The 70,551-nt window shown below is 33.0% G+C and overlaps 2 protein-coding genes across 3 annotated transcripts in view; one reads left to right on the forward strand and one right to left on the reverse strand.

Moving 5' to 3' along the window:
• Window positions 1-3,475, reverse strand: part of LOC132722308 (uncharacterized) — a 10,586-nt gene extending 7,111 nt beyond the window's left edge. The window contains exon 1 of the mRNA XM_060706779.1: window positions 3,358-3,475. The gene's annotated coding sequence lies outside the window, so the exon portion shown is untranslated. The remainder of the gene's footprint in view (window positions 1-3,357) is intronic.
• Window positions 3,476-12,260: 8,785 nt separating this feature from the next.
• LOC132722313 (uncharacterized) lies at window positions 12,261-58,382 on the forward strand. 2 transcript variants are annotated; one of them, XM_060706782.1, is made up of 7 exons: window positions 12,261-13,087; window positions 38,640-39,342; window positions 39,789-39,889; window positions 52,099-52,242; window positions 52,520-52,757; window positions 53,762-53,830; window positions 57,074-58,382. In XM_060706782.1, exons 1-7 carry the CDS (start codon window positions 13,040-13,042, stop codon window positions 57,289-57,291), a joined length of 1,521 nt encoding a protein of 506 aa, XP_060562765.1. In that variant the 5' UTR covers window positions 12,261-13,039; the 3' UTR covers window positions 57,292-58,382. The 2 variants fall into 2 exon arrangements, with proteins under 2 accessions (XP_060562765.1, XP_060562767.1); XM_060706784.1 differs by lacking the exon at window positions 53,762-53,830 and having other exon boundaries at window positions 12,292-13,087.
• Window positions 58,383-70,551: the final 12,169 nt, after the last annotated feature.

Here is a 70,551-nt window from a genome sequence, read left to right on the forward strand (position 1 = left end):
TTCCAGATTACAGTGAATTCCCCAAAATAGACAAAAGAACTAACAGAGAAAACCCGACCAGACAAGAGATACACAAGACATAAACAGGACAAAGGTGTACTACAGAACAAATACAAACAAAAATACTGCAAGTTTAACTGGTGTACACACTCCAACATAAAACAGATTTCAAGTCCTTATAGACATGAAAGATGAACATGAACCATCTCTTAGCAAACTAGCGGCTAAATCACCAATTGATACATATTTAGAGACAAAAATATAGGGAATGCTCACAAACCACAATAAGTTCTGAATACACATCGCTTCCCTTCTTTCTCCCCGGCGAGAAGGGTAAACCCATCACCCGAAGCTCCGCGGGCGAAGGGCGAGTTGGATCGGACCGTGCCGGGTCACCCCCCCACCTCGCGAATACCGGTGACAGTTGGCAAACGGAGCTCATTTTCGTCCAAAGCGGAAGGTTTTTCGTATGCCGAGCGAGAACGGAGTGGGCCAGCTCGGTGAGCGAGCACTCGCTGGAAAGGTCTCGGCGAGTCGGATCGGGCCGTGCCGAGCCCCGTCCCCACCTCGCGAATACCGGTGACAATTGGCAAAAAAAACGCATTCTTTTAAAACGACGGCCGCGCGGTGGGCTCGAACGCGGCTTTCGGTCGCGGAAACGGATGTGTTTCGTAAGGAACAGAATCCGGTATCTAGTCATATACTTCTCCAGACCCTGCACAGCAGATTTATCTCTATATTGTCTCATAAATATGCAGATTTGACAGTTTGAAAATTTGAATCGAGAGACCAACGCATTATTCTCCAATTTCGACATTATTTATGCATGCCTAGAAAAGGTAAATCTGCAAAACGTTAGTCCTTTATGTTAGGAAACGTTTATAAAAGTAATTGAGCAGTTGAACCTATTTTCCTGTTCGTTAAAAGCGTTTGAAAAAATAAACAATGTTACAGTATAGAGCGAGGTGATTTGAGCAGGGGTACAGCATAGACCAAGCGATTTTTATTCGATTTGTTACAGTTTATACCCAGATTACAGTTTAGACTTCGATATTTCCTATATTATAAACTAGGTAAAATGTATGAATGTTACATAGACTTTTAAATCTCTGTGAGCTTATTGGCCCGATGGCTATTCGTCCGTCTGTCGTACACATTTGTGTGCAATCTCATCCGCTCAGTAACTACTTGACTAAATGTGATGAAATTTACATGCTTTTCTACCAATTAGTTGTTCAAATGGTTTCGGTTGCAATCGGGGATACGAAAACCCAAAACATAGATTTTGAAAAAAGGCAATGTTTAAAGACCCTTCTCATCTCGAACAAAAAGCTTTCAAATCAAATCATGATCATGGCATTTCGAATGCTTCTTTGTTGAAGTTAAGATTATTTTGTCATCATTAAATTAAAAGTCGTTTTTTTTATTGAAGACATCCTGTATAGAAGTTTTCATGTTTTTGAAAAAGAAAATAATATTGAAAGTTATAGAGTATAAATTAAGGTCAGACAATTACAATATCTTCTCTAGTGAGCCTGATGGAGGTACATAATATTGGCAGAGTAGGGATAAGGTCGTCGACTTCAAATCATCTTTTCTTGACTGCTGTGGTTGAAATCTCATCATGACTTTGGATTCTTTGTATGTGAGGAATCTATCAAGCTAATTTTACGGAAGGTCGGTGGTTCTAGTCAGGTGCCCGCTCGTGTCTGAAATGTTTCACAAGGGTATCTGGGGTCTTTCTTTACACTAAAGCAGAAATGTTTTCACATGACCTCAGTGTCGTTGAAACTTAAAATCCAGGAAAGCCAAACGTAACAAACCCTTTTTAAATACTTACAAAATATATTTTTGTAGATGGAAACTCCAACATAAGATAAAATTTAAGGTTGCAGTATTGCTCACTTAAATACTGTTTAATCACCCTTAGGGTCTTGCCTGCTTGTTAATTGTGTCTTTTGACAGCTTATCTGTGGTATGCAGGCTTCATTATCTCCATATGAACACATCCACAGATGTTAAAAAATCTAAAGTGTACCAGTCCATGTTTAATGTGAATTCTGCTGAAGCCGGTGTTAGGAGGCGTGGACGGTAACTTGCAGTTACCACTACCGTCCATGAACAGGTTTAATCAAACTGAGCCTGCAACATTTTCATGTTTTCCTTGTTGGACTTCTTTTAAGGATTCTTTTTTCTCTATTTTATTACTAATAGGCATTATTATAATGTGTAATGAAATCAAGCAATAACCTTTCTTCTCTCAATACAATTTGATAAAAGTTACTGTTGTTGTCGTGAAAACAGTCCTTACTTAGGGCATTACTTATTCTGCAAAAAGTTTCAATCTGAAACTTAAAGTAAGGAAAATAGCAACTATAACTTTTCTTCTGAAGAAAAAAAGTAATGCAACCTTTCAAGAATGTATTAAATAGAAAGTTATGAGTTATTTCATAAAAATAATGGATACACGAACTTTGATTAAAATTTATTAAGTATATAAACTGTAACCGAAATCTGGGTATAAACTGTAACAAAATTGAATCAAAGTCGCTAGGTCTATGCTGTTACCCTGCAAAATTAACCTCGCTCTATACTGTAACATTGTTTATTTTTTCAAACGCATTTTACCAACAGGAAAACAGGTTCAGCTGGCCATTTACTTTTATAAACATTTCTAAACACAAAGGACTAACGTTTTGTAGATTTACTTTATCTAGGCATGCTTAAATAATGTCGGAATGGAAGAAAAATGCGTTGGTCTCTCGATTCAAATTTTTAAACCGTCTAATCTGCACATTTATGAGACAATATAGAGATAAATCTGCGGTGAAGGGTCTGAAGAAATATATGACTAGATACCGGATTCTGTTCCTTGCAAGGAAAGCACAAAAACATCTTTTAGAAGCTAAACTACTTGTAGTATGGACCTGAATAAGAATCACCTACCTCTCTTCCCATAAATAATCCTCCATCTTGAAAATTCTATACTGTAACCACAAAACGCGATACTGTAACACGTTCCCTACGGTGATTTAGTCACTCTTAAATCGTAACAGAGATATTTTAACTGCCTCAAACAGGATACCATAGAAACTGACTGAAAGTTGTAGCAATGAATCAAATCAATTGGATGGCCATTTCGAGGAACAAAGTTACTGTTGATTTTAGCATTGACGAAACTAACAATAGTTCGTTTGACGATGCTAAAACTCTATCATTTTTTGTGTATATCGTCTGACATTACAAAAAAACAACATTACCATGACATTTACTGTCCCGTCCCAACTCACAAAAAAATCATCGGCCATATCCAGCTGAACATTGTCTTAAGCTTAGCTTGTAAATAAGGAAACTTACCAAATTTGGGGTCCAAAACGTTATCCATTTAACATTGACGCAAAACATGTTCAGAGACGGTTTCAATGTTGAATGACATAATTAATCTCACTCATGAAGGCAGGCATTTCAACATTATTTATCATGAATAAAAGTGAATTATGTCCGATTGAAATAAGTGCACGAAAATTCCATGCACTACACCTTTCACTGCCCTACGCTTTAAGGCCATGCAAATATTTTCTATTGTTTTATATTTTCAACTTGAACATACATTTAATTTCAGTTAGATTTATTTATAATTGAATGCGTTTATCTTTTCTTTACACTTAAACGTCGTATAAATCGGATACAGTTACTCGTATTTTCTTCGAAAATGTCTTCTTACAGACGTTCAGAAGACAGTTCGCCAGGACAAACAACACTTTATCATCGGCCTCGCCTTGGACAATTTGTTGTTTATCCTAGCAAACTGTCTTCTTACGTCTGTAAGAAGACACTTTCGAAGAAAAACTCGTACTGTATCCATTACGTGGAAGTGTTTTCATTTTTTTTATTATTTTGTAAATCAGAACTCGGAGAATGCTATGCGATGTAGATTTGATTAAAGTTTCCAGAAAACGTAAAGTTGTTATACTTGTGTTTGAAATGTAGTTGTGGCGGCGTTTTACTGGATATTCAAGGTGTTTAAAAGAAAAGAAAAAGAATCATAGTTTTCTGACTAGCTGGAAACAATGTAAATACTTGTACATTAAAATGGCAACTCACTGGGCATTTTAAATAATGAACAAAGAAATCTTCTCAGAAACCTTTAAAAACAAAAACATCAAAGGCTCAATAAATAGTTCGTGTCACAACTGTGGCATTCATAGTTATATTCTCTCATGTGAACAGTTACTATGTGACGCTTCAAACCCTTAGGCATACTAAATTGTTTACAGCAATGTAAATATACTGTGTTCCTGTTAGGTAATTGCGTGTGTACATTTGAAGTTTGTACACAGTGTTAACATCTGTACAGATTACTAATCATCCTGAAGTTGGATCACTTCGTGAATGATGTAGCAGGAATAACTGCTCATATAAAACAAATATTGTCAAATAGCTGATTTCTTTCTGCATACTGAAGATACCCGTTGTATCAACATCCTAAAGATCTTTTTCACCGAAAACTTTTTACATTCTCTGCCCTATCATTTTGGTCCCCTTTGAAACCATAGAACTATCTCCTTGGCAACATGATTACCTCCTTCACGATTCAGCTTTCTCCAAGAACAAATATCCTATATTTTCTTTATTAACTAATGTTTTGATCTGATTTCAATCTTATTTCATTTCTAGACATTATTAGTCGCCGGTAGAAACCGGCGACTATATTTGTAATAGTTTAATATCATACCTATGGTAGGAGAAGGCATTAATTTCTGTAAATAAAAGCATAACAATTACTGAACAATTAAAGACTACAATTGCTTTCAGTAATCTAAAAAATTCAAACATACAATAATGTTGCTAAATGAAATGAAATATTCAAATACTGACATCGTAAAAAGCAACATTACAATATTTATAAAATGAATTAATGACGTATCCCTATGGACCAGTCATTGAATTTAGGGATGCTTTTACTTTTTTAAAGTGTCAAGCGTTGCTATTTTATGATAAATAAATCATGCATGATATTTGAAATGACACTTTTAAATTATCTGGTTGTTTGTATCTTATGAGACCTATTCTATTTTTTATCTTATTTATTATAAACAGTTTCTCCCAGAATCACGTGACTACACGTTGTATGTTATTGTTATGAAATCTATTAATAGTAACAAATGGCTGATAAGATAGACATACAGGTAACATGTGAATGGTTGGCAGCTGATAAAGTGCAAATCAAAGTAATTTTGTATGAAAAATCTCGGTATGACAGTAGGGGTCGGAATCGTATTGGATACACAGAGAAAACTAATAAACCATCTTTGTGTTGATAGTTTATCGCACTGAAAGGCAATTAAACATTAACTTTATCGTATGTAACGACAGGAATATTGATTTTCAGCTAAATAAATATTTTTTCGATCAGTGCATAAGAATAATTTGTTTATGCAGACACCACTTTTACAGTAGAATTGCATATATATTTTCATAGTCACTTTGCAAATATTCGATGATTGGTAATAATTTGTTGGTAATTATCGGATGCTGAAGAAAACCATACGTATAACGGTATATGAATAAAGTAGAATTACAAATAGAATTATAATCATATCACTTGCTTTACAAGCCTCGATGACAAGGTGTTAGATTTTAAGTTAGTTTCAAATTGAAGACTGTAGGTTCGATCAAGTGATTTTTTATGTTTTCTTTTATAATACTTTTTGTATTTTGCAAAACTTGACCGTTTATCAAAATTATGAAATAAAAAAGTGCTAGAAATGAAACACACGATTTATCAACTTATGTTTCATAAAGTTAAAAGATATAATAAAAATCAATTTATGAAAACTACACACAGGATTTGTCCGAGATTCGAACTTGCGCCTACTACATGTAGGTTACAATTTCGTCATACTTACCACTAGGCCATCGAGCAGTATTAATTTTTATAATTATACATGTAATTATACTTACAATAAAATCGTTAACATTAATCATAATAAGATATGTAAGCAAACGAAACAGCTCCCGAAAATTATTGAGTCTCGGGTAAATATTGCCAAACAATACTTGCTTATTTAATAATGATAACAGTTTTTTGACAAAATCAAGTTTGATTCAAATATGATGTTTTATTATAACATAAGATAATTTTTTTGCATAAAACTCTCATCAAGGAAGATATAATTGTGGCAAATAAATGAAAACGTGTTTATGAATAAACATTACTCAACTTATTGTTCCTCTTTTCTTTATACTCGAACCATTAAACTGATATTTTCTTTTATTTATGATAATACAATCATTTTTCTATCCGGCGACTTGATGCTTTAGCATCAAAATCTCTACTCGTATCTACTTGAAACGTTTTTGTTTTTAATCCGAAACGCTGTTTAGATGAAAATTGGAGGAAAATTTATCAGTTTCATGATGAAACAGTCCATTTCAACGCTGAATTCGCTAACTGGGAAACGCCGCCACAACTACATTTCAAACACAATTATAACAACTTTACGTTTTCTGGAAACTTTATTCAAATCTACATCGCATTCTCCGATTTTCGATATTTGGTGCAGAATTTACAAAATATATAAAAAATAAAAACACTTGACACTTGATTTTAGCGACTCGGAAGTAGCGATAGAGCGATTTACCGTATACCTCCGAAAGAGGTAGCTCTATAATTTACCAGGCGTGTATTAAACAAGGTTAGCTTTTAAAAAAGCTAGTAGCGACTCGCTTCGTAATTTTATTCCAGGGGTGTGTTTAAATGTAAAAATGACAGTTCTGTATCTGAAGAGACTTCAGCGAACATCAAAATGAAAGTGACATATAAAGTTACGGAAGCCAGTTCTCTCAGTTTAACAAAGGGGAATATGAGTATATATGAAGATGCATGTAAACAGATAGAATGAAGTCCCTATGTCTATGAACATTTACTATATGGCCTGTTGACCTTGACCAAAAATGTTAGATAGGTAGAATTCATAAAGATGTCTCTTTATACGAAGTTAAGTTGTAATTTGTTATTTAATATTGGAATGAGTGACAGACACAAGTCCTTTACAGGAATATATTACTGAAGAACTCTCTTGGGGTGTGGCGAATTTAGATTCATGTGGCATGATTATAATGATTTTGTACAATTCTCAAGTCTCGTTAAATCCCGGTCAAAATAGACCGGGAGAGACCCGGAAGCGACCGGGACCGGAAGAATAGTATATCCAGTAAATACATACACAAAATACCGGGACAGGATAAAATTACCCGGAAAAAAGAAAAAGAAAATATGCACAGAACCAGATGTACACTTATGTTAATTAACCAATTAATTGTTAATTGTTTAACTTTACTACAGAGAAAACAGGTTGAAATCGCTAAATTCAAAAGTCAGTGTTAAAATATGATTTATTGAAAGAATCATGAAAACAAATATTTTATCATCATTATCATCTTTGCGCCTCAAAGCAATACTTGTTCCTTTTTTAAAAATTGGCGTGAAAATTGAAGGTTTTTTTACGCTATGTAAGATCAAATTTGATTGGCTTAATTATTTTGGATTCCAGCCCAGACAGATAAATTTTGTAGAAAGCTGGAAGCCAAGCTTAGATTAAATTTTTGGATGGATTCGGAGTTTTAGGTTGTTTCTAAGTAAAATCCTAACGTAATACCGGCTTGCCGTGGCGAGCCGGCATCAGAAGTATTTACCTGGCTAAGAGTACACACGCACTGTTAAAGATTAATTATATAACACTGTTATATTTAGGAAATAGATATCTATTTTAGTGCATTGTTATAGATTATAAAAAATTGAAACGACTCTTGATGAAGTTTTTTTTTAAAAATTGAAAAAGAATATAGAAGCAAAAAAAAAATCACTAAGAAATGTTTTTGATTTTATCATTTTTGTGAAGTTGGCTGCCTTACGGCCTAACGGCATTTTTACAAAATAATCTAAGCGGCTCTTAATGGAGTTCAAGATTTTTCTAGTTATTTTACGATAAATAAAGAGTGTAATCACTTTCAGAGAACTTTTTGGATTTAATTTTTGTGAAGTTGGCGGCCTACGGCCTGGCGACCTTAACTTTAAGAGTTGTAGAAATTTTATTAAAACTATCTAAACGGCTGTTAATAAAATTCTTAAACTATGTTTGTCATTTAAAAGATATATGAACAGAAAAATAATTTTCAGAGATATCTTTTATTTAACTTCACAAAAATGATACAAGTAAAAGTCATAAGGTCGCCAATTCCAGGCCGTTAAGCCGCCAACTTCACGCTGCTAGGTCGTCAGGCCGCTAAGCCGCCAACTTCACATATCTCCATTGCTCATACTTTAAGTCGTCGCTACCATCCACTTCAAGCCACTAGGTCGCCAACATTACGCCGCCAGGTCGCTTCACACTGAGAGGCCACTAGGCCCCAACTTCACGCCCGGCCGTTAAACCGTTAGACCGCAATGCCGCCAACTTCACATATCAAAATGGCGCTGTCATCTAAACAGGTATAAAGTGGATAACTTTATGTAGGGGAAGGAACTGTGAAGGATTTACTATTCAGTTTTGTACGAGTTATCTTACAAGAGAATTTGTTGATTTTTCATGTTGGTTGTGGCCAGCCATTTGGGTACAATTTACAGGAAAGGAGGTACGGTGTCCTGTTTTGTCGCCTGTAGACATAAACATCTCTTTGTCGCCCTTTGAATTTTAAATTATGAAGTCGCGAGAATAAACATTCTCGCAGTGAAACTATAGCGACAGTTAACATTTAATCTGCCTAATATTAATCAAAATACTGTATACCCTCGCTGTTCGCTATCAGTTTCTCTACTTGTAATAGGGTTGGTAAGCGAACAGCATGGATCCTGGTCAGACTGCGCGGATGCGCAGGCTGGTCTGGACCCATGCTGGTCGCGACGCATTATGTTGGTTTTGTCTTGGCGCGGCTCATTTTATTTTTCGATAAGTCGAACGTATGTCAAACATGTTACAAGTTAAATGTTCATGTTGCACATCAAAGACGCCGCCCCCAAATGATTTTGAACCCAGTCACATGTAACTTTTTGAAAATCGTTTCTCTTATTACCCATGTTTGAAATTCCGAAAAGCACTAATTCAATTTTTCATGTTCTTGGGTTTCTTGGACGTGCTGACTTGTTTAATAAATTAAATTCCAAATTTTTTGACCAAAGGAGGCACCTTAATGTTAGCAGTAAATTCACGCAAAAGTAATGCCATGGTCTGGGGAAATTTGAATTGTTTGTCTGTTGAGCCGACAAAAGGATTGGAAAGGTCTTGGTCGGAAACAAAATAAATTGGATAACAAGGGGGTAAAATTTAAATGATTGGGCGGATACTTAAATGGATTCAAGACAAAGACAGAGGGTAAAAAAAAAATTCTTCCTTGCGCAGAGGGAATATGTCCATTTGAAATATTGTTTGGTGCGGGAATTGCATAATGTTCGAAATGATTTTTGAAGGAAACGGAACTGTTCTGTTAAATTTTACAAACCACATGTGCCCAAAAAATATGTCCCTGTAATATTCAAGATAATTAGTTTATGAAAAATTGTTAAAATTAACAATTTCTTATTCGTTATTGGTTTTTCTTTTTTTATAAAAATTAAACTACTTGATTTTAAACACAAGCCTGGGAATCTTTTAGGTATAGGGAACCCTAAATTGTAAATTAAAAAAAATCAAGGCTCAAAATAGAACAAAATCGGTCCCATTCAGAATCCTTCAAAATTTAACCTATTGTAATATTTGTGAGACCATGTTTAAAATTAAACCGTCTTTTTTTTCGCTCATGTTAATTTGTTTTAAAAAACTCAAATGTTAAATTTTATTTTTCCAGTTTAAAACGTTTATTTTAATTCCTTTAAAAACTCCGGTGACATGTTGAACATTCCAGAAAAAGCTATTTTTCTAAATTTTTATTGGGAAAATTTGGAAAAAACAGTGTGATGTTGGGTTAAAACAAAACCAAAAATACACAAAAACAAGTTAAAAAATTTCCCCATTGCTGAATAGGCAAATGTATGTCTACTAGACGCCTATCGAATCATAGGAAGAAAGGTAATTCTTCTTCTGAGGTTGAAAAACCCAATTTTTCATGAAAACTCATAGTGTAAGAAAAGAAAAAGGCATGAAGAAACAGCAAAAAACCAAAGTAATTTTGTCTATCTTGGCAAACATTTTCAAGTTTTTAAAAAGCTGCAATTGTTCCGAGTCCGTGTCTTTTAAACAGTGAACAAGATTTTAAATTGAAAAGTGAGGCAAACCTTTAAAGCGCACGTTGAATTTAAATGTTCGAGTATCAGTTGGTCAAAGTTAATAAATATAAACAGAAGGCAATTCATACACAGATTTCACTTGTTAGAACCTTAAGATATTTTTAAAATACCAAACTTATGGTGTAAAAAGTTGATTGGTAAATGAAATTGAAAAACAGTGTCAAAAGAAAATTCATAAGAAAAGTTTTGATTAACTAATTTGGTAGTTGGAAAGATTAAGGACCATAATAAATATACAATATCTTGGCAAAAGAAAAAGGGAAATCTTTGGGGAAATTCAATGGCCCCCCTATTCTGCAAAAATTAATGGGCTTTTTTTAATCGGGAATAAAGAGGGAAAACACCAAAAAACCCAGTTCGTCAAGGTTTGGGCCATTGGAGGACGAATTGCCTTTTCCAAATTTATGTCCAAAGTTATTTTCTTTTTTGTAAAACTTTAAAAGTGTCCCACTTTCCTTTAATTTTTTAAAAAAAACAGTTTCCCGTGCCCCCCCTGGGCCTGGCATTTTTTCCAAATTTGGGATTTTTTTTCTAAAATTTAAAATAAAATCTGTTTGGGCGAAAAATATGTACGTTGCAGTCAAAAAAGAAATTGTCATGTTAACTTTAGGATCATTTTTCTATATATATTTTTAAAGACAGCTGTAAAATCTGAATAACCGATGGATGTTAGGAACATGTATTTAAAAAGGGTATAAGAAAATAATTTACCAACAGCAAAATTATATTGTTTACATAGTTGTGACATAAAACATTTCTGATATTTATCATACATAAATATTGTACGTAAATACGTAATCAAAATAATTACGTGTTCCGGAACAAAACGTTATGCTCTATTTTAAGTTTTATCCGTTTTTGCACATTATGTCTATATACTACCATATATCTGCCGTACAAATGACAAGTAATCTTAAATTTCCCTTTGACAATATGAAAAACCTAAACAAACAAACAAACAAATAAAATCACAAAATAAATAGTCACAATAAAAATATATCTAAATATATAATCATAGATTTTTAGTCCGAAGATTCATGTTCGCTAGGATATAAAACGCGTTATAAAAAATCTTTGTAAGGGAAGTAACTGACGTAAATTTATTATTAAGTTTGGTTCGAGTTATCTTTCAAAAAATGGTATAATATAAAGATGTTGATTTTAAATGTTAATTATGATCATTCATTTGCGTAAATTTGTAAATGTAAGGGAGAAATTATGCAAATTTACATTTTTATAATATGAATAGGTCTTTATTTTTCTAGTTATTATCATTCTATGAAATATTATCTTTTTCAGCTGTTTTTATCATACTAGACCATATGCTAATTTAGAAATGATTTTATTTTTTAATCTGCATTTATTCAAAATAGGCAAGGATAGAATATTGTTTATAATACATATCGAATGTTATTCAAGGAGATACGGTATCCTGTTTCCGCTACTTACGACACGAGATTTTGATTAAATCAAAATATAATCTCGTGCAGGATAGACTTGCAATCTTGTATGTCTCTTTCAGAAAAACTTCAGCTGTGTTTGCCCGAACTTGAAAGGAAGGGATTCAGACAAAGTCTAAGTATGTCAATAGACGACATAGTATCTGGCCCAAACAGGTTTTACTAATTTTATATACTTAATTTCATGGTAATATGTTATATTATGTTAGTTCTTAAAGGTACACTCATTTTTACTCATATTAATTTCTGTTTCTGTATGCACGAGGTTTATTAAAATTAAATCACCTCATGAATACCTGCAGATACGAGGTATTTTGCCGACACGGCAGGATACCCCGGTCACTTGGGACATTTAACTCAAATAAAATTGCTCAGTGCTAACAAGTTGTTGAGTTTATGTCAGAATACCACGGTATACGGTGACAGATTCATTGTGAGCTACCAGTCAAACTCGGCACGGAAACTATTTGATAACCTCATTATATAGAGAGTATGAATCGCCTTTACGCTCTGACATAATGACGTTTAGCTGACAACCGCGTGTTTTATATTTCAATTGATCATATTTTATTTTTAAGAGTTGCTACACAGACGTTTTTTCCTGCTCGTGAGGGTATTGTTACTGCGCATGCACTAACATTATTGATATCTAAACCGTGAATGATATCTTATCGGTAGATCAATGTATAAGCACTCGTTATTTGCTTAAAATATCGAAACGTCACTGATTAATGATTTAATAAATGTGTGTGTGGTCGAATTTAAATAATACTTTTTTATTTAAATTTCTATATAATTCTGTTTGGATAACAAAAAAGTGGATATAATAATCATAGTCCACTTGACAGTGTAATTAAAGTAATACACGTGTTAGGGAGTTCAAGTGCTGACTTATGTTCCCTGTAGGTTGGTATAAATAGAAAATTTCAAGAGAATTTTCCGGACATAAATCGTACGACGCTTTTATTCAAGATAATCATACGATAAAATCAGTAACGTATCGGGGAAAATAGGAGGGGTCACGTTAAGGTTGATAATTTGTGAATGGAATATTTTTTACTAGATTGCCTTCATTTCTACACGTCTGACATAACGAAATCCACATAACAAAGACAGACGACAAATTCAATGTTATAAATGTTATTTGACCGCGTAAAGGAAAGGCAGTTTTGTTAAAAGTCTGAAGTCACATTTTTCGTCTGCTACTTTGTCTGTATTGATTTCACTTCTGTGTTTTCGTGCTTGGAATAAACTTGGCTTTTAAAGAAGATTTTCTGGAGAAAATTGTACGAAAATGGATTTTCGGTTTAACTCATGTGGATTTTGGCTTTTTCTACAAATGGTAAGTTTAAATTATATTCATTTTACTCCTTGCGTTCGTTTAAATTTACATTGCAAATAATGGTTATCTCTGACCCGACCATGAATGCATGGTTAATGACACATAAACTTTGATATTGTTTCTTACACCTAATAATATATAAAATTTTCATGTTTATCTGTTCGGGTTATTTTTATAATTTTATCAAAGTCGAATCAGCGCCCTGTCGTAACTAAGTTCAAAGAAGAAGAATTACAAAAACATGATTGTTTTCATGATTATGTCAAAAACGATGAATTAAAATAACAAAAGCTTTTTGTTGTTTTAGTGGTAAATAGGAGAAAAACAGCAGGAAATAAAAATTGACATTTTATCATAGGTTAATGGATAAATTGAAACATGTAGTTAGAGAGATAAAAACATGACAATTGTGTGAGGAAACACTGTCACTTTAGAAAAAATTGATTCGACAGATATAAATCAATTGGACAATAGCTTCAAATGTTTTCAATTTGCTTAAGTTTTTAATTCTACAATATAAAAGCAATAAAATTATATTAAGTTAAAGGGAACTGACAAATATTGTGAAATTCATGACTTAGTTGTAAATGTAGTTTGTAAATGAAGGTTGAAACATAATCCCTGGTGTCGTTTAAGAGATTGCTCGTGTTTTTGTATTTGTTTTTGTATCGTCTCCTTTTTTCTTATAAAAATGACAAAAGGCAAAAAGCAATTTGATTGAAGGTGGGTTTATAAAAGAGAACAATACTATGACTATAAGAACATTAAGATATAGTCTTTTCTTTTTTTACGTTTAACAGCTTTTATATATACATGTATAAAAAGCAAAACCTATAGGTGTATATGTAGAGATGTCCCTTTAAAGTTGTTACATGATAAACCGACGTGACACGTTGTATTTAAATGCTCGTTAAAGTCTCGTCTAAAGGAAATATTAAAAAGTTAGAACACTTGTTCAAACAAAAGTGTTTTTCATATACGTGTATAAAATTAGACTAAAGTGACAGTTAAGACACATTTTTAGAAATATGTGAACAACGTCTCTGGCATTTTCTGAGTGAGCTTAATTGTAAAAACTTTTGACAGAAAATGCATAGCAGTCCTTAAACACTTATTTTATGTGATGGTTAAATTTTTCTCCACATTTCATCTGCATATTCAAAGTCAACATATTTCTAAAATTGCTTTTTTTCCTCATCATAAATGATAATTTTGAAACTGTTGTCTGGGAGTAATTTGGTGTGAGACTCTCACTCGAAATTCACGTAAAATGACGAAACTCTCTATAAGCTGGTATTATATAAGCTGACTATATATAAGAGAGATATATTACATTACAACGTGAGAAAATATCGTTTAGATAATGCTACATTAAATTACTGCACTTTTCAAACCATTATAGCTTCTGAATTTTCACTTGCAAAGGAACGTTAAGCCCACGTTGAATTATTAATATTTATTATCGAACAACCGAAAGGCATCGAAATACTCGACATGATGAGTCATTTGCTCAGAATAAAATGTCTAACAAAGCAAAAACGAGTTCATGGCCTGAATGGTTATTTTTTTTTAACCTTAAACTTACTGGAACCAAAAATGACCGGCTTATGCGATCAGTTTACATCAAGACCTTTCAGTCTGATCAGGGTTTGTTTTGTTGCTAGCTCAATCTGGTAATTTGATATTAAATCCCCTTTATTGTTTACATGAAAGTAACTTCAAAAAAAGTTGGAAACAGTTTAGGAGAAGTGATTCCTATGTAAGGAAATCCCTTCGATATAATAAAATATATTCAAGAAATTTTTAAAAACCCGCTATTTTAAGCATTTGCCCCCGTGCACCTTGTCAAAAAAGTCACGTGGGATCGCAACCCTGAGCTGAGATACCAATTTGAATTAAGTATATCAGTCCAATTATATGATAAACGCAAATATATCACATATCATGATATAAAATGTGTATTGCAAGTTTCACTACTATTTTCACATAGATTTCAATGACATCCGATACTAAGAAATGAACAAAGATCAAACTTATGTTAACACTGTCTCACGACTTCTGGAAATTTGATAAGTGTCGGAACACTAATTAAAACAGTGGCAAAGTTTAATTTAATTGTAACGTTCATCAGTTATGACACTATCTCGTATTATCTTCGGGATAAGATTGCTGTGATATAAATGATGTAACCGAATAAACCACGTTCTTTATACTCTCGTCAATTATGCACCAATCATTTCTAACCTCTCTTCTCATACCCGACCCTCATCCCTCTTGAGAAATGTAAGAGAAGCGAGCAGTGTTTTACTTTCCAACCATACAACCACTGCGGCGTGACTGTGGTGTGACTGTGGTGTGACTGTGGTGTGACTGGTGTGACTGTGGTCATTTTCTTTTCTCACCCTTAACCTTAATATATTTTTTAATTAAGAATTGTCCATGATCAAGTTTTGGTTTATAATATAAGACCTTGAAGGTAGTCAGGCAGTGACTAGTACTTTAAAGGTACAGTATGCCTCAGTAACGAATATTAAAATCTTAACTTCTAACTCCATGTTTATTACGTTTGTTAAGAGCATGTTAGATGCTTGTTTACTGAAAAAGTAGCAGCGCTTGATGTGAAATAATTTGTCATAGAAGTAGCAAATGTAAACAAAGTAGTTTTTTTTAATCCATACAAAATACTAAATCATTATAACTGAACTTATTGCCAAAACACAAAAGAAGAGATGTTTCATGTGTTTGGTCAATGAGTTTTTGGGGGCTTTTTTGGAAACTATAAAAGAACACAAAAATTTAAAAAAAACTTTTGAGAAATTAAAATAAAAGCATTTCTCGGACATAATGGGTCTTTTAAGTAGAGTGCATGTAACGTACAGGAAACGCACATACTCGTCATCACCGCGTGAATTATCATGATGACAGCGCGTTCCAATCTCTTTTCTTTGTCGTCTGCAGCGCGTGTTACCATTTTCCTTTCAATGATTACCAAGTTATAGTGGGACTTAAATTTCGTTGCCCTGACTATCATTAACCGTAGAAACGTTTACACAAAAAGTAAGATTTTGGGAACTTTTTTTTTTCAGCTATTACTTTTTCATAGACTGACACTGTTGCCAGTGCAAATTGTGCCATCTTTATGTTGTAACGGTACAACATATAATAGAAGAGTCACATTTTCATACATATACAATGTATGTCAGTCGTGTTGTTTCGTTTTCAGAATGATCACAGAAAAAAGTTAATACCCCGCAGATATTACAGGGAATACGGGTGACAGGGATGGTGGTTGGACGGGACGTGTAGTCACAACAACCACGTAATGATAGTTATCAACGTTTACATCAAACTATGATACCGTATTAACCCTTAGGAATATAGTGACCGGGTCAAGAAAAATACTTAAAATAATTTCATTTGTAAATATTGTACGGTCAAATATTTTAATGCTTAAACACAAAAGAATTAATGCGTTTGGTCGTATTAAAGAACGTAAAACAAAAGAATTTTATAGGAGTTACCCTTTGATAAATAATAAATACCTTAAAAGATTAACTCAGATTAACACATTTTATTCAGCGGACCCGTTGCCCGTTGTAGATTGGACACAATAAGGTCAAATAAATAAATATTAGAGACTATCATTATTCATTGCAAATATGTAATTGGGCTTTTTACAAAAGATTATGATTTACCTTATTAACAAATTATGATACTGATTGTTAAACATGATGTGCTTAGCCTTAAATTGCATGATAAGTTGTTGACCAAAATATCTACAACGACTCACTTACTGCCTTATATAGTTTATATCAAACATTTTATATACTTTTCATACACTATAAATTTTATAATACTCAATAGAATCAGATATTGTGTTAGAACACATGGAACACATCAATTACATATACTTGTGTTCATTATATCAAACGCTATTTTGTTCAGTCTCTTTTGAAAAAAGGACGAATTTATGATCTTAAAGATATTGTAACATTTTCAAACAGATATTATAGGTAAGGTTAGGGTTTAGGAAAGCAGTTGTATATATAGAAGTGGAAGCAAATGTTTTTGGTAATACATGTAATGTATGCACGATCTAGAGAGTGCATTCTTAATGAAGCATACAATGCCGTTTTCAAATAAAAGATTAAACAACGTTGAAACAGACATGGCGGAGGAGCTTCTGGTTTGGATTTTTAAATTGAATTAGGGGCCATTTATACAATAACAACATTATCATGGGGTAAAATAAAAACACCTGAATAACGTACTTACATAGACTAACCCTTATCCTAAATTATTTTTAAGGAACTGTCCATTAGCAATTTTAGGGGTAATCAAGTTTGTTTGTTTGTTTCATTTTACGCATTTTTCCAACAGTATTTCAGTAGGGTAATCAAGATAAATCTTTAAGTTAGACAGTAAATAGTATAGAGCTGGTCAGACTGTACGGATGTGCAGGATTGCATGGCTCTACATGTATGCTGGTGGCACATATATCACTTCCGGTTCGCTAAATATGATGATATTTACTCTATTTTTTTAGTGTTTCAGTTTTGAAATGGATCTTTGAATCCAGTCTACGCACTAAAATGTTTTTAAGTTGACCATCGAGTAAAAATAAAAGATTTCCTACTTTCCTATCGGTTTAAAATAATTGTTATCGTTAATAAGATTATTTTCATAAACGAGAAGATAACTCCTGCTTACTATTTCAATTACGAAGATAACTCTTGATCTTCATTCAATTAAAGAAAGGTTACTATTTAAGATAACTCTTGATAATTCGTTAAAATGCGAAAGAAAGCCCTTGATCATGATTTCATTATTGAATACCTTACTATCTACGATTATTTCAATAAAGAAAAGATAACTCTTGATTGTAATTTTATTTACCGTAACGAAACGAGCCGTGCCACGACAAAACCAACATAATGGGTTTGCGACCAGCATGGATCCAGACCAGCCTGCGCATCTGCGCAGTCTGATCAGGATCCATGCTGTTCTCTATCAGTATCTGTACTTGTAATAGGGTTTGTAAGCGAACAGCATGGATCCTGATCATGCGCGGGCTGGTCTGGATCCACGCTGGTCGCAAACCCGTTATGTTGGTTTTGTCGTGACACGGCTCAAATATACTTGATACGAGAAAGCTCACAGATTTGAGTGACCTGAAACATTGATTTGATAGATTTGATATACCAAAACTTGATTCTGTATTCAGAATCTGAAGTAAAAGTACCATTAAAATCACAGCACCATTAAAATCTTCCAAATAATTTGCATCCATTATTCCACGAAGTAAAAATTATATTTGAACAAAGTTTTAACCCAGTTCCAAGAAACTCTCAAAATAGATAAAGTTATACTTATTCCTGGCTTATACAAACATATTTTTTTATAAATTCAGTATTAAGTGACAGAAGATAAACATACTTGTGTATTTGGTACACTTTTCCTAATGCATGTATGTAAATTTATAATAGGGCTTATCTTTTTTGGTTTAGTTCGATCGGTTGGTTTTACACATATTGGATATATCTCGCCATTCAACCGGCTTTACTAGATAATCAACCAGTAATGACCAATTTCTCCGAAAGTGACCGATTACTATTTTTTCCCACATGAAATCTAGATCTGAATCATGTGTGCAGACAAATGACCATTACCTTAATGTCCGAAATCAGTTATCTTGTAGAAAGCTCACCTCGCACGAGGATCGAACCAGTGTCCCTTGGATTACAAACCCGATATTCTCCCTATATTGAGCAATGCGGGTGGACTGCGTTACATGTTCATAAATTGTTCACGAATCTTAGTTATAACAAAACGTTGAAAATATATTTTTACTTTATTTTGATTTATTAAAACCCAAAAATATTGACCAATAAAATTTACAGAAAATTAAAAAGCACACTTTTATAACATTAAAACGTAGGGTATAGAATGAGTTTCTACTGTCATAGCGTTTAACTTGAAGTACACTATTTTAATTTATCTTCACGAAAGTCTAGACGGAAGTTAGGTAAATGCATAAATAAACATACGCATAAATAAGACGATCATGCGTATATTAGCTTAATGCGGACAGAAGCTCGGTCAAAGAAACATCTTAGATGTTGCACTTAGGTTTGAAAGTACATATAATTGATTAACGTTGTCATGCATGATAACAAGTAGGAAATGCATTCGACACTGTTTCTTACTGACATATCAAATGCACATAAAAGCTGCACGTTTTTTCACGAGGATTTAATAAAATGCCTCTTATATCGTATTAAGTATCATGATAATAACATGCATGGTGGCTTGTTTATGCCATGTCGTGTTTAAGGGACGAAAAGACGAAAGGATGAAAAATGAAAAAAGGCCGCTGCTGTGTTTTCGTAATTTTTCATCTTGCGCATTTTCGCCACACGGAAGTCATAGTCTAAAACACACATTAATTTCCTGCATCAGGATATTGTGTTGTGACGTCATCAGGAGAGGACGAGCGAGGGACGGGTTGAAAGTTGGGGGTATTTGAGGGTTTGTTTGGAGGCAACACGAATAGAAAACAGACATTGATAATAATAATGAGCGTGGTCAAATAAACTACTAGGTTCTCAAACATACCAAACGTTCACTTACATTAAAACCTGGAAAAAAGTGATCCCTCAACAAATTACATGAAAATCTTCATCTTGAAATGAACCATGTTAACGATTGCAGACAATTTTTTCTTCTTCTTTAAGAAAAAAAATCGGAACACCCGTATTTCGCACCGGAACTAGTTTATCTCGGACAACATAAATCATAAAAATATGTAAGTGACTTACAATGATACTGGTGAACACACTGTGACATAAACGATGATAAATTACAGCCTTGTCAGTATCATTAACATTAAGGCGTCATTAATTTAATACAATGTTAATTCATTATAATAAAATGTGTGACAACATGCTAATGTATATGCTTGATATATTCTGTTGCAGAGTTTACCGTGAATTTGTCACAATTACTCTATTAATGAAATGAACAAGTAACTTATAGTCTTGAATTTTGAATATTTAACATCAAAGCCATTATTTGCTATCTGTAGTTAAATAATGAAATGAGAAGCAAACTAAAAGCATATGAATGTGTTAATTGTTATAGGAATAATTGAAAGTTTGTGATCATTTTAGAATTTGTGATATAAAATGTAGGCGAAACAATATTAAGTATATTATTGAGCAATACATGCTATTGGGGCGTTAATGTTATGTTTTATCAAAGTTTATTACGTAATCCCCGACATACTGGCAGACAAATGTGAGGCAAAGGCCAAGATGAACATCGTAAAATACAAGCTACAACTTCTTTTCTTGTAAATGTTGTAGTAAATGTCTCGATGGTGAAGAGTTACGTAACCTTATGTGATGTTTGTGTGATGATCTGATACATATCTCACAACACGTGAGAAAATCTCAACACTGGTAACATTTGACAGGAGGTTTATCCGACCCCGATCATATTTTCCCTTGGTCATCCTAAAAACTTTGTGAGAAAAGTTAAATTACACACTTACACTTATTACTATAGCGTTCACATAAGATTGTTTTCACTGGATATCGTCACTTAAAAGTAAAACAGTGATATAATTATTTAGGAAAATGTTTAGTCTAGATTGATGTCTAGATGTAAGTTATATATTAAGAATTTAAATAAAGATTCTAGTTAGAATAAGCCCTAACAAATATTCCCCATAGGTTACTCTTTAAACTTTCATGATCACTGCATATATTTGACGAAATTCTAGTTTATGGAAACTGTTTCGTTGATTTTTTATATACATAAAGTTAAATGATAGAGATACGGTTCTAAAACTTGAGAAGCTGGAGGTTATTGTTATATGTCGCTATATGTTTAGTTGTCCTAGTTTTAATATGTTTAAAGCAATCAATAACACATATAGAGACACCATCTTGTAAGCCTTGTAAATGTATATGAAGTACTTCCCTGAAATAGTGTCTGGATTTTTTTTAAATAAGGAAAAAGTCTGCATGTAAGATGTGAGAGAGCTATGTGATAAATGTCGCTACAACAGGAAGACAGAGTTTCCGACAAACCATTTATCATCCACAAATACATAATGTTAAACGTCTTTCATTTGTTATGAAACTTCTTACAACAAAGCACCTCAACAATATGTTTTGCAATCTTTTTATAAAAAGTACATGATGGATTACATTTGATTGGTTAAGTTAAGAAATAAATGAGGTCGACAGGTTTTTATCGCACGGATGTCATTTACTCGTGCACCTATAATGATCACTAAATCATGCCTTATATTAATAAATGGACACTAATGAACTAATTAGATTTATTTTACAATTCAGTACTTGAAAATATGAAAGATATAAGAACGTCCGATATTTATTTAAGTCCACACTTCCACAATTTTATTATTTCTTGAATGGTAACTTCTGGGATGTATTAATTAAACACATATGATGAATGGCGGAACAATTATTTACTTTTAACTATCATCATTACTGACAGTTCTGCGACTACTGAACTTTTCTGCGACTCCTTTATTTCCTGCCGTTACTAAAAATAGTTTAGACAGCTCCTAATGAACTCTAAACTACACTAACATGCCAATATGATTAGCATGTGTGTCCGTATGTTTAACTGAGTCGTAATTGATATAACATGGTCTTTAGAGACTAATTGGACAGATCGTGATCTAATATATCAGTGGTGATTTTATACCGTTCTTCCTTAGTCCGAGCGTGTTTGTTGGTTAAAAGTGAATTATTTGTCGACTTGTAAGATTTCCAAGATAAAAGCTATATATTATTTCATGAATTCTGTATTTATTTTAAGTAGCGCTTTAAGTTCAGATACATTAAATAAGTCTTGGACCTAATATCTGAATTGTAATATAATCAAAGAGTTACATCTAGTTTGCGGTTTTATAGTTCTAGAAAAATACGTCATTGATTTTTACTTATATATCTTCGTGATGACCTCCTTTTCATGTTTGCTTAGTCTTATTTTATCATGTATACAAATGTAGATAAATTCTTAATGAAGTTATATTATAAATCCATTAAATCGCATTGCGATGCTTTGTATTCCATTATTGTGGAGCTCCAATTTTCATCAACGACAGTTACAACACTAATGGGTCTTGTTTGTTCTACAATATATTAGGACATCTCAATGCACAAACTCTTTATTACGCTATTGTTACATCTTAATAAACTAATATTGACTAATATCGACATAAGCTATATCAAACAAAACATTCAATAAAATTGTCGTTCTGGTCAAATCTCAACTTATGAATAACCGGCTAGAAAGTTAATAATTTTTGTTTCTGTGATGGAAATCTCAGCTTGTCCTAAAGTAATACTCGATCGGTACGGAATGCCGTTAGGGCCATCGCATATGAATGTGTTGATCTAAAACGCGATAGTCGATAGTACGATGGTGAAAACGCGAAATCACGAAACTACGATGGTGAAAACGCGACAGTACGATGGTGAAAACACGATAGAACACATTCATAGGCAATGGCCCTAACGGCATTCCGTAGATCGGACATCTGACACAGTTGGCTGTCGTTTTCGGGATAGCAGACGAAAAAATGTTTTGAGCTTGAATCACTTAATTTAATATTCGACCCAACTTCCTAGACTTGGTGTTAAGCAACAGTCAGCATATGACTCGAACACACAATTATCTTAGTAGACAGGTATCGGACTTGTATGGCTGTGTACGGAGAGGTCATTTTTCTGTCGGTCAATAACGAAATGATATACAAGTTTGAAACCCTTAAAATTCAATGATTTCTAATTTAAAACATGTTTATGTCATTTACAGTTAAACGGATCAATATGTCTGAACTTATTTTTTAAACTATTTTTAGTTTTATCTGATATCTAAATCTACGAATGTTGATTGATTTACAATGTTTGCAAAAACACTCCTTTCTATCCATTGACAGTTTTGTTCAAGGTCTATTAATGCATATGCACCTTTTTGTGGTTGTTATCAATGAGCTACATGTAGATGTGACCGAAATTCAACGCCACACAAGACGGTTGTTTTACCGTAATATCACTTTGTAACGTCGTGTTTCATTGGATAATCGTAACGTGTTATAAACATGAAGTAATTTCATTTTATTTCTAAAAAAATAAATTATAAATTCGTAAATTCGCTAAGCGGCTCGTGTTATATATGCAGACAAGGGTGTGTAAGACCATATAACCTGTCATTTTAACTAATATTATACTATAGGTGTTTTTAGCTGTTGTAGAAGCAGCAGTAGGTACAGCAGAAGTAGTACTACTGGCAACAACAATTGTTGTAGTAACAGCGTTGCTGTGTAGTTGCAGCTACCTTACATACGAAGCAATTAAATTATATACGGTATAATTGAGCCACATACGGCGTATTTAACCCATATACGACTCAGTTATGCCATATACGACATCGAAGTACATGCATAATGTATTTCAGCATTAAATGTTATAGAGCATTTTGTCTGTGTGATGTTTAAAAACAGGTTATACGTTTTCCCTCTTAACAGCATAATGTAACAAAATTAAACGAAGTTGTTTTTATATGAAATTAATTAACATTTTGAGCACGTTTATCATGAAAATGTTTTGTTTGAACAAATGACATAAATTTGATCTCACCTAACTTTGATAAAACTGTATTGTGACAAATTTGGTATGGGATGCACTCGACGTTAAGACTTAACCTTTGAAGTTTGTTACAGAATCCAAATTTTAGTATTCATTGCACGGATTTGTCATCTTGAACAAGACTTTAATGTTTTCATTTTGTCACAAACTTATAAATTCATGCACATTGAGAAATAATTGTCAACATCTTTTTTTTTACCAAACAAATGTGAACCAAACATTTATCATTTGAATTGTCTGTATTTAGTACAAGACTGTATATATAACTTCTTTTGGTTCTCGGTAAATATATGCGAGTATTATAATTTGAAATTCGTACAAAAATGCAGTAATATACAAAAGCCGTCACCATATAATATTAAGATATGTTCTTACAAATCTTCTGTAAGAGATATAGACATATTTAGGTTATGTAATGCCCGTAGCAACGGAAGTTATGTTTTGCGCATGTGCGTTCTGCATGGTGCAAACACGGAGGTCATCCGGATGATTATTAGATAAGTCTGGATATCTGAAGTCATACCAACAATTAAAGAACCAATATTTTGATTAATGGCTAATATAAAAGACAAGAGAAGTGATGCACACTGTAAAATGTTGAACACCAGTATCAGTGCAGCAGTGACCATAATGGTTAAGATGTCTACCTCTCATAATAGGAATTGTGGATTTGAGCTCTACTGACACTACGGCCATGCTCCTCATATGACACCAGCACTGGTTGATTACAGGAATCGGATTTGATGCTGGTTCATATAAGCTATATACAGGCTTTCTACTCAATCCAAGTATAATACTGCGGGAAATAAAAATGTAATTTAATGGGGTTAACCGAGAGTTTTATCTCGATATTCCAATATACCGATTAAATTAAACGGTTTTACTATTAAAGAACGGTGACTATTAAAGTTATAAAACTTTTATCCACATTTTAATCATTTCCCATGCTTGTGTGAATTAGTAATCTTTTAAATTCGTTTAAATTAAACATATCTATTTTCACTTTATTCTTTACCGGCTTAAACCAAAACTGATTAGCCATTATATAATACAAGAAACTTTCTTATTTGAGTCAAACTTACTTAAACCTCATATATTTGTAAAACATGCTAACCGATCCCACAAATTCCTTGTTCCCTAAGCACCCATGTTACCCTCTATTTATGTTTCTTCGTTTTAAACAGTTTCCGCCTTGTGTTTTGCAAAAATGTTCAAACAAACCACCATTTAATAGTTTTTATCTATATTTTTATTCAAATGTGTATCTTTACCTGATACTGTCGTTTGTTTGCTGTATTGTCCAGCAACCTTCAAACGTCAATTGTATGGTAATGTATGCATCACAAACGTCAATACGTAACTAAGATTTGTCGTCTGCTTAATTAAACGACAAATCTTTTATCAAAAAGTTATCGGACGTCTTCGACAATTCCCGACATGTGACGATCATTTCAATATTGTTTCGTTTTTGTTTATTGAGGAAAATAGGGCATTTGTAACATTGCATGTCTGTCTATATATATATATACACACACACACACACACACACACACACACACACACACACACACACGCACACACACTTGAAGCTACCAGGATCTTAGCCTGTTTCGGTACAATATGCATGTGGCCATGTCAACATTAACAAATATAACATCAAAGTTTGTGTAAGATGGTGTTTACTGGAGTCTTCATTACGGAGAAGATACAATATTGATTTCCTTTAAAGAGAAAATTATGGTAGCCAAAATAGTGTACTCATGTATTGTGAGAGTTTATTCTTTAATACTATTGGCTGTTACCACGTGATGTTTCTATCAGCTTGATATATGTTGAAATAATTCCAAAACCTTTAAACAAACAACAATTTACTGGTATATTAACTTAGTATGTAAGTACAGGAGATTTGTATAGCCTCTGAATACAATTAGCAAATGCCATTTATATAATCCGAATTTTCTAAGCTAACATTAAGTCATGTTTAAATTTTAAGACACATGTTAAAGAATAGAAATATACTTTCATATATATTCGTGGTATGTTACCAGTCTATGAGAGACGAGATACAAAAAAGTACAATGCTCCAGTAAAGTATGCATTGATGAAATAGTATGGGAAATGATTTCGCGCAGTTATTTGCAAACTCGGACACAAGACCTACATGTACATTGCTACTTTTTAAATACTTAATTTTATAAAGAAAAGAAAACTGATTCGTTTTAAACGTGTGATGTATTCGTAATGTTTCTAATTGACCGATTTAAAAATTCTATTGCTTTTGCATGTAGAACGTGCTGCTGCAAGTGTTGTGCAAAAATCAAGTACTTTAGAATAATGCCAGGTTATTGATCTTACCGAATATATGACCCCCTTCCGGTCCTCATGACTACGTGAGGCCAGTTTAATTATTGAAATGAATATTTGAGCCGCGTCACGACAAAACCAACATAATGGGTTTGCGACCAGCATGGATCCAGACCAGCCTGCGCCTCCGCGCAGTCTGATCAGGATCCATGCTGTTCGCTATCAGTTTCTCTACTTGTAATAGGGTTGGTAAGCAAACCCATTATGTTGGTTTTGTCGTGACGCGGCTCATTTGTCTTGTTAACAATCTTGAAGGTATGAATTTGACAAATAATTGCTTAGATAAAACATAGCAGACAATTCATGAATTTATTTACTATCCATTATCGACACCTTTCTTTTCAGATGCTTAATTAAGATTAAATACCCTTCAATGCTATAATAAATCATAATTATGAGTCGTATTTAAGTTCGAACTAACTAATCGTACACTTGTCAGTAAACCAAGTAAAAAGGTGCTTTTGCTTCGGCCTTGAAAGTATGCTTTAATAGTTATTCCAGGTGAAAGTCTTAGCATGTATTTAGAGCAGTTTTAAATTGTTTAAACTAGTCTACGCTAAATTTATATGTTAACTTGATTCAACCGCTCCTTTTTTTACCGTTGATATATTGCCCTGTTCAGTACTCGAGGAATGAAAATCTTAAATGTAAATATTACAATATACTGCACAGAAAAGCATTATAATAAATCATGTGTCTTTTTGGAAGATTTGTTTTAAGTTGAAGCATGACTCAAACTTCAAGCCGTACATAGCAATATAACCTAGAGCGTGAGACATGCCCCAGACGTTTTCAAGGCCTTTCAAGGATAGTTTCCTAAACCAGAATACAAGCATGCGCGACTCACAACAAAGAAGTCTCCCTTTATTAGTTATTGCAAAACATTGACTGTCAAAAATGTCACATTGTGCGTAATAATTAATGCCCCTTTAAACACTTTATATTTTCTGTCGGAGTTTGTAACAAAGGCCACGAAGACAAACATCTTTAACAAAAGTTATTAAGTTGCTACTAAAAGTGAAATGACGTCAATATTTCTTATGTATGTATGTGATATATTCGTATTAGAACTTAGTATCAGTTAACGTTTAACAATGTTCGGATGAACATGGTATTTGGTAGACTGGAAGGAAAAAAACACATACATTCGACGTATATATAGGTTACTTTTCATTAGTGTTGCAAAAATTGAAACCTTATAAACAATGTAGCAGCTACTATCTTATTCTATCTTATGACTACGAGCCGTCGGAATTACAAACATATATTTCTGATTTATTGTCTATATACACATTTCACAAATATTTTCGTAGATTGTCGTGTCGGACGTTTAGTTGTTCTCCAAAGACGTGCATAACGTGCATGAGAAATTGTTGCTGTGATACAATGCTCGAGATGTTGTATCATTATATGATATGTTAAATATAGAACAGAACGATTAGTTGCATTGAATATATATAAAGTATCTTATGTAAATTAAAAGATTGATTGTCTATATTTTATTTAAGGAAACTGCAAATGCGTTATGCTTTACTACATACTTCATTGTTAATGGTTATTTATGGGAAAATTGACAACACTGACTCAGACATGATAAAAACTGTACATTTCTGTCACATGTACCTGGAGGATTTAGATAATGAGTTTGTGGTAACTTTTACTGGCTATTTTACAACATTGACCTAGGTGTCAATATAAAGGAGACGGACAATTAATGACCATAGTAGCTTAATTTATTTCTACTGTCCGGGATCGATAATGTAGTTTGCTTGCAGGGAAATAATAACCTACAGATGTTAAGGTTTGAAGCCTAATCTCGACCGCAACACGTTGACGCACATGTTATAAACTAATTTGCTTAGCTTAATTAGGTTCGTTTCCGTTAAAACGAAATAATTCAGCAAATATAAATATTATGTGGTTTGAGTTAAAGAAACTTTAAACGACTGACTCTTTAGAGTCATCACATGTTATATTTGGTTTGACTTATTAACCTCCTCTATTCTAATTGTCACGATATCACATGTCACATCCAGTTAAATATACCTCATGTATTACCATTTGCTCTTTAACTCACTTACAAACCAAAAATATGTACTTTTGTAATAATGATAAAGAACATATATTTTTACCGTTACATTGCACATCTTGAAATGATACCCATTATTTGTATTTGTTTGGTACATGTATATATAATAATAACTTGAAGAATAAAAGATGTATTTAACACAAAGGTTGAACTGCATTATAAAGAACTCGATAGCTTAAGTATTAACTTGAAGTATTAGCAAAATTCATTTCATTTCTTTTTGGCTTCTTTTTTATTACTTTATGAATGTACTTATATGTCAAATTGACGTTTTCAACCTGTTTTGCGAGAAAATGTCTCCTAATGAATGATGCAAACTTTTACAAAGTTGAATATTTTACGGTACGAAAGGAACTTTTTTCAAAGTTTGACTCAGCCTAGAAAGTCTAATCTTCACTAATCTTAAACGACAAAATGTTCCCACATAGTACTTTTGTGCCGACCAGAAAATGGCCCGACCATAACCTGTTCAACCTTGTGTGACACATATAACTGGTTTAATTAAGATAATTGACCAACAGATAACAGGTGCATATGCCGACGGGAAGAATTGCATTTTTATCACTCTGTATTTATAATAAATATTACATACGATTGTCTGGTGATCGTCTATCGTTAAGTCTATTGCCCTAGGTACATTACACTGACTATAATTCTCAACATTACTGATCTAATCACTTTACCGTCAACGTAACTTTTTGACCTGTCCTTTAACGTATATCAATATGACTTAACCGTAAGATTAATTAGCGTAACCTAATCTGGAAATTTTATTATCCCCTCTGACTGATTCGGCTTCATTTTGACAAGGTGGCAGATTTATTTCCATGAATAGTAAGTTAACCTATACATAATTAAACCAAGATACAGTCGTCATAAAAATGATGAAAATATCAACTAACCTTATATACATTGCGCATTGACAGGCCGGAAAACTTCATAAGGACATAAATCAATCACTACTAGTTAGAGCCGGTTTTATTATTAGTACATGTATAAATACATTATCTCTCATTTATCATACATTCATGTTATATAATCATTGTAATGTATTATTCTAATTGTGTGAGCTTCTACACTGTTTTTTACATGACCGTACAGACATTTTTTTGAATACTTGAGCACTATTTGATGAGGTCTGGACAAATAACTTGTGTGCAAAATTTAATATCTTTTGCTTCCTGTCTTGTTCCGGATTAATCATTTTAATTGTTCAAAATGACCCAAAATGAAAAATGTTAAATGCTTAAAATTAAGTCCAGTAGGGCTAAATATTGCGCAAAATAAAATCGATTTTCAATTCAAATCTGAATAGTATACTTTATTATAATCGTTTTCATATTTTTTTAAATTTTAATCACCCTACTTGATCTATAATGTTCTTGGGTTAGTGGACCTTAATAAGGCTCCTTTAAAGTGGACCAAAGCACTCAGTTGAATCGTTTACTTAAATGTTATTTAACTATTCCTTTCTTTCCTTCTCGTAAATAGCATTGCAGGTAAGAAGTAATATTTTTCTTCTTTTTTTTTCTTCAAAAACAGGTGAGTTACCCGTGCTTTGCGCTACTCGTGAACAAACTTCCAACTTGTATATTTTTTAATTTGTCAATGTATTAACTAATAGTAAAGTAAAGTCATTTTTATCAAATCTCTCGTGCAATCTGTCATGTCCTTAAACTGTACAAATCAGATAGTAGACATTATCATGTCCCATTGACCCATCACTGTAATATATAAACACTTCACATATTCGCCAACCTCGTTTGACAGCGTGAGTGAAATTAGCTTTACAGTCATTGTATAACTTACGATAACTTCAGACAGGTTTTAAACTAATTTAGATAACTATCCGTAATATTTCTTTTAGGTCGAAACGTAAATTGAAAGTTTTTACATATGTAAAGTGATTTACGGTGAACAATTTACAAGTATAATAGAAAGTGGTAGATTATTACACAAAGTTATCTCCTGACGTTTTCTTGTCGAACTTTCAAGTCTAATTTCGCAGGCTTATATTAAGTACAAATGTCAACACCAAAAAATAAATATTAGATCATTTTATTTCGAATTTACAGAGGCGTTTTATTTTTTCAACAAACATAATTTAATTATCGTGAAAATAGACAAAATAAGGGAACTGCTCTCTTAAATCACAAAATTAATTACAATAAGTGTATGTTTTTTTTAAAAAAGGTAATGTTATGTTTCTAGAATATTTTTAAAACATGTTTTGTTTCTAACTACACACTTTGACAAGAGGAACATGTATATTTTATTAACTGACCATGTAGTATCATCCGCTAACATCAGTATCAAACATGAAAAGTACGTTCATACCAGCCTGCTCAACTTGAAAATGTTACAATTCTTGTACACGATACAACTATATACAAATTATATATTCAGCTGGCTTAAATATGCTTTGTACGGGAATGATACGATTTCAGCATTTTAGTTTACTTGTATATCCAGGTTTGAACAGACAGACTCGATGGATCAGAGTTATTTACATGCCTTATTTCATTCAATTTGTAAGATGCGTGTCATCTTTAGAAAAAAATGCATGCACGATTAAACGTGCACCACACACAAATACACGCTTGTCTCCCGTGCACTCAGTTGCACCATGTTAACGAAAATTTCATATGTCGCGAATTTAGAGTAACTTCTTAAAGTGAATCAGTGACCTCATAGGCCAACAAAATTCCTGTTTGTTTAAAATGTCTGCTGCTCCAATAAAGCTAGATTTCAAATAAGTACATGACAATTCTTATTAGTTTCATTTCACTTTCATTTGGATATTAAAAAATGGTCTCAATCGAAAAAGAAAAACAGTAATTTCAATTGTTCCTTCATAATTATATTATGTGTAAAAATAATTTTGATTTTTGAGAAGATCTTTACCTTTGTACTACAATTGTATTTGCGAGCCTCTTTTGAAACATCTATCATTTATGTTTTCAATGCAAATCTTGCAACGTAACCACATGGGGTCAATAATTTCGTTGAATTGCTCTGAAACGTGTCCATATATCATCTGAATTATATATTCTGAGCATTACATGCATTGTCATAATTGTCACATCACTTATTTCTTCACATGACATTTTCGTACTGTAGTCATTCAAGTTGAAACAACGGAAGCGCAGAGTGGACATAAACGAATTTAGCTTATATTTTATCACGTATCTACGAAATATTCCCTTTGTCGTATGAATCTTGTACGAGCAAGGATATTTTTAATGAAAGCAACACTTGGTTTTCAAAACGACGAAAGAAGGTGACGTCATATTATCCACGAGTCTGCATATCCTGATATGATACCAGAACTGACCAGCAGACACCAGGGTGTAACCAGAACTAACCAGGAGACACCAGGGTGTAACCAGAACTAACCAGCAGACACCAGGGTGTAACCAGAACTAACCAGCAGACACCAGGGTGTAACCAGAACTAACCAGCAGACACCAGGGTGTAACCAGAACTAACCAGCAGACACCAGGGTGTAACAGTAACCACGAATATTTTCACCAAGACATATACACAAAGGTTTACGATGAACTGACAATATGAACGTCTGATATAATCAATAGTTAAGAAAGTGTGATATGACTTGCGTCCAACAACTCATTAATTCAATTAATCATACGTCACGAATCACGAAAAGCAGACATCTTTTGGTAGTTCAAACACCCGAAGTTAATTATAATGAAGTCTATTCACACCAAATGAGTGTTCACTTCCCAAAGTGCCTCTAAAAGGGCTGTTCTGGAAGTTGGTGGAACGTGTCCCGTCATTTGTTTATTTTTTAAATTTTTATCGTTGTTGTTGTTTTTGTTGTTGTTGTCAAAGCTACAAGAAACAGCTACTTAAACAATGACGTTGACAGATGACGTTGAAAGTGATAAGATCATTCGAAAATTCACACAAAATATGGAAAAATGTATGTGTGTAAATGGCATGAGAGATTCAGGAATGAAAGGAAATCTATAAAGACGGTAAAAAAACGGGTTGGCCTTAGGGCTAAGAACATGCTACACGACCATCAGTTGGAGTCAGATGAACAGAACGTTGTCACTGACTTTGATGATAATCTCATTGGCATTAAGATTCTATGTCATCAATTCGATAATCTGAGAAACTCTTCAAATTGAAAAAAGTACGGAACGTAAAAAGTGCCACATTATTATTTTGTGATGATCAGTTATGTCATTTTAAGGTGTACGATGTGTTAGTTTTATCTGTATTAATTTTATCTATATTTTCAAATGTTAAATGTGTTTTAATGTATTTAAATTAGGTCAGACTGCACTGTTGATGGTAAATATATTCATATATGCAAAGTTCCTCAACATTTGAAAGTAAACGTTAAATTTAAACGGTGTTTCCGCATTGCACAGTGTCGCTTTTAATGTAGATGACATCACGTCATGTATAAGCGGACCGTGTGTAGAGAACACGTTTTATAAGGTATTTAAATTTGTGTGACTGACTTGATTCTCATACAGTTAAATTTGCACAATGACATAAAGTGCTTTACTGTTTATGTCATTAGAAACACAACGTGAGAGAAACCCATGTTTTGTGTAAACTGCGACATTTTATACTCATTATAGCTAGAATCTTCCGTCTTATCCGTATTTATAAGTGAAATATAAAAGGAAATTTTAAAGATAAATAAAAATAAATGATTGTCCTGCTGTGTTTTATCCATTATTAATCTTTTTAAATTATATTTTGATTTATTTAGTTTTAATGTTTTTTTGTTTTTTTTCTCTGGGAAGGGGTCCGGTTTTTGTTTTTTTTTAATTTTTTTTATTTTTTTTTTTTGGGGGGGGGGGGGTGCCCGTTTTGGGGTGGGTGGGGTAGGGAATGTTTGTTTTAATTTTTGTTTGAGTGGATGCTATGTTGCTTGTATTTTTATTTATTTTTTTCCTCCAAAAACCTCCCGAGGCGTGTATGCCGCGTAGAAGGCAGGCGGCAGGTCGAGGTTAAGTCATCCTATGTACCAGGTCTGCCGTGACTTACTCGGGAGGGTTGTGGTCCTGCAAAAGGTCCTTTTGTACTAAGAACAGGACTTTAGTATAGATCTGCTTGACAAGAACGTCCCTGATGTGCCAACAGACGCGGATTGACAAGTCCGCTGATGTATCTCGGACATATGAACAAACACACCAGACAGCGTTATAGCATCATAATTTTAATGTTATTATAGTTTAAAATAAACTGCATATAGTGTGACATAAAATAAATATAAATGTAAATATACATGCAATAAACATTTACTATAAATAGCTGATAGTCTTAGTCTTGAAAATATCTTTCCGGCTGTTTATCTATAAAAAGGCAGCTCGTTTTGATAAAATCCCGTTAACGATAAACTATTTAAAAAAAAAACAGTGACCTAACAAATAAAAGGTCTTTTTGTTTAGTTTATATATATCAAAAGTTCCACCCTCTTGCATTCGACAAAAATACTTCTGCTAGAAACAAGCACCTTGATTTATGACATGCTCTCCAGTTGGGCGTATAACCCTGCTGATTTTATTACATAATTACCCGGCGTACTGATGCTATCACACGTTCCTGTCGTATTTTTACATCATTTCATTCAAGATTTCTTTTTCTTGAAAAATTGTGCTCGGTAGGCTTATCAGTTTACAATAATATCTTATAAACTTGTGATATAAATATTTAGTTTGTTATAATTGTTTAGTTGTTTATATTTCTTTTTTTTTTCAAAACGGTATGTCTTAATATAAAATTATAGAGAAAATATTTTTTACAAATTCTAGTTAGTTCTAATATGACCGCATGTATGTGTATTATCAAAGTGCCGAAGGCACTATATTTGCTTTGTTCTTCAAGCTTATAATCAATACCTTTTAATTTCTTTTAATAATAATAATACAATAATAATAATAGTATTGATATCTTTATTCAAAGAAGGCAACACTTGAAGATATACCATCATAGAAAATAAATAACATATCTTAAAATATTTATATATTTATGCCATTTCAAATAGTTCATTAATTTCTGTTTTAGATAAGGTTTCTTTTACGGATCGTGCTTAACTGCACTGGCACTTCAAAGGAAAAAGAAAACATTTTGAACAAAAGTATAAATTAGTAAGCTTGTTTGCTTGTAAAAATAATTTCATTACTTCACAAATAGCAACTTTTGAATTTTTCTTCCGCTGTCAAACACTTTTACTTCAAAGGATGTATATGAATATAGTAAGATAAAATTAGGTGTCATTTAATATGACGATATGTAGCATACTGTCGTTTATGACATGCAAACATACAAGACCTAATTGTTTCACCTTTATTTAAATGCCACATGTTTTTGTTTTAAAGATAAAGATGCAATTAAACTCTTGTTCTTTGTGGTAGAGAAAAAAGTAATTTTGAATTTCATTATAAAATGATTTTAACATGATTGAAATTCTTGAACGTAAAACAACAGCGAAACAAATAAAATTCAATGCGGCCATATTACATCATTTTCATAAAGTATCTCACAAGAATTTTGATGTAGTATAAATGTATATATTTTACTTCCGTCAGCCCCTGCTATAGTATTCTTAAAAGATTAAGATATTTCCAAACATTCGACAAAGCTGTCAGAGTTCGTGTCCAATTGAAGATAGCAAACAAAAAAACTTGATGCATTTAAAACCTGTCTTGTCTACATGATTATATATATTCTATATTAGTTGATACATTTTGTGAAATATATTTTATGTGTACTTTCAAGTTTCTCAGTGTGTCATTGAAGTTATAATGATACATGAGTGCAGACAGAAACAACATTTCATGATAGGTTAAAGGCTATATTAGACATAAATCATTATTTATAACCCATTAAATCTTTTTTTCTGCAACATTCAGTATCACACAAACGATTCTTAGAATAAATTACCGAGATAATAACCTGTAGATTTATAGCTGAAACTTCCCCCTATTAACCCATGGTAAAACGGCAAATACATGCACTTAGATATCTGGAAAATTTACGGCCACTTTATAAAATAAATAATCATTACTTTGATTTCTTTAACCTCCTTTTTGACCCCTGGAACGGACTCTGGAACTGAGAAGGTGCTGCAGACGAGATTCTTTCGTGGATAAATAAACATAAATAAAACTTGTGGCCATTATAGCTAATTTTAAAAGAACATATGGTTCTCCTTTCCCACCACTTCTGGTTGATTTTATTTACCCCTTGAAAAAATTCTGTACAAACTATGGCAATTTTTTGCCTGCCTCTCTCCGGAAAAAAATAACACAAAGAAAAAAATGTTGATCTAGGTTTTTTTTCGAGCGTTCATTGTTTATAATTCGGTAATCAAAATTTTTGATGAGTAACATTTTGTTTTACTTGATCTTTATAAACTTAGAGGACATCTGTTTTTGTTAGTTGTAGGAGATTCCATGGTTATTAAACAGGTTCACACCCAAGGCTATCCTCCATTATTTTGTTTATATACCTTATGCTATTTCAAGCCATTTGGTATTTCTCAATTACATTCACGTACAGTATAATCATAACTTATAAACTTTGTCTACTGATTTAATCTGATCTCTTAATTTATGAACGTACATGTTTTAAGGAATAAGCATGTTTTGTTGAATCAGCAGTTATTATCGGTGACGTAACAAAATGTTATTCCCCACCCCCTTCCCTCTTCACACAAAATATTGCAGATTTGAGAATTGATTTCCTTAAATCGTCGCGCTATGAAAATTCTCATGTAACAATGCCGGTGCATGTTCACTAGCCATTTATCATTTTTTCACCAATTATTTCAAGTCGCTACCAAACAATTCAACGAAAATTTAGAGAATTATTTGATGTTCTTTGTTTCAAATATCACTTTTAAATGTCAGTGTTGCACGATCTAGAGATGCATTTCCTTTTGTCGTATAAGTTTGCAAACTTTTAAATCATACATGTTTCTTTGTTCGAGATGGTGCAATCACTGTCATATTTAATGGTTTAACTACTTTTACTAGGAAATACAAAAATAAAATATCTTGTACTGTCATTTTGATACCAACATACTTTTTTCGCAGTACAAAATAGATATAGTTTCTTAGTGACTTCATACTATTAAAGAGAACACTTTTATATTATTTCATACATCTTGTTTTTGCTGTTTGTTATCGTTGTCTGTTTTTAAAGGTTTCAAATATTTTCTTAATTGGCATAATTTCTAACGACATTTCTACGAAAATATATTAATTTGTTTGTTGAATTCATTTACCTATATATTCCAAATTTGAATACGTCGACTTTGAGATGTACTTAATTAATTAAGTGCGTAATAGAATGATGTCACATTGGCTTATTGCAGCTTATTGCGTTAAAACGGAAGAGGAAGAAAATATAGGATTGTATTTTGATATATTTATTCTATATACGATATGACATTATTAATCTTACTTATAACGGATAATTATAGCATAAGTATTGTTAACCACCTGATGCTTGTTATAAGAAAAAGGTCAAAGCGTTGTTTTGCAAATGTTGATATAAAATATATGCATACTAAAAGTACAAATAATAAGTATCTAGGGGCGTCTGGAACCATTAGTGATTATCTTTTGTCACTATGATAGAACCAAGGAAACCATGTAGTATACAAAGACTCTATATTGTTGGTATCTCACTTTTTGTATTTTATTACTGAACTCCATTAAAGGAACTCCACTGAAGTCCTTAAGATGATTAAAATCAGACTCAGAAATCAATTGAAAATCTTATGTTTGTTTTGATTTGATTGGATTTTTTATAATAAGAATAACTTTTCTGAAAAAAAAAGGAATGAGCAAATAATATAAAATTTTGTACCCAAGTTATTGGTGTAGACCTACATCAAATGGAATGTTAATTTCGGAAACGTTATGTAAAAAAGGGGCACAGTGGAGTCCCTTTACACTTTGAGTGGACTATTTCAAATTGCAAGCATGACAGCGTGCCGAAGACGTGTATAATTTCTTGTTATAGCTCCCCTGGGACTCCGTATTATTTTGCCTAGTTCTGAGATTTTATGTTGACTAATATGGTATTATATTGTAAGTCATCGTCTTATGTATTATTCCTCCCTTGGCATGTATAACGAACTAGTTGTCAAAATCTAATGCTGTAATAAGATTTGGCATTTAATTAATCAGCTCTGGCACGCGACTGTGAGCATATCTGTATTAAAGTACTGTCAATCCAGCGAATAAATGTCTAGAAATAAAAAAAATATTGCACAAAATGAGTTATATAGATGATTTTATAACAAAACTTTACTGCATGTACAGTAATAAAAATGTCAAATTATACGTCTTTGTCAGAAACCTTCTTGGAGTTGAGTGTGTGTGTGTGGGGGGGGGGGAAGGTGGGATGGGGATGTTTCAACGATAACCAAAACACACAAAAGAAGAAAAAAACAAGAAGAAAGAATTATCAATTTCAAGATATCTTTCAACAGTATTCCAGGAATGCATTGAAGGGGCTCATACATTTCGGGAAGTGGTCATGTCTGGGAGAAACCACGTGATAATATCGCCTGATAATGAAAGTGTATAGAAAATATACATCAAAATAGAGAGATTATTCCCAAGCTATAGAGATAACGTAGATTCCCAACCTGTCAATTTGACAGGCGTGAACGATATTTACGTGTTTTAATAGGAAAAGTTAATCATGTTGTAAATTGACCAGAGCGGACAAGTGATGGACCTTTGATATGGCTAGTGTACGTGATGGGTCACTGATATTCCGGCTTCTTATTACTTCAATATCTTTATTTCTTTCTCACGTGTCTTATTAAGGAATTCTGAAGATGTTCATTATATCTCGATGGTTTACAGAAGGTTCCCAATTATTTTACTACGGTGTTGATTATAAATATTCTGTCATGTTTTAAACAATTTGATATACCCTCTTTACGCCAGTGTTCTAGTATTTTGCTTTATCAAACGGCTCAAATTACATAGACTTATCTTGTTGTTGTTGTTGTTGTTGTTGTTGTTGTGTAAACAAATTATAAATAAAAGAAAATAAAATGTTGATCGTTAAATATATAAAACTCTGAATGCCTCGGCATTTGTATGAAGACAAAAATAATAAAAGATGAAACGTTCCCCTCAATGTTGTTATCCAAACAGAAAAAAGTGCACTTATTATTTATATCTAAATAATAAGTTCGACTGTTTAAATATGAAAAGTAACATTAGAACTCATTGGTTTTTTTTACCTTGATAGTTAAATTACTTTTATCTGAACTGTTAAATTTCAACTCAATGCTTTTATCCTTTTAAATAATAAAACTTGCATTCACTTGTTCTTAACTTTATAGGAAAATTGCGTTATATAGTGTATAATTGTTTTCTTTCAAATTTTATAATTTCAGGTTATCACACTTACTTCTATAATAACTGCCAAAGATTGCCGCACTTGCAAGCCGGGATATTACGTTTCTAGAGACTGTACGCAGAACCATGACACCGTATGTAAACCTTGCTCAATAGGTACATTTTCCAGCGGGCAAAATTTCCTCAAAAAATGTTCAATGTGTTCTAAATGTGATGATGGTGAATTTATCCTTAAACCATGTACGAGGCATAGAGACACTGTATGTGAGTCATGTTCAACAGTGACTGATGTTGATAAGGTGACTGAAACTTTTCTAGCAGATTGTTTACATTATCAAGGTGATCAAGCAGTAAAAAGTCTAGATCTACCTGATAGTAACGGTGTAAGATTACAGAACAATCGAGATACAACTCCCGCTCCTGAACGAGTTAACGTAATTTATGAAGGTTCTGGCGAAACAATTGAAGAAGTTGTAAATACCGATCAAGGTTTGACAGGGAGTGTAGAGGGAAGCGGTGAAGGAAGTGTGATAGATGAAACTGATAAAAACATTACATCTGTAATATTACCAGACGAGACAGAAGGAACAGGAAAGAGCACTCTATCTGTACCGGAAGGAACAACAACGAAAAGAATAGGAATTATAGTTACAGGTGACGGAATACATTTGAAAAATGAAACAAACACACCAAAAACCATCGTTCTCCCTGCTTCACCAAACACAGAAAACAACGGTAAAGGTAAACTGACCACATTATTTAACGTTTATTTCTCATACACTTATAGCCTCATGAAAGTGTATAAGATCTTATATAGACGACAACAAGCTGGTTTATTCAAAACTGTTTATTTTCATAGTTCTGTTTTGTATCAAAATTTTAATATATACAGTTCCAAATAAAAACAAAAGAATGAATGGTCACAAGATGTCAACAATTAATGATTAGATAGAAATTTTAGAAAGAGATTCAGCACAGCAAGCGTTTCATGCTAATATACATTATTACTTTTAGAAGATTGCTTTAACATATACGTAAAACATTTAAGACAAGGGTGAGAGACAATATAACATTAGCTGGTTTTTTTCTCTTCGAACAATGTCAAAATAGCATGGCTCGAGGTTCGTGATTTAGTTCAATATCTTAAAATACATGATTCATATGGATCAGCAATGTATTTCTTGCAGAACCAATTGAAAACGTAGATGTGTATATTGAGGAGATTCAGGAAGATGCTACAGCAGAATGGGAATCAGAAGAAAATAAACCACAAATAGGAGCTAGCAAGGTAAGGAACCCTACATCTGTGGTACAAAATGGTAGGGTATCACTTAATGTGATTAGATGGTGCGGTGTTGGTGCAGATGTTTGTAATATAGGTATCAAATAAGACAGTTTATGACACACTGATCTACTGATAATCTTGTTCTTAAAATTTCTTTTTAATTATTGTATGTCACATTATCATAAAGGACCCTCGATGCAAGACTTACTTAAGTACAAGAGTCATTGAAGCTAATGAAGTATATCATTGCTCAGAGCTCATGATGTATGCAGGGGTCTATGCCCTCAAATCAATTGCCCCTCACCGCTGCGGGTTTTAATCTCACCAGGGACTGTCAATTATTTCATGTGAGTATGCTCTCCAGCTTGGTGGTTACGGAACGGAAGGCTGACGGTTTGACTGCCAAGCCTGTATTTGATGGAGGGAACATCCAAGTTTATCTTTTACAGTAAATGTTACATGTCATATAAATGTAAATGTTACCAAAATATGTGATACATGAATTATGGAGATAAAGTAAGGACATCTTGTACTGGTATTTTCTCTTCTTAAATTATACTCAGCCACATAAGGTTAGATTGACAGACAGACATTGTGTATTGAAGGCATTTTATAGCTTTTTCTTCTTCATGAGAAAAGGCACATTCTATATGTATATATCTGCACTACTTTACTAAGACGCATTATTGATTAATGTTTAGTAATCTCTCTAAGAGACAAAATATATGTATAACTTGAATTAACATCGTCTTCAGAAGAGAAAAATAAAACATTTTATACAGCTGGGGTCTTAACAGTATAAAGTTTTCATCGGCTGATGTCTGTTTCTTCCTCTTATTCTTTTAGTTGTCGTCGTTTTTCTTGTTTGTTTGTTTGTATGTTTGTTTGTTTGTTTGTTTGTGTTTGTGTGAGGTTTTTATGCATCAATGAACAATTCCTAAATTTATCAGGTCTCAAATTAAGAAATAAATTACAATTATATCACGGGAAATTTCATACTAAGCTATGACAATATATGTGTAATATTTGTTCCTATGTCAAATGATCTTTGCCTTTGCTTAAAAAACGTGACTACCGCTATGTTAAAGTTGTGATGTGCTTTAAAAATATCAAAATAAATCTAAGCAGTCCATTGATTATTGTATTTCGTACTGACATTTATTTACATTATTTTTTGCAAGAGTAAAATTATCTAAAATACAATTCGTGTTAAAATTTAGGTTTATGTTAACTTAAAGATAAAGAATCGTTATGAAAATACGCGGTACCGGATTATTTCCAGCCCTTTTGACGTAACATGGATATGCCATTAAAGCACAGTGTTGCGTTGCTTATTTAGAAAATACGAATTATGTAGATGCCAATGTAAAACACGTTAGGAAATGGCAGAAGTTGTTTTTTGAAGATTTGACAGTAAATTGTTTTCTCAACAAATATATGTGACCATTTTAAGAGGTTTAGAGTTGCCCACGTAATAGCATTCAATTCAATTTAGTATATACTAGAAAAGGAGCACTTTCCATACCGTATTAATGTAACTAAACACATATAATCCTATAAACCATCAAACAGATTTTTATGTTTAAATATCCGGTGAGAGGTTTCTACAATGAGTTACAGATAATCCGCACTTCATCTTGTCTAAACCGGTTGTGTAGCAACAAAGACATACAGAAAAAGAAATATAGACTTTTCTTGTCGAAAGTCATGTGTTCCAATTTCAAACTGTCACGTAATTTAGCTGCTTTCCAAACAAACAACAAAAAATAAGCAAAACGCCTGATGACTTAGAGGTACTGTGCGAATTCGTTTATAATGAAATAATGTGAAAAGAGACATGATGAAGCCGACTTAAATGCAATAAGACAATCAGATGTAAAAGAAAAACGAAACTGAAAAACTGAAGAAAGAATATCTTTACATACTATGAAAGTAATAAAATATTAATAAAGTATTTATTGTAAATTTACGACAGTTCTAGCAACGTAGATATGCGTCAATCATACTTGTAAGTGCACACCGCTGTGCTTCACTTGTGTCTCACTACAAAACTTTAAAGCATTTTCCTAATGTTTTTGATAAAGATTCGGCAGCCCTGTTATTATTCTTTGTTTAAAATATTGCTTGTAATAAAAAGGGAGGTTCATTTAATGCCATGTTAAGGGCGGGGATACAGAAGTTATCGAGATTTCTTGCCGACAATCTTGAAATATTATCGTTTTATGCTTTTTCTCGAGGAGTACTACAATAATTTTGAAATATGTATTTTTAAAATAGGTTTGTGATTATATCAGTGTGGCGCCGTTATATGTCGCAACACCGCTAAATGTCGCACTTGCCGCTAAATGTCGCACCATTGACGCTAAATGTCGCAACCGCCGCTAAATGTCGCAAAATCATTTGCCGTTAAATGTCGCAATGTTAACGTTAAATGTCGCACGAATTTCCCTTACCGTTAAATGTCGCAACACTACCGTTAAATGTCGCAAGATGTAAATACATGTTTAAATCATGTTTAAAGTAGAATTATATTACTTTTTAACATTCTCATAATTATTTTTATTGTAATTGCCATTACACAAAAATAATCTTTGTCTTACTTGGTTTCTTAAGCGAACATAAATATCGAGGTTTTAAGCTACTATATAATGTAATCTTTAGGCTAGAAAGGATAATTGATACTTAATTCTCAATAGATAAGTATTTTTTCTCTCGTTCAACATTTTCGTTTGTAACCCTGATTGACAACAGATTAAAGGTATTATGGTTTTGTCACTCTCAGAATTTGGTTTAAGTAATTTCATTTATTTGTTCAGAAACAACCGAATTTACTTTAAACGTGGTTTAGTTTACTATGATCATATGATGCAATATCAAAAGGGCGGATAATCCTAGTTATATTTTTGCAAAGTTATTCCCTTTATTTTTCTACGATGTTTTCGCCCCGATTTACCTTTTGGTTACGGCTAATTTCAAACAAATTCACTTTAAACTTAAAATATATGAAAGTACTAATGCATTTCTGAAGGACAGATGACCCTGAAAGCTACTTTTTCTAAAATGTCTCCCTTTTTATATTTTCAAAAAGGAAACATCACAAATATTCACTTCAAACGTGAAATATTGATTGAATATCAAGGCAATTTTTTATTTTAACAGAAACGGCAAATACGTGAAAAAAAACACGGTCAATACGAAAATCAAAAAAAAAAAAAAAAAATATGAGCCGTGTCACGACAAAACCAACATAATGGGTTTGCGACCAGCATGGATCCAGACCAGACTGCGCATCCGCATTGTCAAACTGAGAGCCTGGTCAGACTGCGCGAATGCGCAGGCTGGTCTGGATTCATGCTGGTCGCAAACCCATTATGTTGGTTATGTCGTGACACGGCTCATATCATGTAGTACTCCTTGATCATGTAGTATTCGATCCGCAGTCGGGTGCTAGATATGAGCGAATGTTACGATTATATGCACCGGATTTTTTTGTAAGCAGCCAGCCCGCATAGAGTGCGAGACTTGTAACATCGACCTTGTTGGTTCTATTCCCGGGCTGGCCAACTAAAATTACTGATCAGTCTTTCGGATGATACTTTAAATCGAGGTCCCGTGTATAGGTGCTAAAACAACTTGGCACGTTAAAGAAGGGGAAGCTTCTGGAATCGGGGCATATCTTTCTATATCTGTAATTGCACTATCCTCCAAAATATAAAATGACGTGTACTCTTCTGGAGGACTCGCCCATATGGTCAACCGGTGGGGAGTATAAATAAACGCAAATTCACACACAGTAAGCAGATGTCAAAGTTTAAATAAGTACACAAGATTTAGGACATTTTACGATTTGTCAAACACTATTTACGCTTTGACATTGTGGCAAGTGATATTTTACTCGCAAAGTCGCTTTATACTATGAAAGATTCTCAGTAAATACCATATAATAAGAATACAAATAATTGATTAAGCTCATTTGGCCTTGCTGTTTGGCTGAAGACAGCTAGCTGTTTTGGCCAGAGAATTTAGGCTTTTTATATCATTGCTTTGCTGTAATGAAAATCTTAATCTGTAACGCTTTATGATAAATATTTCAATGAAACTAAATCTGACATTTTTCGAAAAACACAAGACATGAATTATACTCGTACATATGGTTAGATATCTGTAACCACTTTTATGTTCGTTCTAAAATGCGCATGTCGACTACGTCATAGTGAAGTTCAAATGACCATAAATACAAACATTCGCACAATAGTGTATTTATTTTAAGATAATTTTAAGAACTTTATTTTTCAAAACTAAAACAAATGGAACAGATGTATAAAGATAACATCTTTTTAATTTATTGCAACAATAATATGAATGACCACTGCCCTTCTAGCGTTAAAATGGAAATAAAAACACGCATACGACTAGCAAATTTGATAAAAGCATAAACTGTTTGTGTGAACTTCATCCTGCAAATTAAAATCTATTTTAGCATTTGTGACCATGGCCCATTGATCCCTTCCTCAATATAAAGAAGAATACCATGCAAGTTATCTACCTTCAAAATATGAAATACATTTGTCAATAAATACAATGTGGCCATACCACGTGACTTTTCGGGTACGGAACACGCCGATTTTTCACCCGATTCAGGTATGTTTTTTATTCATAACTTATTTATTACTCAACCGATTTTGATCAGATAAGGCGCAGAGTACCCGTAATTATATCAGTTATCCACGGTATATCAAAATTCTGAAAACCCCTGAATGGTTTTTGAGAACATTCGAGTACAGTTTTCTTTTCATAGCCTGGGCCGAGGGGAACGGTACACACTCATTTGGCATAACAGGCGATTTCTAGCAAGTCATATGTTTTTTGACACTATTTCATAGAAAAATACATGTTAAATCTGATATATTTACTATGTCCAATGTATCGAGTGAATGTAGTGATGTTTTAGCATATTTTCATAAAGTTATGTTGAAATGATACGGAACACACTGTTATTTCAAAAGATACGGTACACACACAATTTCTGTCTTTGAAACAATTCTAAAATAAAATATATAAAAAAATTAATTTAAATTATAATGTGAGTGATTTTTTCATAGTTATACATTTTATTAATTTAAACGAGAACCCTGGGACCTGTTTTGCAAAGTATCATTATGCCTACAGTTTGTTGTAAACAGGATTATTCAAAAAATAAAAGAACATTTTGAGAGTACGTTGCGCAAAATTCGATTTTTATATGTTGAGCAATTAATATTTGGCTATAAAATGTTTAAAATTTTAGGGAGGGATACGGAAGACATTCAAAATTTTATTTTGTTTTGATTTTCATTTGAAACAATTAGGTATATTCTTTTGGATTATAAAACGAATTGTGAAATTCAAGGACATCTGTTATGTGCGATTATTATTTCGTTTAATTTGTTTGTTCGAATACATAAATGACTGTCTAAACATAGTATGAATATATAAACAAACAAGAAGTTAGGAGTAAGTTGGAAATATATGTTCCTTGCAAAATGTTGTTTAAATAATCGAATTTGGAGGAAAAAAACGCTGGTTTTGATGTAAATGGATTTTTTTAAATCATGGAAAGTTTAAAAAAATTTTTGGCCATGATATTTGATATGAATCATCTGCCAGGATCCCAAACTAACTGCATGTATCTAAATTATCAAATTATCTACATATGGACAAATATTTCGCAGTTTTACGTGCAATCAAAATTAATAATTTGATAATTTGAAGTACCCATATGGGAACAAGGCCTGTAATATAACGTAACGTAGTTTATACAAGGTAACCTTGTTACATATACATGTAAGGATATACATGTTAGGAAATTTGGTAAAATTATGCCTATCTTGGACTTTCATTTCAAGATGCATTTAACACTCGAGTTCATGGATATGTGTGCGTGTTTGTGTTAAAAATAAAATGATATTTTAATAATACCCATTTTGTCAATCAAATGCTATGGATTTTGGAGGCTGCGTTCTGTTTTATATACTACATGAAGTAGGTACGAGACCACAAGTGACTTCGATGTTTCGATTTTTATGTGAGAAAGTTTTCTTACTACAGTACAGAATGTCGGTCGTTTTACTCAGGTGCCTGTTCGTTCCTTTATTTATACCCAAAGGGGCACTTGTAAAACCCGAAAGTCGCCACATGATAATGTCAGTTTTATGAGCCGTGAAACCAAACCAAAACTGACCTAATTACATGAATTAAAAGTTATTTTTAAAGCTTCATGCCTTTAAACATTAAAAATTTAAGCAATGGCGACTACATTTTTATTTGTTTGGGTCGTAAGACCAAACAAATAATGGTAGCGAAATTTCAGGTTCTGATATGCTTATTTGCAAATTAAGAGAGTAGTCCGAACCCTTGGAAGCGGTTACTTACCTTTATATGTACTCTTACGCTGAAAAAATAAGGGGGGATCACTGTGTTAAGATTGTCAAATGACGGGCGCATTAATTTTCAAGCCTTCTCGGGAGAAGAAAAAGTAGTTCCCGATTGGTCAAAGATTTCAAATATTGTGTAATTCTTTACAGATATACATGTAATATTAAGCTCCATGATTATTTACATCAGTGTTAAACGAAATTAATAAGGGTTACAAGCCCTAATTTAGAATGATATGGTTTTCTTCAGGCTGTTATCTTATAACTTCCCCGTGTTCGAGGGGTTACACGCTCGTTTAGGAAGAGAGATGTCCTGAGTTCAAATCCAAGTTAAGGCAACTCATGTTTTTTTTGTCTTTGTTTTTAATTGTTTAAGCCAAATAAACAATGAATTACATATCAGTGTTGCAATAAGCCTTATAGCCAATTTACTACAGTTATGACACTAGAAACAACATTGGTGGCACTATACAAAAACAAATTGGTTTACAATCTCACAGCCTTCACCTTTCTGACATTCTGAGACCCAAACAAATTCAGCGCCTTCTGTGATTTGATTTAATTAAACATGACCATGATATTGCAAAATTGTACCTAATGACTTGCTTATTATTAACAAAATATAAATATATATAAATTGTTATCAAGTAATGATACTTTTCAGCGATTTAGGTCATGACCTTGTTTTATTTTTTCAGGATGAAGCAAAAAGACATATATTACTTCACTTAAACTAAAATAAATAAAAAACAACAATAAACAACAATAAACATAGCATTTTATAACAACATTTTCTTTCTATAGAGCGCAACTACCTGATTCTGTGAAGATCGAAGTGTTTAACATACCCTAGGTGATTTTAAATAGGACAATTACATGGAGGTTGTAAATGTTAAGCGTGATCTCTTGAAATATAGTGCACAAATACATATAAACATTAAAAGTAAGCATTATGATACATTGCAAAACAGGTCCCTGGGTTCTCGTTTAAATTAATAAAATGTATAACTATGAAAAAAATCACTGGCATTATAATTTAAATAAAATGTTGATATATTTTATTTTAGAATTATTACAGACAGAAATTGTGTGTGTACCGTATCTTTTGAAATAACTGTGTGTTCCGTACCATTTCAACATAACTTTATGAAAATTTGCTAAAACATCACTACATTCACTCGATACATTGGACATAGTAAATATATCAGATTTAACATGTATTTTTCTATGAAATAGTGTCAAAAAACATATGACTTGCTAGAAATTGCTTGTTATGACAAATGAGTGTGTACCGTTCCCCTCGGCCCAGGCTATGAAAAGAAAACTGTACTCGAATGTTCTCAAAAACCATTCAGGGGTTTTCAGAATTTTGATATACCGTGGATAACTGATATAATTACGGGTACTCTGCGCCTTATCTGATCAAAATCGGTTGAGTAATAAATAAGTTGTGAATAAAAAACATACCTGAATCGGGTGAAAAATCGGCGTGTTCCGTACCCGAAAAGTCACGTGGTATGGCCACATTGAAATAAAGGCTGTAAAAGTGTAGAAATCTATTTAGAACTGGTGACCTTGACCCAACTGAACCATAATTCCATCCAAAGGAGAATACCTCAATTCCATGCTTCTACCAAATATAAAAGACATCTTTCAAAAGAATAACGTTAAAACACCTGTAAAAATGTTTAAATCTATTTGGGCATTGGTGACTTTGGCCTTTACCCACAGGACCCCCAATTAAACCCAAAGGAAGAGGACCTCCCTTGGCATGTTTGTATTAAACATGAAATACATAATCTTAACAATAAAGGCTTAATGAGCAAAAATGTTATAAAAAATTCACACCAGTGACCTTGACTCTAGAGACCCCTTACTCCATAAAAAATACACGGCCATTAATGGTTTTCACCTACCAGATATGGAAGATATCATTAAATAAATTTTTAAGATAAATCCAACTTACCGGAATAGGTTAACCATACAAGGTCCTATTTTCAAAGTGAAAAAAAGGAATATAACTTGGGGAAAATGGATGGCAAAATCATGAACTTTTTCTAAATAAGTAAGTGTGGAAATTATGAATATATAAGTATAGACAGAACTTAAATAAATACAACTTGCTGGTTTAGGTTAACGATATTCATTTTCAAACTGTTGAAAATGGCAATAACTTGATTAAAAATTATGCAATAATTATGTAACTTGCCATGATCAACTTTATTGTATTGATTAATAAATGTGTAAATTATGAAGCCCTTTGTACAAGTAGATTTTAGGAAAAATCCAACTTGCCGTTTTATTATTTTGATCGTTCCATTTTTTAAAACATGACACCAATTTTGGGCTGCCAGGCTCCTAGACTGCCAGCTTTAGGCTATAAGACTACAAAGTTAAGTGCCCTAAAGGTAAAGGCGTTTTTTCCCATATTCATGCATGTGTATGTGCTTTTGCATGACCTTTCATAGTGATTTTACTGTATTCTGAATTGTTTCCATATTTATAATATAAGTTACTAACTTTAAGCTACTAGCTGCCGACTTTAAGCTGTTAGATTGCCAACTTCAGGTTGCAAAGCTGACATCGATAGGCTGTTGGGATGTTAGGCGACCTCCTCAGGATACTAGGCTACCAACGTTAGGTTTACAGGGCGTTAGGCAAACTCTTAAGGTCCAGGTCGTTAGCGATTTAGGCTTCCTCTTCCGACAGCGAGACAATTTGCCTCCTCAGTCAACTAGGCCATCAGACTGCCACCCCAGGCAGCCTGTCTCTTCTGCCATTTTACAGACACAATTGTACTAAACTATTTACAGAACAATGCCAATTTTGCAGTTTCATACAAATAGTAGACAATTATATCAATATGTACAATGTACTTGTATAAGATCAGCTAAAAATCGAACGCAAAACAATATACATTTATTTACAAGATGCCGCCTAAATTGTAGCGCAGTTCCATATATAATAAATTCACTCGCTTTCAAATTGAGTAGGCAGATTTAATTAATATGATCCAACAATAAAACTTGAGTTCAACATAAAATTACATCTTGCGACATTTAACGGTAGTGTTGCGACATTTAACGGTAAGGGAAATTCGTGCGACATTTAACGTTAACATTGCGACATTTCACGTCAAATGGTTTTGCGACATTTAGCGGCGGTTGCGATATTTAGCGTCAATGGTGCGACATTTAGCGGAAAGTACGACATTTAGCGGCGTTGCGACATATAACGGCGCCACAATCAGCAAGGAATTGATAGGAATTTATAACACGATTTTATTATAGAATTACACCTCATACTTTAATTTTCGCTTTATGTGAGTTCTTCATATGTACTCTATCGATTTTATGAATAGCTATGAATTAAAAATATGCTCCATATTTGAATTTTATTTGCGCCAGGATTGGCACACGGGTGCCTTTATTTGTTGAAGTATGGTGAAATGTTAATTTCTCCAAATTTGTGTTTATTACATGTTTCTGTGCAAGTTGTTACATGTATCGATCTGTTTCATTTAGACGCTGTATAAGTCTACAGAGACGCTTGTTTCTGTCTTTGTTGTAAGAATCGTGACGCTGTTTTACTTCGAAAATCTGCACAAATTTCTAATCAAACCGTCTTTTTTAAAAATGAAAATCATGGTTAGCGACCGAACCCTGACCAGAAGAAGATTTACATTTCGTGTCTACAAATAAAGAGCAATTTATGTTATTAGGTCCACACTAAGTTTTCGAATTTACAAGTGATCATATTAGAAATCACAAAGATAAATTTCGGGCTTAAATTCCATTTAAAAGACAACCAGTCATTTAATTCCAGAACAGTCACTATATCCTAAAATCCTCCCTGGCCATTCGATTAATGTGGCGTGCTACATTATCCCACAATGCCCGATCCCGAACTTTTCTTTAGTACATACAACTTGACGTTACCGTGATGATCGCCAAGCTTTCTACTTACGTATGAATTGAACAATGGAAATATATAGAGGTGATGTTTTTATCAAAATTTACGGTTACTTATTTTTCACAAAATTTAAATTTCTTATACGAACCTTCTCAACGAGCCTGAAGAAGTTGCGTATCACATGATCATAGAAATCCCCCTGTTCTCAGTTAATTGGACAAAATTAACCTGCTATACACAGACAATACAGCTCCATAGGAAGAAAATCAATTTGTATGTCTGTGAAAGCAATAGAAAACTTATCACCTTTGCATACGTAGTAATTGAAAAACGGTTGCGTATGTGAATTTCAATTTGTAACACAATCTGTTTTATTTCACAATAATTTTGCACTAATGTAAATAAAAGCCTGGCACAAACAATAAAGTCACGGAAATTGGTTTATCTTTAAAATTCAAATTATGAAGAGTATAAATGCACGATTGTATTTTTTGAGACATGATAAAGTTTATCATTGTACTATATCCCTGGATGACTGGTAGGTTAACACGCACGTGACTAACTTGTTTAAAATGAGATACAAAGGTGAAATACTTTGATATAGTAAACTTGTACATGTTTCTCAAGAGTGTTTATAAATGTTACAATGTGTATATTACACTGATGAAGTTTTGCAAATCAGATTTATTATGATAATAAAAGTTAAAATTGTTGATAATAACACTATTTAAAGACCCATTTCGAATTGATAAAAACACATAATGTTTGCACAGTGAAATACTAGATTGTGTTATTTAAGCAGCTCGTTTTCAGATTCTTGCTCAATCTTACAAAAACAGAAGTGTGTTAATTTCAAAAAAAAATAATAAGTGTAAAAATAAAGTAGTTGAAGCCTAAGGCACTTATCACCCACATCAATTATGTATAACATATCAAAATATGTAAATAAAACTCTTATTTCGTGAGTGACTGAGTGGCATAAGGAAATTAAAAATGGTAAAATTTGTCATATCTTAAAACATACAAACTGTCAATTAATCTTTGAGTAATTATACATACATGTATCTTAAACTTTTAAAATAATTTCCTTAAGTTTATTTTTTTTTAATTCACTCATCATGAGATGAGCAGCTTTAAGACTGGTTTCTTGTATTAAGCCTTTGACATATCTTAATATACAGCATCACAATGATTTGCATAAAATTCAAATTGACACACAAAGATTGCCGTGTGTTTGAAGGGTTTGATCTTTACGTTATGTTTGCAAATCTAAACAAGAGCACCGCTAGGTGGAGCATTATATACCCGAAAGTGTTTTTTAGTAAGGATGAAGCATTTGTAAGACATGGGAATTAATTAAAGTATTACCTCCTTCAAAAAGCAATCCTCCTTAATATTCAGGCATATAATAAAATATGGAAAAAAACATGGAAAATACTTATAATTATTTTATTATTATTATTATTATTATTATTATTATTATTATTTACTGATAATCATGCTAATTGAGTTTAGTTTATGTCATGCACGTTGCAAATGTTATGTCTCTATTACTACGACTTAGTCTTTACAATACTGTAATTTCTAAATTTAGTGCAAGAGACAATGCAGTGATAAATACATGTCCCTCCTTATTCCCGTTTGTTTGTCTGTCTGTTTGTGTTCGTTTGTTTGTTTGAAAACAGTAATTTTTGTGCATTAGAAATAATCATACATTATTTGCAATCCTTTCAAGGAAATCATTGTTTTCTTGTTAAGGCTTCTGGTGTAATATTTTCATGTATAAGTTAATGTTTCAGAATATGTGTTAATGGGCATTTTTCTTTTTGACATTGTTCCCGACACATGAGCTTTATCTTAATTTAGTGATTATTGTTTGTATTCCAGCGCGTGCAAGAAGAGTCAGGTGGTACAAGTATAGGTGTGGTCGTTACTGTCGGGTTAGTTGCAGCCCTCGTCTTCTTTATCCTTGGTTTCTTGGCCAGTAAATTCTGGAACGGTCGCCGAGAAAGAACGTTCAATGTATTAGAGGTAAACAACCATATATTTGATATACAAAATATTCCTAAATACCCATTTATGAACAAAATGAAAAACAATCTATGAAACATTGCGAAGTAGCTTGATTGCATATAAAGTAGATGACGTCATTTCCTTTATTAATTTTAAATAGAAGTTGACATTACTTTAAAGTGGTGTTTATCCGAAATATTCGATCCAAGACAATTGACGTTTTTAATATATTTATTTGCAAAGAACTATCATGGTTTGATTATTTATAATACAAATTTTGTTCAATTCATAACAGGCTGAAAGACTTAATGGAAAACCTCCGGTAGAATGTAGTGGTGTTGACTACAAGGATTCTGCGGGTCGTACACGAAACAAGGCCGGAATCTATGACGAAATACCCGCAAATGCTAAAGTTAACGGAAATACAGCTGATCCGGAGAAAGGATCCGACCCGGTTTACACGAAGCCAATCAAACGAGAAACAGTGCAGACGACATCTGCTATACCACCTACTGACGAAGGTGAAATACCAGGTAAAGAGCTAAACTTAAAACTACAATGTATATACCCGTTGTCAATATACATGCTTTAATAAATTTAAAGAAAAGCAGTAAATGTGTGTATGATAGATAAATAGATAGGCTATTGTTAAAATATTAATATAACATCTAACAGTTGAATATTATGAATGTGTATATTAGATGTAATGTATTTGTTGCCATGGTGAATAGATTGTGCGTTACTCTGTATGTCAGTTATGTAACGTCCCAGTGTCTGTTGTTGGTGATCGTGTTAGTAAAACACAACGTTAGTCATTACTCTGGCAATAATTTTCCCCAAGATATAAACACGATATGAAGGCAAAATATGTAATGATCTAGCTTTTAAGTCTTATTAAAAATGACATTTAAGTATTTGAGTATTAGAGATAAGATTCTACGGATCTGATTCTTGTATGACAATACATGCTACGGGGCGGGCATATTTTAAGGCTTCTTGGCGTCACAATCAATACCTCACAAGCCAGGCACATTGAATTAAAAGCATATCATAGTTAACATATATATATATTTCACCGCACATCATTGATACTACGTGTTCAAATCCTATGTTTTCTTTCCTATGGAGAGTTCTAGATATTTCATTGTACTTGTCGAGAAAACTAATGACAAAGAGTGAAAAATTTAAGAATAACAATAACATCATATAGCATTGTTACTTGCTTCTAAAACAATTATGGATTTTACAATAAAGCGTCAATACACATCTTTTTCACATTCCATAATTACTGGAACTTGAAATCAGGTAAAAATAAATATTTCGATTCTCAAATATTCAAAATCTTTACGTTAATTTGACCACCTTTAAAACTATACACTGCCTTCTACATCATGTAGGTCCACATCTCTTGCAATGCCATGTTGATGAAACTTCTTCTAACTTTACTGTAAATAGCATAACATAGATTCACTAAGATCATCCTTTTAGTACTAAATATTATATAGTGATAGTATTTTAACGTGTGTATAATTTGCAGTAAAAAGGAAAGGAGAGTGGGCGGGATTCAGTATATCTCGTCATTCCTCGTCAGGATCTCTCATCTTACGTAAGTAATGACGTAGTGATTGCATTATCCGAGTGTTGTGGTATCGTCTGCACATATCATCTGAGTCATGGTCACTCGGATAAACTGCATCATCATTATGTCCGAAGTGATCCGAAGTGGTCCGAACCCTCATCTTTTTGAAGGCGAGATGATTAACAAACTCGTGATTAAACAAACAGAATTATCAAAGTCAGAGATTATTTATACTCGGGGATAACTAATACTAACATTGTCATCATTTTCAGACACTACCGGCTGCATGGGCTTTATTAACATCAACAAAATAACTCATTACATATTGAATTCACTTACATAAAGGCTTTCGTTTGTAGCTTCTGTGAATATAGTGTGCATTTTGGCGGCATTCAACGTCCGGAATACATCGCCCATCATCGTCATTGGTAAAATTATCTCTATTTTATCAATTTTGACAAAACCTCGCAAGAACCTTTCTAAAATGAACGTCTAGAAAAAAGTTTGTTCTGCTCTCAGTGTTAATTATTATCACAGTAATAAACAAGTCTACTTCTTGTTCAAGCCTGCTCCAAGGAAAGCTTGTAACATGCCCCTGTGATCGCAAGACAGGGTACACATTAATTTGTATACGCTTACAAGACAGGAAACAGTCATTTCGATTATCTACTGTGATTATTTAACATGTTTTAAAAGAGCACATATATTCACATGATCAATAATAAGCTACAAGGAGCCTTGTGTTTGTTTGTTTATTTCTTTCAGTGCTCCCCTTTTGGTGTTGGTTTCTTTCATTTAAGGAAATGTTGGCTTGCAGTATTGTATTACAATAATTTATCGTAATATTTGGCTATGATTGTATATTGACTAATAGATCTTACATTTTGTTTATCTTGTTATCTTCAGCAAAGAATTAGTTTAGGAAACAAGCAAGAACAGGGGATCATTAACAACCCATAGAAAGCATCAATGTAGTTAGCTGACTTGTTAAAAAAAAAAGAAAACAAAAGAACATAACCTTTATACATATTTGTACAGGCATACTCCAATTGGCCGTAATGGCTGCATAATAAACTTATTTAATTAGATTTTGGACATTTAGCGAGAGTCAGAATATTTTGTTTGCTTTCTATGTCTGCATGATCAATATCTTTGTATCCTAAATTTGTTCAATATAATAGTAAAATAGTCATTATTTAAAGTAATCGCATCTTTCCGGCACTTTCCGCCGTACTTCGAAAGATCACGTAGCCGTTTCGGAAAACTTCGCGATTATCCACAGATAAGGATTGAAAGTAGTTCGGCCACGTGAAATTCGAATAAATGAGTTTTCTTAGTGTTATAAAAAGCAAGGGCATAAATTATTGCAAGTCCTGACTGAAGTGTTCATGGTTGTGGCTGAAAAATGTAAAGCAGTCAGAAACAGTTCAGGGGTTATCTTTGCTCTCAAGGATCCTGTAGGACCAGAAAACAATATTACAACACTGGGATGAAGTTATGGGCAACTTTTTACATCTGCTTTTTACAATGATTTAAATGTTGGTGGAAGTTTTAAATTGATTGAGATCTTTTGTTTGTCAGTGATGTTTAAAATTAATTCAAAGTATCCCGTTGCTAAAAGGTTACACGTGCTGAGTTTATCTTCAAGTTCACGCTGTAGAACTACTTTTAATCCTTATTGTTTCCGAGTTGATTATGGAAAATCAGCATGGTGCTCCCTAATGTATATAGAAATGATGCCGTGAAATAGCAGACACAGAAAGAACATATGCTTATGTACTGTTTTAGAAACTGGAAATGCCATATATAATACAGATACCTCGACAAACAGATATATACCATATTAATGTACTTGTTTATTCAATTGTGTTTTTATGCCCCCACAATGTGGGAGCATATAGCGTTGCACTTGTCCGTACGTCCGTCCGTCAGTCCGTCCGTCTGTCAGTCCGTCCGTCAGTCCGTCCGTCTGTACGTCCCGAAATCTTGTGAACGCAACTCCTCTTAAACCGGATAGCAGATTTTGCTTAAACTTACAGGGATGAACAACCTTAATGTGTAGATGGTAGTAAAGGAAGGAACTTTCGCTGCGACCAAATTTAACAGAATTATGGCCCTTTGTTGATTTTTTCACTATATACTATGTAGAAATTTTGTGAACGCAACTCCTCTTAAACCGCATGGCAGATTTTGCTTAAACTTACAGGGATGAACAACCTTAATGTGTAGATGGTAGTAAAGGAAGGAATTTTTGCTGCGACCAAATTTAACAGAATTATGGCCCTTTGTTGATTTTTTCACTATATACTATGTAGAAATTTTGTGAACGCAACTCCTCTTAAACCGGATGGCAGATTTTGATTAAACTTACAGGGATGAACAACCTTAAGGTGTAGATGGTAGTTAAGGAAGGAATTTTTGCTGCGACCAAATTTTACACAATTATGGCCCTTTGTTGATTTTTTCACTATATACTATGTAGAAATTTTGTGAATGCAACTCCTCTTAAACCGGATGGCAGATTTTGCTTAAACTTCCAGGGATGAACAACCTTAATGTGTAGATGTCAGTAAAGGAAGGAATTTTTGCAGCAACCAAATTTAACAGAATTATGGCCCTTTGTTGATTTTTTCATTATATACTAATAATGTAGAAATTTTGTGAACGCAATTCCTCTTAAACCGGATGGCAGATTTTACTTAAACTTCCAGGGATTAACAACCTTAATGTGTAGATGGTAGTAAAGGAAGGAATTTTTGCTGCGACCAAATTTTACAGAATTATGGCCCTTTGTTGATTTTTAGTTTTCAACTTGTGGCACATGTAGTCCAAAAAATATTTGACCTAGAGTCATAAGATTGACAGAACAGTGGCGTGTGGGGGCATCCGTGTCCTATGGACACATTTCTAGTTTTCTTTATTTCATTTTTTTATTTAGGTGTCATCATCGTTTGAGCCATCATTTATATTTATTTTTGTTGAGTTTTTATTCTTTTGACAGATTTTGTATTCTTGTTATAAAGTTAAAATTTTTCATTATGTAGGAAAGCTAAAAAATAAGGAAAACATAATGAAAGAATAGAGATCATAAGTGAGATTTTCATTTTACATTGTAACAGTCAATATGTATTAAAAAGTCCAAGAAAAATAATTCTGGTTTCAAATTAAAAATGCTTAGTGTTCATTGTAAGATGAGAAAAGGAACGATTTGAAAAATTGTTTCCATTAAGACTATTCGTTCGCTCGACTTTATTTCTTTTACATTTATAGAACCCCCAAAGCCAAGACCAGCAAGTGAGATAAAGTATATGGATGAAGCAGAAGACTCGGAAACTGATCGTCTTATACAGCCGACCGGAAACGGAAATGCTTCTGGAAGCGATGTTTCAGTCACATCATCAAAGAGCGAAACTTTGGAAACGAAAACTGACGGTGATAATGAGAAGACTCCCATGCTTTCAAATGGACATGACGATGTGAAAAGTTGAAAATAATAGCCAATTTTGATAATATCATTAAAAGTCACGCATGCGCATATTATCTTTTCCGGTAACTTTGGTGCTTTTGTCAGTATTACACCAGAAAGGCGACCCATATTCACTTGGTGCTTTATTTTGTAAACGACGCAAATCAATTTTGTAAAATCTTCAATGATTATTTCATCGAAACTTTTTTACTAACAGGCCACTGTCTTGGCTAAGTCCTCTTTTCACAAGACAATTTTATTCCGTTATCCGGGAAGTAACAGTTTTAAAAAAAAAGTTAATAAGTAAGCGAAATGATGAAAGTTTTTTGGTTTTTTTTTTACTGTAAAACATTGTTCAAGGACAGGGTGTATTGTTTTTGTTGTTTTTCATCCTGTCTTTTGAACAATTATGTTGGTTCTTCTACTCACTTCGTTCTAAATAAACTGAATTCATTTCCATGTTTGACAAGACCAATGGGCATTGATTCATATATTATAAATTTTAGAGATTTTGACAGGTTATATGGCAATTAACCGATTAGACACAGCTATGTAACATGTTCAAATGTCCCATTAACATTTTTAACACTTATCAAAGCCATTCTTAGATTGAGATAAAGATTCATTCATATGTTTGCAAAAGCCAGGTATGATAAAGATTATCATCTATAGATAACGAAATTCGACGTTAAAAACGTGAATTATTTCATACATGTTCTCATAACCATCTCGTTGTTTATATATGGCCATAATACAAAATAAAGAGACATACTGTAAAACCTGTGTAGAGGAACACTGTTTGAGAGACAAAGATCTTGGTTGTTGTAGAGAGGTGTTACTCTGGAGAGGCTGAATTTATATCGAAGTCTCTTTTTTCGAGGAGTTGATACTGTTGATGTTAAGGGATGATTGTTCTACAAGGGGGCGCTCTGTAGAGGTTACACTGTATATGGTAAACTCGTTTATATAATGACATTTTTTTAATTTAGACATCATCACATTTTCTTTTTCCTTTTTTTATCATTCACGAATTATGTGTGTTTCTTGAAAAGACATCATTTACATCAGAAATGTATGCGATCACTTATTTTTTGTATTCTTGTACTTTCTTCATAGTACAGTCGAACTTCGTTCGCTCGAACTCGGAGGGTCTGTGCAAATTTGTTCGAGCGATCGGTAGTTCGAGCGAACCGAGGTTGAACAATAATTACATAGAACAAAGGCTTAAGGTTTTTCAGCTTATATCGGTCAAATGATAAATACGTCAATATAACTGTTTTTTAGTACATCTGTTTGTCGAATACGTCATATTAAGAATTATTATCCTATTGAAAACACTATTAACGGTGCACGGTGTTAATCTATATTCATGCATATTGTAATTGGTTGAGTTCGATCGGGCGATCATTATCTAAAAACTGTGAACAGTGTTCAAGTTTATTATGGGATGAATTTTATTTTAAACAATGAATCGATAAAATATTAAAACACAACATTTTACAGCAGCATCTATTTGTAGTCATTTACTAAAATAAACACACGTAGATTACACTGTAACAATTCACGTTACATGAACCACGGTTGTAATTAAAGCCGTCCGGGTAAACGTCATTTACTTATTTATTTACTTTGGGCATTTCAGGAGTTACTTTCTTTTTATCGTTACTAAAGACGGCAAATAAACAATTTTATCATAACAAACAAATCGGTAAAACACCTTTTATTTTGTATCAATTAACCATAATTGCCTTTGTCACGATCACGAGGTGTTAAAAACATGTGTCGCCGACTGTCAATTATTTAGAACATGTCGACCCGTTGTCTGTTTGAGTTCGACCGAAAAGGTGTGATTTACACTATATTCCTGCCGAAGGGACCGGAGATCAGGTTCGAGAGTTCGAGCGATGGGTGTTCGAGCGATCCGAGGTAGAACAGTATATATTATATAGGAATTTTGCCGGGACTGGGCGATGAGTTCGAGCGAAGGGAGGTATTCGAGCGATCCGAGTTCGAGCAAACGAAGTTTAACTGTAGTTTATTGAGATAGCGGCGAGTTTCAGAACTTTAAATGACAAATTGGAAAAATCATCATTATTTGTATTTATGTAGATATATTATACTTCATCTGCTAGTTTTCTTAAATGGACTTTCCAATCCCCGTTCTTGAAATTGTCGATTTTCAATTTAGAGATACCAAGTTAGTCTGCCAATGGTAGAGAGCCTGGGTCGTACAGGCTGACCTGGGTATATACTTGTGACAAAAGCCACCAATAATAAATAAATAACAAATGTATGTTGTTAGCTGGTAAATGTAAAAAAACAGTAGGAAATAATGTTTTGATTTTTCACTTTAAAAAAGAAAAACGTTTATGATGATTAACCGTTAAGTTTAATTACGAATTGCTACTCTTACTGTTAATTTGATTAAATTTACAAGCATGGAATACATGTACTTATCTTTCAAATAACAAAACAATTGTGTGCTGTTTCGATTCTACAGATGTAAGCAGAAGAGAAATAATGCCGACAATAGCGATATCTGTTAGTTGTTACTTTTATACTAAGGATTGTTTCTTCTTCCATTTAAGTAATTGTACAACCATCGATCAATATTTTACAGAAATGCTTTGATAATTTCTGTGCATTATACAAGTTTATCAAGCTAGCGGAAACGAGAATTTCATTACGCTAGCGGTAAACGAGAATTTTGTCACGCTAGCGGTTATAAGCGTTCTGTTACACTAGCGGAGGACGTGAGTTCTGTCACGCCAGCAGAAGACGTGACTTTTGTTACGCTAACGGAACAAGAGACTTCTGTTACGCTAGCGGAGACTAGACTTCTGTTACGCTAGCGGACACTAGACTTATGTCACGCTAGCGGTACTTGAGTCTTCTGTCACGCTAGCGGTACTTGAGGTTTCTGTCACGCTAGCGGTAATTGAGTCTTCTGTCACGCTAGCGGTAATTGAGTCTTCTTTTACGCTAGCGGTACTTGAGGTTTCTGTCACGCTAGCGGTAATTGAGTCTTCTGTCACGCTAGCGGTACTTGAGTCTTATGTTACGCTAGCGGAACTCGAGTCTTCTGTCACGCTAGCGGTACTTGAGTCTTCTGTTACGCTAACAGAAACTAGACTTCTGTCACGATAGTGGAACTCGAGTTTTCTGTCACGCTAGCGGTACTTGAGTCTTCTGTTACGCTAGCGGAAACTAGACTTCTGTCACGATAGTGGAACTCGAGTCTTCTGTCACGATAGCGGTAATTGAGTATTCTGTCACGCTAGCGAAACACGGGAATTAGCGTTAAAACATGTTAAAGATTGCCACTTACTAGTCATTTTACCCGGTTGAATCTAATCTGGAAATCAATGTAAATACTAGTGCCTAATTCATGTTTTGCTGGAGATTTGATAGATGCACGGAAATACCATGTGAAATATCATCATTATCACTTGCACATTTGCATGCTTATTGTGGTCTCAAGTCACATCAAAATATTCTCTTTGTAAAATGTATTTTATCTATTCATCTTAAAATAATTGTACTGTCTTACTTATTAAGTCTCTTAATGGTACTAGATATTTAAAAATATATTGTGATAGACAATTATAGATTTTCGTATACCCGTGCATTTATTGAATCTCCGATGTATATATCACCAGTAGCACATTACATGCACATGTATATACTTTCCAATAATTGTGTTCATTATACATGTTATGAAAGTCAACAGTTGAGTGTTGAAGTGTATGAATAATATATATCCCACTGAGTTTTTGATGTATAGATTAAGATTTTGATTTCTAGAATTATAACTTTATGTCAATACCATAGAGACTCCACTGAGGATTTTTATGTAGGGCTATATCAATAATTGTGTAAAATAGTTCAGATCAGTCGTTCACTCATTTTTTTCCTAGAATAATAATTTTATTGTATAAAATGACATGAAAATGATAAGCCAATTCCAATCGGCTTAGATTGCACTTACTATGATTAAATTCGAATTTTGGAGTATAATCTTTCTGGAGTATTTAATTTTCAATTTATGTGTTTTGTATTAGGAAAAGAAAGGGCTTATTAAAATCAATTTTATAATTTTAACGCATTTTATATATTTTATATTGTATTGAGCAATTTATTTGAAAACCCTAAAAAAAATTGTATTTTTTTTGTAGTTGCGTATTCTCTATTTCCGATAGTACTTTTACAGCGGAAAGGAAAGTAATTTATTTTTGTACACATAGACGAGAATAACTACAGTTTTACACATTGATTAATTAGTTTCACAGTCTAATTTTCTAACAGTAACGGATAATTTGAAAATATTTTTGAGATGAGGGTAATATAATTAAAATATTTATTTACTGCTTTATTTTTGCGTCAATATAAACTTATTTACACATGCTCAATAAGGAAACAAGTTTTTTACATGTTCGAGCCTGCGTAGTGCTTTATAAGGAAACGTGATTGGGACTCAACTAAGTTTCGAAGACACGATCCTTGGAATAAGAAGCAGGCACCTTAAAAAAAACTTGGCCCCTTAGAATGTGTAAGCCAAAGAAATAAAACTTAAATAATATAGTACATTTATATACATGTATTGTAATAAGCATACTGTAATGGTAGAGAAGTCAAGCAGAACTACTAGAGGACATTTTAACAGGAAAACTTATCATATTTATTCAGACTTAATTTGTATTATTCATGAAGATGAGTCGAGTTTATGTAAGTGATGTTACAAGTGGGTGCGTGGGTTTTACTTTGTTACATAGCATTGTATATATAGCATTTAGCCTGGTCTATTTTCATTATTATGTATTACATGTATTACATACCCGTGTCGCTTTTCCGACGCCATAATAAAAACGATATGGCACGGTCATGCATAGATTTTGACGTGACGTCTTATGACTTCGCTGTACTACGAGTACATCAATGAAAATATTGTTTTTATTTTACTGGTCATAATTTTTATTTGTGATATATATGGAATTTTTTTTTCGTAACGCTTCATAACGCAGTTTATTGCTCGTCCAGGCAGTCATACTATGTTCTTATTCAACTGGTCTAATAAATTAGGCATTAGATCTACACTCATGTCTAGAAATTTTGTTAAATGTGGTCATTTTTGTCAAAAACGACCCGATTATACCAATGTTTAAAATGTGCTGCAGCATGTATGTGAACTTGATATAAAGTACTGTGAAAACTTGAACAATGAGTTCAGTCAGTCAAGTTCTAGTAATTTCTGATATAATAATACAATGCTAGCATGGTCAATTAGTCACAAAACCTTCAGTTAGTCATTTAATGCCGCGTAAAAAAACAGTGTTAAGAAATTAGCTTATACATGTACTCCCAAGTACTTACTGATAATCACGATTTTAGTCTCGTAAAAATGTTTAATTTTTGTATGTTTATATATAACATGTCGAGTCACTGCACAAATAGCATAATTTATCATACTTTAAAGTTTTGTTTGCATTGATTCAAATATAAGGCCTTTCTTATAACACATTGGTTTATGCATGCTATTTATTTTAAATTGTAAAAATAGATTGGTATGTTAGTTTGTTTATTAGATGAAGTGTACTATTAGTGAAAATGTATTGTTTTTATTTTTCATAGTAGGTTTGTTTTTTATGTTAAAATTTTATGTTTGTATTGCACCTTTCAAATTTGAAATAAACATTTTAAAGTGTGAAATTATGTAAATAATACAATTTCATTTGCTTAAAAATGGCTTATATCTTTATGTGCATATTGACAATTTTAGAGTTTGTGATGGAAACGATAAAAGTCTCATACCCATTCGTAAAAGTTTGTCATGTTTTCCAATTGTCGTCTGCTGTAAGCTGTGAATGGTAATATATGTGATATGATGGTAGAGTAATGGATCTGTAAATATTAAATGATAACTTATTCAGAAGAGAGTACAAAATGTACAAGTTTGTTTTTATTTCATCATACCCTTTCTTTTAGATGATTTATTTCATATTTTCTAGTTTCCATGCTTAAAATCTGATGGACTTGTCCATCTTTCAATATGGACAAAACCATTCATCATTTTAGGGGAAATTTCAAAATAAGTACTAACTGAATAACTAACAGTGCAGACCAGGATGTGCCACCTGGTTATAGTCTGAACTGGTCGCATGGTTAAATTCAGTCAAGTATTAATTACGTAAGCGGTATGTTAGTGTAAGAAATTCGACTGCTTGTATGACTTATACACTCTCATATATGACTTACACTCAAATTTCACAGAAAAAGTGAGATCTCATTGTTTGGGAACAAGCAGAAAGTTATTTTATGATAAGAGGCGGCCATCACCTTAAATATAATGTGAGATCCTACACACCCTGTCCCGGCACTCCACTCGAGAACATTTCCAGTTCCAGTACTTTGTCAAGAGGCGGACATCTTAAATCAACACACCCCTGTAACTCGAGAATAATTCGAGTTCTTCCTTTCTGAAAATGGTATATAAGTAAAAACTTATTCCATTTTTATGATTATAACTAAATTTCTTCCGTGGGAATGATATCTATGTTTTAAAAAGAATTATGCGCATACAAAAGAGGTCAAATGCCCAACAATTAGCATAATGATCATAATTCAAAACTATTTTTATGGAGTGATAACAACTTAACCTGTATTAGTAGAACTAAATATTTCGTAAACAAATGAAACCGAAACTTCTTCATTTTATTTTCAGTTCTATAAGTGTACTGTTTCCTTTATTGAAATCAGAACATTGTGTTCTAATACAGACCAACACTTCCTTATACAACATCATAGCATATAAACCTACATCTGTATTACAGGGAAACCAATTAGTCCATCTTATAGTTGATACTTTTATCATGTAGGTTCGTAGAGAAAAGGCAAATGCCATTTTAGTACAGCGAATTGTCTGGACGTCCCTTTGAGGGTGACAAAACTAGCAAGTAACTTAGTTCTGTTTTGGAAAGATCAATACACGTTCATATTATGGCAATTCAAACGTGTAAGTCTGACGGTTTTACAAACACTAGAACTCTTTTCTTGTCTGATCACTAATCGATGACAATGTATAAAATTATATGAAATCATAACGAGATTTTTTCTTTCAGTAAATATCAACAGTTAATTTGTCTATGGGTGTCTTATGAAATCTTCCGTAGACAATTACAAAAATTATCAGTATTGTACATTATTATTATTATCATTATTTATATCATTAACTTATTTTTTTTTTAATGAAAATTTCATATCATCAGATGCATATACTGTATGCATATTATAAAAAGACAGCCAATGGCTTGATGATAATGATGATGATGACAGCGTTGATAAGAATGAGCAGAAGGAATACGACAACGACGATGGTCTTGTTGTTGTTGTTGATGATGATGATGATGATGATGATGATGATGATGATGATAAGCATTCACTGTATATTCGGACAGACTGCTTATTTTCGATTAAAATATAAAGATATTCCCACTGAGACGGTTTATTTTAAAATGCTTGAGAAAATTTTGAAAGACATATTAGGGAAGGGTTGATTAAATATTTAAACAAACCAGCTAACTTAATGTAAATGAACAAATAAAGTGAAATGTTAAGTCAAATACGCATTTGTCGTTTCTGCTGATAACATTTTGCATTTTAACCCGATGTCAGCGTGTCTGTAATAAATAATACAGTCGACAGTTAGCTGAATACTCAGAAAATGCAAAACAAACGAGATAACATTTTTTGTGGTGACGTTGCTGATTCATCAGTCTACAAACACTAGTTCCGTCCGGTTTTACGAAACTTAACTAATTTATAATAAACTTCCTAAGTATCTTTTGTCCAGTAACTTGTGAAGAATTCAAATTTCGAAATAAACACTAGACGTATGAATGCTGGTGAATTAGAGTGATGTGGACACTAACAGAATGAGGTTTCAATCAAACAATTAACTACATGTTTGAAAATCAAAATAATATGCCAGTTATAGGACAAATATTAAAGACAAGCTTGATAGTGTGGATTTGTCGAAATGAACAAGTAAATTGTGAAACCGGCTATTGGACGGGGGGGGGGGAGCGGGAAAATGAGCCAACATTTTACTTTATACTTTACCCGCACTCCCGTATCAATGCGATGATTTTGTTTTGCCACACAAAAAATAGCATGTGGTTTGTCCAGCTTGCAGGGGTATTTAGTGGGGTTTAACACACGATTGGACCTTAAGGGCGTCGCCTTTATTGTGATTTTAATAATCTTAAAGTCCCCGCTATTGTCCAGATGAAAGTTTCAACTGACTGGTGCAAATTATATGAAAGGTACTCATATTCTACTTTTTCTATTCAATAATTTTTATTGACATTCAAAACACCTTCTTTCTTTCCCGAAAGACGTTCAGGACCAACACTAGCCATACATTATGTTGCAAAAATCTATGAAATCAACGAAAAGGTTGTACGTTTTGGACAGTCTATATTTCGCATCAATATTACAATAGGATATACTCGTATTTTGATAAGGCGGAATATGTTTTCATATGAACCAAAATTGTTAAATCAATAAAGAATCAAATACCCATTTTGAACTTTCTAGAGAGATAGTTAATTTATTCTGTCAGGCATTTCAGTAAATCGATTTTGTGAATCATTACTGTGAAATATGAATAATTCTATAATGATAAGTGTCATTCAATATTAATAAGTATCCAGTTAACATGAGTTTACCTGATTTTGATATAAAGATAAAATGAAACAAGGAGAATAGTAGAATAGAGAAAATTTATAGGGAATTTGATACACAAAACACTTGGTCAAACGTAAGATAAATAATGTTCCGTCACTTTTGATAAATGCTTCAGTAAATAAACCCTGACTACATGTGTATTCCAAACATGGTTTTGCGGTGAGTTCTTCTTAAAAAAAGTAAACAATGTAATGTTTATGTGTTATCAGTGTAATCAACAAACAAGAGGAAATGTCGGCAATATGAACCGTTTAAGGACACAAGACAAATCACTCAACTACACGGGGATAGCTAGTGTACGCCAGTGGAGACGAAACTGGTTAGTCTGTGTAAATCGGAAAGTGAATAAGCGTTTCAAAAAGTTGACTTAAGGGCCATGATTTCTAAAACTTTTATTTATAAAAGTCAACAAATATCTAATAAGTTCTAGGCTCTGTAGTCACATGGAAAAATAATTTTGGAGATTCATTGATAATTATATATGACATGATTGATCAAATACCGACTCCAGTGGCATGATCTATATAACTTTGTACAAGAGTACAAGGCAGTTCTAATATATGCTAATGGTTGCAGATATGTGCCTTTAGATTCAAAGATAATGGTATTAAAATGTCCAATAAGCATTTTTTTTACAAAAGCTACATACTGTTTTTATATGTATAAAACTAAACATGCACAGTGACAACTCCAGGACAAGTGAATCATACATTACTTAACAGCTTAACTCTAGGTTTTGTAGTACCTGACAAAATTTTCAACACACTTTACACCATATAATGTGTCATACATCGTCGGATACCCACGGCCGAACCATTAACATTTATCAATTTATTGATTGCATGTTATGTGACATGTTTATCAATCGTGGGTATCCGACGATGTGTGTCATATTGAAATATATTATACTTGCATTTATACCAAACTTTTAAACTTAAAAATTCTATCCCATTTATCGATGCTTTTATAAATAATTACCCCTATACATGTATACAGATTATATATATATATAAATATATATACTATACTACAGTGTACACGACACTTCCACACAACCAAAAATAGTGAATTCTTCTTTAACTTGATACTAATCTCATTAATAGAACAACTGTTCATAAAGCTTAAAGACTAAATGTCTCTGACTGGCATACAAAATGCTTAATGACTAAACTTGACCAAAGTGACTAGCCTTTGCCAGGCCAGCCTTCATATCTGTGCAGTCTGACTAGACATACTGTTGGCAACTCCTTTGTTCAACTTTACTTTTGATTTTTTTCTAAACTTTAAATGTAAAGCTGGGCAAATCCATTACATAATTTCAGCAGGATCCAGATTAATGTATAATAATAGAAGATAAACACAGATGCTGTAAAAAATTTATTTCACATCTCATAAACAGTGCAGGTGACATAATTATAAACATGTATAATGCCTTACAAGTTTATGGTATGGTGTTGGATTTTTTTGTAAATGTTCGAAAAAAATGAAAAAATATTAAGTTGAAGAAAGAACAAAAATCAAATTCTACATGATTTTAATGGTTATAGTAAATATATGTGTGAAAATGAACTTGCTTTTTTACAACTACATAATGAACAGAATCATAACTTTTCATTACAAAATAAAAAGTCATCAAATTCAAACCTTCATGATCAAGACTTTGTTAAAATATTCAACATATAGCTTACAATATTTTGATTAATTCAATAAAAATTGTCTGTAAATTTTGATACCTGAAGCTAAGACAAGAGCGATCATGATGGCCAATTTCATGTTGGGACAAATTTTGTGACAGACGGACAGACAGACAGACAGTGCACAACTAGACTTGGTACTGATCATTCCTGTAAAGTTTGGATAAAATTTCACCAGTAGTCCGGACAAGCTTTTGCGTATCTGGCAACACACAGAAAAACTAGAAATGTGTCCATAGGACACGGGTGCCCCCACCGCGCCACTGTTCTGTCAATCTTTTTACTAATTCAAGGGAAATAACTCTACAAATACTGGATAAATCCACAAGCAAAACCCCAGGTGCAAATCTAAAATATGCTGAGCAACCTGCCCATAAGGTTTAATGACTATGTCAAATCCTTTTTGAGAAACTTGCGACACAAGTTGAAAATTGCAAAAATTTAAGTGAAGGGCAATAACTCTAAAAATACTCAATAAATCCAGACGAAAATACCTGGTGCACAACTACAGATGCTGATCAACATTCCTGTAAAGTTTCATGACTCTAGGTCAAATACTTTTGAGTTACGTGCGACACATGTTGAAAATTGCCAAATTTTACTAACTCAAGGGCAATAACTCTGAAAATACTAACGATATCTAGAAGAAAATACCCAGGTGCACAACTACACATGCTGATCAACATTCCTGTAAAGTTTCATGACTCTAGGTGAAATACTTTTTGAGTTACTTGCGACACAAGTTGAAAATTGCAAAATTTTACTAAGTCAAGGGCAATAACTCTGAAAATACTAAAAATATCCAGACGAAAATACCCATGTGCACAACTACACATGCTGATCAACATTCCTGTAAAGTTTCATGACTCTAGGTCAAATACTTTTTGAGTTACGTGCGACACAAGTTGAAAATTGCAAAATTTTACTAAGTCAAGGGCAATAACTCTGAAAATACTAAAAATATCCTGACGAAAATACCCAGGTGCACAACTACACATGCTGATCAACATTCCTGTAAAGTTTCATGACTAGGTCAAATACTTTTTGAGTTATGTGCGACACAAGTTGAAAATTGTAAAATTTAACTAAGTCAAGGGCACTAACTCGGAAAATACTAAAAATATCCAGATGAAAATACCCAGGTGCACAACTACACATGCTGATCAACATTCCTGTAAAGTTTCATGACTCTAGGTCAAATACTTTTTGAGTTACGTGCGACACAAAAGTGAACGGACGGAAGGACGGACAGACGGATGGACAAGGGTAAATCTAAATGCCCGCCACTAACGTGGGGGCACAAAAACACCTTTTTATCAAAGGGCCATAACTCAGCCAAAAATCATTCAACCGGAAAACCCGTGCAATATGCGCAAGGACTTGAGCTACAGATCAATCCTGTAAAGATTCATTGAAATTGCATTAGTGGTATCAGAGAAGTAATCCGGACAAACTTTAAAAATAAAAATTATTAAAGGGCCATAATTCAAACAAAAATCATTGAACCGGAAAATGCTGACAATATGCACAACAAGACTTGGTACTGATCATTCCTGTAAAGTTTGGATGAAATTGCACCTGTAGTTTATGAGGAGTAGTCCGGACAAGCTTTTGTGTACATGTATCTGGCAACACACAGAAAAAGAAACCTTTTTATCAGAGGGCCATAACTCGGCCAAAAATCATTCAACCGGAAAACCCTTGCAATATGCGCAAGGACTTGAGCTACAGATCAATCCTGTAAAGTTTCATTGAAATTGCATTAGTGGTATAAGAGAAGTATTCCGGACAAACTTTAAAATTAAAAATTATTAAAGGGCCATAACTCTGACAAAAATCATTGAACCGGAAAATGCTGACAATATGCACAACTAGACTTGGTACTGATCATTCCTGTAAAGTTTGGATGAAATTGCACCAGTAGTTTATGAGGAGTAGTCCGGACAAGTTTTGTGACGGACGGACGGACAGACAGACAGACGGACAGACAGACGACGGAGAAGTGATCCCTATATGTCGCCACTACTCCGTAGAGGCGACACAAAAAATGAAGGATTTCGGTGACTGTAATGTAAATTAATATCATATGTCAAATACCGGCTAAAACAGAGAAAGGTTAATAAATATTGTTTATGTCAAAGTCTAGTTTTGTCAAAATTTGTAAAGTATGTGTAATCATGCAAGTTATTAACAAATACCTATACAAAAATCTGTAAAAGATACATATAATCTTAACTCATTGCCTGCCAGCAGTAACAGATTCTACCCATGTAACTGGTGTAAACGAAGATCTGCATCATAAATGGACTTAGTTATTGTTCATTTTGGACTGAACCATTCATCATTTATAGGGAAAATTTCCAAATATGTACTGACTAATATGCCAATAATGCAGACCATGATCATACAGCATAACATTGCCAGATAGTCTTGGTGTACATTGATTGCATGGTTAAAATCTGTTACTGCCAGCAGGTTGTATTCAATGCATAAATACATAGTTACAAGCAATCAAGGTAATTTAGCCTATCCTCACTTGACATCTTACTTTATTACAACTGAATATATGTATAAAACTAAACATGCACAGGGACAACTCCAGGACCTGTCCCTCATACAACTACATGTATATTAACTATTGATGTAATCAGAAGTATTCTATACCCCTTATCAACATTACATAAACAAAATGAAAATTCAAAATGACACAAAATATCTCATTCATTTCATTCATTACAAAACAAAACAAGAATTTGTAACAGAGTTACCAACGTCCCCCGCCTCAGGGAAGTTTTATATGAAGCATAAAATATCGTCTTATTATTGTAACTATTTGTGCCAAGTAT

Source organism: Ruditapes philippinarum, unplaced genomic scaffold (assembly GCF_026571515.1).
Source record: "Ruditapes philippinarum isolate M1 unplaced genomic scaffold, ASM2657151v2 ctg1297_1_1_1_1, whole genome shotgun sequence".
In the NCBI taxonomy this organism is placed as follows: domain Eukaryota; kingdom Metazoa; phylum Mollusca; class Bivalvia; order Venerida; family Veneridae; genus Ruditapes; species Ruditapes philippinarum.

Bases quoted from the DNA above. Each gene is read 5' to 3' on its own strand.
- LOC132722313 (XM_060706782.1), top strand. From the start codon at position 13,040: ATGGATTTTCGGTTTAACTCATGTGGATTTTGGCTTTTTCTACAAATG. The intron at 13,088-38,639 runs GTAAGTTTAAAT...TTATAATTTCAG, and splicing joins TTTGGCTTTTTCTACAAATG to GTTATCACACTTACTTCTAT. The intron at 39,343-39,788 runs GTAAACTGACCA...TATTTCTTGCAG, and splicing joins CACAGAAAACAACGGTAAAG to AACCAATTGAAAACGTAGAT.